The 72089-nt window shown below is 36.4% G+C and overlaps 1 protein-coding gene across 1 annotated transcript; it reads right to left on the bottom strand.

Annotated features, from left to right (window-relative positions):
- Positions 1–21459: 21459 nt before the first annotated feature.
- Positions 21460–57007, bottom strand: LOC131162067 (polyadenylate-binding protein RBP47-like). Its single transcript, XM_058118195.1, has 6 exons — positions 56316–57007; positions 24505–24982; positions 22737–22804; positions 22529–22659; positions 22335–22431; positions 21460–21894 (listed from the first exon to the last, which is right to left on the bottom strand). The coding sequence occupies exons 1-6, from the start codon at positions 56634–56636 to the stop codon at positions 21724–21726; spliced, it is 1266 nt and encodes a 421-aa protein (XP_057974178.1). The 5' UTR covers positions 56637–57007; the 3' UTR covers positions 21460–21723.
- Positions 57008–72089: the final 15082 nt, after the last annotated feature.

Below are 72089 nucleotides of genomic sequence, written 5' to 3'. Positions count from 1 at the left end.
AATTAACTTACTTTTTTAAATTCATTCGAATAAACAAATAAAAAGTAGAAAATATTTTTAGTAATAAATGAGACTTAAAAATAACTTTTTTATTTTTAAATTTTGTATTAATATTAAAATTTTAAAAATAATATATATTTTATTAGTATTTAAATTAAAAAAATTACAATTGATTCCCACTTTCAAGTGGGATTTGAATTTTGGGGGGGGGGGGGGGGGCGTGGGGTCATGCATGTATGAATGCAAGGGTAGAAGCTTTTTTCGTGTGTGCTTGTCAAGAATCGACTTTTCAAAAGTCAGTTTTCAATTTCTTTGTTTAGTTTTTTGTGCCTAGATTTGTGCACTTTTTATTTTATTTTTTTTATTCTTTTTAGCCTAAACCAATTTTGAAAAGTCGATTGGGTATATTTTCGAATTTTTTATTCATTCCCTCTATATTTGTATTTTTTTTATTAATTTTTTAAATATTTTTGTAAAAACTCTACGAATCTAACCTAACAAATATGTTGGAAATTGTGTGATCCCAAGAGGAGGGGTGAATTCGATTTTAAAACTTTTTGACTAATTTAAATATTTGTCAATTCACTACAGTACATATCTATTTTTAAATATTTTTGTAAAAAACTCTACGAATCTAACCTAACAAATATGTTGGAAATTGTGTGATCCCAAGAGGAGGGGTGAATTCGATTTTAAAACTTTTTGACTAATTTAAATATTTGTCAATTCACTACAGTACATATCTCATTCAATATTAAAGACATGTATGTAAAATGATTAAACTATTGGTTAATGCATACACGTGTATCTCATTCAAAGTAAATGTGTACATGAAATTAAATATAAAAGTAAATAAATAAGCATACACATACTGAATTTAAAATGCAGTAATTTAAATGAGATAGGGAGAGAGACACATGATATTTGTTATTAAGGTTCGGCCAAACCAACCTCCATCTCCGCCTTGGGCATACCCTCCAAGGATTACACTATCGTTGCTCACTTAAACAAGCGGAGTAGAAGCCGTTTACATCATCTCTTTATGGGACGAGGAAAACCCCAGCCACACTTTACGGGTGGTGCCAAAACCCATCTCAATTACCAGGCTGAGATCAACTAGTCTCCCTTACGGGGCGGAGACTCCCCAGTTCAAATTTCGGGCTGAACCCAACCGGTCTCACTTACGGGGCTGAGACTCTCTAATTCAATTCCGGGCTGAACCCAACCGATCCAATAAAAATCATTTTTGTACAAGATAATGCTTCTGAAAATACAAGCAGAGATTTACACGTTTAAGCTCTACAATGCACTCTCTAATATGCTATGAAATTAATGCTGAGTAGAGTAAGGGTGTTTTCAAAATAATTGTGCAATCTTTCAGTATGATATATAAACGAAATTTTTGCACAAATGAAAAGTATATGATCTTTGATTTAAAATAAAGTATGCAATAAAATACTTCAAAGATCTTAAAGCCTACAAAAAGTTTTTTCGAAAATATTTATCAGGAAAATAATCAAAAGAAATCAAAATTTACTCTCAATAATGATTTTAAAACAATGAAAGAATTTATGAGAGTAAAATGCTTTTGATAAAATAAATGACCAATCAAAAATGAATAGTCTCTTCAAATGATTTTCCAAAGAGTAATAAAGAGAGTCTCGAGAGTAAAAAAATTTACCCTATAAAAGATTTATGAAATAAAAATTAAAATGGGAGAACTTTGATTAAAAAAAATTGAGAGAATTTTAAAGTTAATCATAGTTGTTAATTAAACAAATGAAAGGGGTAATTATAGTTTTTTTTGAAAAAGTGATCGATAGGGACATGTTTGGTATTTTAAAAAATGCTTAATTAAATTTTAACGGTGTTTTACCGTAGGTAATTAACTCAATCCGAGAGGTTTGATCGCCCTGTGCTTAAAGTCGGTCGCCCGAACAAACACAATGTATTTTGAATTTCAAAGGGGTTTGGTTAGCCGAGTTAGGGCTCGGTTGGCCGAGCAAAGGCTGTAACGACCTGCAATTTAACTAGGTTTTTTTTTTTTATACTGTAAAAATTACAAAGCTCTAATACCAAACTGGATTAAACCCAACCATTAACCTAAGCAGCGAGAAGCAGAAATCAAATAAATATAACAGTATATAATTATATACAATACTAGAGTGCTAACATGTTTCCCAAAATATACACATACGACTATTTCCTCAAATATCCTCAACTGGTGAGGGTTATACAAAAATACTCCCAAAAATATACTCACTCTCTACTGATAGGGCAGTATTGACGTCCCTCTATCTGCGAACCTGGTCTGCTCGCCTACCTAGATCACCTGAAAAATGTTAAAGTAACGGGATGAGCCAATGCTCAATAAGACAAAATATGCTATTGCTAGTGTGTGGCAAATGAGTTACAATATTATGAAAATTTGTTGCTATATAATCATGTATAACTGAAATTGTAAATATAGTACTAGTAATAGAAACCATTATCATTTCCATGTTGCTTAACATATCTTTATTTTAGGTTTCTACTCAAAATACTTTTAATATAGATAAGTATATTTTCTGTCTTAATAAATCTGTATATACATAATAATAACTGAAAACTTCCCCGTGGATAACTGTGTGTCATGATGTAACCCCTCATGACAAGGTTGTGCGGTCTATAGGCGGGATCTACCTTGACTGGCCGACTAGGGTAAATCACTATACTCCCTCAGTCAGATTGGTCACTCCTTAACCCATATCTGATGGGGAGGCTGTCCACATCTAGGCACAATCGACCTACTACCACGTATTATCTAAATAGGTGGTTGCACTTTGAACTGAAATATCTGTAGCTACGGTACCGTACTCTGCAACTGTATGGTCCAACAGGGTCTGATGCTATATAATATATTTCTATATACAACTGTCAGATTTACCATGATTCTGAAATAAGTATATTAACCATGACAATAAAATAAACTGTAACTGTGTCAACTGTATTTCTAAACTAAACTATAATCTGTAAGTCATGATTTTGGAAACTGTATAATCATGGTACTGAAAACTATATAATCATGGTATTCTGTAATTATTATAAAACATATTCACTGGCTGTATATTCTGTAAAACATACCTTGAAAATATTGTAAAACATGCTTCTGTACTATATTTATATTCTCAAGCCACACAGTGATTTAATACATAATATTCATAATTAATAATTTGTGTAATGTCCTGCTGTGAATAATAAAGTGGTAAAAATATACATTTCATACTAGAAATCATTTTAATACTACCTAGCATAGCATATCTCCCTTACCTGCTTTCTGCTAAAAACCCCTTACTGAGACAGGTCCTACACCCGCAGGATTCTCCACTCAACACCCTGAAAACCATATATCCCAGAACAAAATGTCACTATTTCTATATCTATAGCATTTCCTACAACTGCTGGAAAGTCAAATATTGACTAAAAGGCCTTACCCCGATTCTGGAAAGAAATTCGATTCAATTCCACCAACGATTCGCCCAGTAGGCTTGAAGAGAACTCCGCTAGAAGCATCGTGGTGGCCTCAGATCGTCAATCTGGCAACTGACGGGGCCAAAATCGAAGAGAGATGGAGAAGAGGCCGTAGAAGAGAGAGGAGAGAGAGAGCGGCGCTGATTTTCTGCGTTTAACTGAGGTTTTGCACCATTTATACTGCGGGATTCGTCAACGAGCCACGTCATCTCGTAGACGAGTCTTGTAGAAAGTTCGTCGATGAATTTGCATCCTTGTCGATGAATTTCAGACTTCCCAAAAATCCTCTCTCGGTATCTTCTCGTCGATGAGGTCCTGAAGAACCTTCGTCGATGAAACCCCTATGTTCGTCAACGAGGCCTAGGAAATTTTTTTGAAATTATCACCTCCAAAATGCAATGTCGTCGACGAACGCGAAGGTGAACTCGGCTTCCTCCTTCTGTTACTGTTTCCATTTTCCTTTTTTTTATTATTTAAATATCATAATTCTTGGGTTGTTACAAAGGCGATTTCCTTTCCTTCGTCATTTCGGTCGCTCGGTGCCTTTTTGAACTACAAGTTAAATCTCTCGAAGATAGTGGAAAAGTCAATGACCAGGGTTCGATTGACCATGGAAGTTACATTCATTTTTTGTTCAGTCGCCCGAGGCTTCAGTCAACTATTTGACTTTTTAGCTAACTGTGTGTTCAATCGACCGTGGGCTATAAGACGTAAATCGGTCGGTCGCCCGAGGCTTTTAATTAAGCCTAGAAAACCCAACATCGGTCGACCGAATATATATATATATGAATCTTGTATTCCATATATTAAGAAGGATTAATTTAAAATAATAATAAATATTTATTTTGAGAAAACAATTATAAATAAAATAATTAAGAGTTTTGAAATATTTTTAAATTTATTCAAAACAGTGAAATACTAAAAAATAATAAAAATAGATTTAGAATTTGAACTGTCTCCTACTTTTAAAGTGGTTAGATATATATACATCCTCAATTATTATTATTATTTTGAAAAAAAAAATGAAAGGTATTTTATACAGGAATAAATTTGTTTTTTTTTTTTAAACAAAAAACAATAAAAAGAACTAGAGATTCAAGCATAAACTACCCTTATCAATTTATCAAATGATCGATTATATTTTATTTTATTTTAACATGTCAAATATGGAATTATATATTTTGATGCATTTAATTTTTTTCAAGAACATGAAGTTTTGGAGTGTTTTTTCTTTTTAAATTTTTTTTTCCAAAACTCCTGAATTGTTATATATGATTATAAGGGATGTATTCATTATGGTTTGATTCGATTTGATTTTGATCAATATAGAAAATTCAAATGAGTAAGTCGATTTTTGAAAATAAAAAACCATTACCGAATGGAAATCAATTGTTTTTTCAAAACAGTATAATCAATTTACTGGTTGAATTAGGTTTTTAAAACCAATTTTTATGATGTTCTAATTACTACTTAAAAAATGCTTAAATCTCCCTAGCATGAGCTATTCATTCAGATGAACATATAAGGAGGAGGCCCATTTAACAAGGCCCGAATTGAGTGGGCCGAGCTTTCCCGATGATGGAAATTGCACGGTTTTGTAATATAATTTGGTGAAGGCTCACATTCTCCTACATTTTCAATGATTAAATTAACTAATCGTTCAAATCCTTATTGTGCAACTTATAAATTATATGCCCTCTGATTGAATCTTAACGACTTATTTCAAGTTCGAGTCTATCTCTTAGTAGTACCTGTAGAGATCCGGTGAATTATATTGTGTTGATTAAGGTGTAATCCCAAGAGGGGGGTGAATTGGATATTAAAAAAAATTAAGCCACTTAATTTTCTTTCACACACTTGTTATAAGTTTACTAACTACTTCTAGTTGCTCAATTACGTGTGAGTGTGGCAATCCTATATACGTATGCAATATACTTGATTTTAAATATAATGCGGAAAATAAAAAGTAAAAGGAAGAGAGAAGACAAACACGATTTTACGAGGTTCAGCCAACCCGGCCTATGTCCTCGCCTTGAGCAACCACTCAAGGATTCACTAAAAACCCTACTCCTTAAAGTGGGACGGAGCTTCCCGTACAATCCGCTGCTTACAAGAGGTACAGCTTCCTCCTACTCCGCTGCTTACAAGAGATACAACTCTCTCCTCACACACCGGTTCACACACCGAACCGTGTATACAATAGAATATGTAAAATAACACTCAAAACAATGCTTCTAACAAAAGCTTGTGAGTACAATTCAAATTTCTAACACATTAACATATGATATAACTTGAAGCTCGTGAATGTATGAAAACGATACAATCGTTTTATGAATGATTATGCATCAACACACAAATCCCGATTTATTCAAAACTCCCAAGTTAAAATATATTTGAAATGCCTCGGAGTTAACTAGGGTTCTTGGTTCACTTTTGTAAAGATGCAAAAGTATGTTTGAAGTGAACTCGTTAACAAAATCTTTGTCTTGAAAACAAGCTTAATCAAAATCACAAAGCTTTATTCCATGTATTCTATCACAAACTGAGAATATTATTTTTCAGAAAATATCCCTCAATTTAGAAATATAGTTATAAGTACCAAGGATATTTAATCATGCTTTAATATATCAAAATATAAATCCTTTGAAGAACACCCACTTGAATCAAAAATCAATCAACCAAGTTAAATAAGTTTTCTCAAGTAATGATCTTCTCAAAAATATATTTTATATGAATTGATACACTCAAGATCAAAACTTTTCAATACTTAGTCAAGAACAAGCAATGAGATGAGAATTTCTTAAGAACATAAACTTGAAAGATCAAACCTCAATACTAGATTGAAGTACAGTAGAGTAAGCAAGTTCCCTTTAGGAATCTGAGTTGATTTGCTCAAGCTTGAAGATTAGAGATTGAGAAGTAAGCAATCGTATAGCACTAAGAGTAGATTTTCAACGTTCTCTCAACAAGGTGTGTTCTTTTCTTTCTTGTGTATCTCTCTCCCGTATAGCTCGCGTGTTTTTAATAAAAATCTGATTTTTTTAGGCTTTTCCCCAAGTTCAGGCAACCGAACTGGGGTTCAGGCTCCTGAAGTGACAACTTCAGGCGCCTGAGGTTCTAGGGTCAGGCGACCGAAGTACCTCTGTCAGGTTCTGTCTTTCTTATTTAATTCTTTAGGTGACTGCACTTAATCTTCAGGCTACCGAACTTATTCTTCAGGCTACTGAAGTAAGGTTCAGGCGACCGAACTCCCCTTTTTCTCAAATTTTCTTCTCTAAGTTAAAAATCTGCTTTGATTCTCTTCTTAGGTCTTTTATAAAACATATTTTTCAATGATTTGAAAACATTTATAAGTTCATACAGGTTCCCTAATGATATGCATGAAATTCATGATACCTAAAATCACTCTAAATTATATTTGAGCTTCAAAATAGATCATATGACAATGTAAATACATAAGCTCTAAATACCCATTCCCAAGAGATTCTTGAACTTTGCCGCTTGTATCTTGATTCTTGTACTCATTGAGTTCCATGGTACTTGCTAAGATGTGTAAGCTTTACTTGAAGGCTTCCATGACTCATTATCTTTCCGTGCATGCTTAATAAAGTTCCTGTTCACAAACTCGATGCACAGATCAAATATCAAGTGATTTGTCATTATCAAAATAAGATTGGACTCGTAGAGTCAACATATTGATTAAATAATAGGAGGAGAGAAAAAGAAATTTTAAATTGGAAATCCAGTAGGGTCTCATCGACGAACGGGCTTCTTGGGCTCGTCGACGGGGACAATTGTCTCGTCGACGAGAAGATACCGAGAAGGTTGTTTTCGGACCTGAAATTTGTCGACGAAGAGTAAGAGTTCGTCGACGAAATTCTTTCATGGCCTCGTCGATGAAGTGATGTGTCTCATCGACGAAGACACATGGCTAAGCACTCTATATAAAGCCAAAATGACCTTTTCTACGAAACAAATTTCCTCTCTCAGTTCTCTCTCCCTCCCTCTCTCTCCTCTCTCTCTCTCTCTCTCTCCCTCCCTCTCTCTCTTTCTCTCTCTCTCTCTCTCTCTCTCTCTCTCTCTCTCTCTCTCTCTCTCTCTCTCCTATACAACTCCCCTTCCCTTCTCTTTAGAAATTCAAGCCGGTTCTTCGCCGGTTCGATGATCCAAAGCCGCCACGCTACTCCTGGGAAGTTTCTCTTTATTTCTACCGGAGTAGATCGTTGGTAAGGCCAACTTGAATACCATCCCAGATTCAGGGTAAGTTGGTTATCTTAGGCTTTTTAATGAATAACTGGTATTTCTGGAGTTGGAGAAAAGTAGTATTTGGAGAAATACTGAACTTCTATTAAGGGAAATATTGTTTTCAGAGTGTTGAGCTGGGAGCCCTACGGGTGCAAGACTAGTCATTTTTTGGCTTTCTAGTGGTCAGGTAAGGGAATAAACTAAAGCAGTATTTTCCACACAAACTATTCATTATTTGTTAATAAGTAATTTTGGTAAATATGTGTATAATATGATTATGTTTGGGACATACTGTTGTTGAACAGGAAATATAGTTTTATAATATTTAATAAAAAATGTGATCAGTTCTGATAATCAATTTTGATATTATTTAAACTGTGTGGCACGAGTATCATTTTTACAGATAATATCTTTTGTCAAATTTTCAGTAAATATATATATATATATATATATATATATTTACAGCAATTTTCAGAAAGACCATAAATATTACAGGAAATTATGGTTTCATTATTTCATGATAAACAGTACAAATAATAAACTCAGTATGTTATGATATGTATGACACAAGGCCATGATTGATAGCTGGCGCAAGGCCGTAATTATGTACGTCATCCGGCGCAAGGCCGTGTTTACTATGATATGTCAGAATTCAGAGAAATGCTATCAATCTAGTTTCATGTTAAACCAGTATATGTATATGTACTATATGTTATCAAAACCCGGATGGTAGTTTAGATCAGTATTTAGGCTCAGTACCGTTGCTATTTAGTTCAGTTCAGACTTGTGCTACCACCTGTGCCAGTAGAAGGGGTGGGAGATGAATAGTCGATGTGGATTTAGTGTAGTGTTGTAGACGTCCCCCTGACAGTCTAGGCTAGGGTAGGCAGGCCCATCGTACTTACAAACACATTTGACATGACAATGGCAGGCCAACCATTGTCAGGTCCCGCCTTCGGGCTGCACAACCCTGTCTTGGGGGGTAATACATGACATTAGTTAGCTATCTATCCTAGGTATATTCAGTATTATCAGTTATAGCAGATGATTTTATAAACACTGAAACACAATATGATTTAGTATAATAATGGTATTGTATGTACACAACTGTATTTAGTTTGTCTCCCTTACTAAGAGGTGTCTCACCCAAGCTTAAAAATATCTCAGGAAACCCAAACAGACAGGCGGACCGAGCTCCACGCCGTTAGGGGCAATTTATACTACCCTGCTAGGAGGGTGAGTTTTGAACTAGGGTTAGTTTGTTTTTTATGTATGCTCCTAGTTTTATCTTTTAGTGTCTTTGGGGATTGTGAATAGCTCTGGTACAGTTATTATGGATGAATTTTATATTTACCGCTGTTTAGGTGTCCACTGGGTATGACAAGTGTGTCCTCGTTACCCACAAGTTCAGTTTGACTTTGTTATATCATTAGTTAATGGTATCAGGTATTTAATGTGATTAATTATATAGTAAAATAAGCAAGTCGTTACAGTTTGGTATCAGAGCCTAGGTTGCTAGGTTCTGTAGACTTTAGAATGTAACGGAAACAATACTTGAGTCTAGGATAAAGGAATTTGAGGTCTCATATTGTAGTCTAGATGCAGGATTTCCATGGTGGTTTATGTATCTTTCCTTGGGTGACGATTTCAGGGGAGTCATGGTAAACTATTGTCGGGTTGGGTATCTAAGTTACAGGATTGAACCTTGAAATAAGATCAAGGATGACAAATCAATTAAGGATATGATATACTAGTTAGATGATTTGTGTGGGGTATGTTATGGTAATAAGGTCCTAAGCTAAGTTTATTGTCTTTTTAGAATGGACCCTAGAGGTGGTAGCGCCCATACGAGTGGTAATGAGGGTGTTGGGCCCTCAGGCGCAGTTGGTGGTGATTCAGACACTATACTACATAGCGTGGCTCAACAAGTCATGGCTGAAATTGCTAGGAACTCCAGGGAGTAAGGAGGTCCGTCTACAGGTCACAGTAGTTCAATTGAGAAGTTTATCAAGATGAGTCCTCCACCTTTCTCAGGAGGAACTGATCTTGCAGCTGATAAGAACTGGGTGCAGGAGATTGAAAAGGTATTGGTAGTATTGTAGTGTACAAAGGAACAGAGGGTGTTGTTCGCTACGTATAAACTGACAGGGGAGGTCGATAGGTGGTGGACGACAGTGAAACTTCTGGAGGAGGAGAGGACAATGCCTATATAGATGACATGGGATTGGTTTAAGGAAATATTTTTTGACAGATACTTTCCAGCCTCGTCCAGAGAAGCCAAGATAGAGGAGTTCCTAAACTTGAAGTAGGGACAGCAGACAGTGCTGCAGTACGCAACGAGGTTTATTGAATTATCTCACTTCGCCCCGTACATTATTCCGGACGAGATGAAGAAATAAGACAGTTTGAAAGAGGCTTGAGGTGAGAATTACATAAGCAGGTATCAATACTGAAATTGCAAGATTTTTCTGAGTTGGTAGGCAAAGCAGCTATGGCAGAAGCTAGAGAGCGGTTGGAGGCTGAGGAGCATAAATAGAGAAAACGATCCATGCCTTCTGGTTCTCAGCAAGGGTCCAATCGGGATTCGTGGAAGAGAGGTGGCTACTACAGGGATTGGAGGCAAGAGTCGGGGAGTCGTGGATTTCAGGGTATGCAGTCATTCCCATCTTGTCAAACACTTGGAAAGAGGCACACGGGGGAGTGTCGTGCTGGGCGAGGTATCTGCTACCGATGTAGAGAGCCAGGACATATGATGAGGGATTGTCAGGCTCATATTGGAGTTGCTATCACTCCTAGACTTGCTCAGGGAGGTTATCAGGCGTCTTGTGGAGGTCAGCAAAGGATACGGCTCCGGCAAGAGTTTTTGCCCTAAAGCCAGGTGATGCTGAGACAGCTGGTGACGTGGTGACAAGTATGGTTAACATGCTTTCATTTAAAGTTATTGTATTGTTTGATTCAGGAGTCACACACTCATTTGTGTCTATGGGTGCATTAGATTATGTGGGGTAGAAACACAGTTGCCAGACACCGAACTGATAGTAACTACACTGACTGGGTCAGTAGTGAGGTGTAGTAGGGTGCTTCGAGGCTATCCAGGGGAAAGTTTTGCCTGCTGATTTGATAGTGCTGGATATGCACAGGTTTGATGTAATATTCGGTATGAATTGGCTAGCAGCTAAATTTTCCAATATAGATTGCCGATTGAAAGAAGTGATTTTCAGACCTTCAGGAATATCAGAATTTAGGTTCATAGGGTCGCGAGTGCAATCCCCGCCTCAATTAGTATTAGCCATCCAGGCAAGGAGACTGCTTCGGAGCGGTTGTCAGGGATTCGTGGCCTTTGTTAGGGAAATATCAGGGAATGAATTGAAGCTTGCTAATACGGCAGTGGTGAAGGAGTTTTTAGATGTCTTTCCAGACGAGCTACTTGGTTTACCTCCTGATCGTGAGGTGGATTTCCCTATTGATTTACTTCTAGGGACAGCGCCAATCTCTAGAGCTTATAGAATAGCGCCAGCAGAATTGGGATAGCTTAAAAATCAGTTGCAAGATTTACTGGATAAGGGATTTATACGACCTAGTGTATCTCTGTGGGGAGCTCCAGTACTATTTGTAAAGCAGAAAGACGAGACCATGAGGATGTGTATAGATTACAGGGAAATTAGTAAGGTAACAATAAAGAACAAGTATCCTTTACCCTATATAGATGATTTATTTAACCAGCTCCAGGGTACGCAGGTATATTCCAAGATTGATCTCAGATTAGGTTATCATAAAGTAAAGGTAAGGGCAGAAGACGTCTCGAAGACAGCCTTTCGGACTAGGCATGAGTATTATAAATTTCTTGTTATGCCTTTTGGTTTGACGAATTGTAACGACCTGCTAAATTTTTTTTTAATATACATATAATTGAAGTTCATACTGCTCTAATACTTGCTAATTTAAATCTAACTATAGCCTAAGCAGGGAGAAGTTGAATTCTCCTAAATTCACAATCACTTATATATACAATACAATACTAGAGTGCTAGATTATTCTCAAATTACACGTATATAACTGAACTAGGCTACACAATAGTACTCCCTTCCCCAAAAAGACTCACCCTACTAACAGGCCCGCACTATAACCCCCTCTATCAGCGAGCCTGATCTGTTCGCGTAGCTGGATCACTTGAAAAATGTCAATTTATTTTGGTGAGACGACGCTCAGTAAGATGAAATATGCTATCGCTAGTGTGTGGCAAGTGAGCTACATGCTAGTAAAATCTAACTTAGAAAATACCATAAATAACAAAGCTGAGTCAAACCTTTATACCTGTTGCAATATAAATCATACATATGTTGCTTAACATAAACTGATTTTCCTGAATATTTAATCATAATGCTGCTAATATCTATAGGTATGACTATTTTCTGTAAATTTGATCATACATAAATATAATAATAGAAAAGATTCCCTGGATGGATAACTGAAAGTAATGATTTAACCCCTCATGACAGGGTTGTGCGGCCCGAAGGTAGGACCTAACTTGGCTGGTCGATTAGGGTAAGTCAACTGAACTCCGACAGTCAGATCGGCCCCCTCAACCTATATCTGATGGGTAGCCTGTCCACAACATAGGCACGATCGACTTCTGAATACCACATACTATCTGAGTAGTGGTTGCACTCTAAACTGAATATAGCTACGGTACCGTGCTCTACTGGCTGAATATGGTCCATCAGGGTCTGATACTATATATAATAACTGATATTTCTAAAATACTACTTTTACTATGATTCTGTGACAACTGAAATAACCATAACATTATATAAACTGATCTGAATAAACTGTAATAACTGAATATCTGAGATATTTGTATAATTGAATAACTGAAATATCTGATTAACTATATTAACTGCATGTTATGGTTCTGAGGTTTGTATGTCATAGTATTCTAAAAATACAGTAAAATACAAGTTTTTGTACGTATACTGTAAATCATGGTATTCTGGAAATTATATAAATCCTATGCTGATCTAATACTAACTCATGCCACAAAACTAAATATCAATATTATCAGGTTCTAAAAACTGTATATATGGTCTGAATAATAATTTAATGAGAACATATAATTTATACTGAAATCATAATAAGGTTTCCTAGCATAGCATATTTCCTTTACTTGATTCCTGCTAAGATCCCCTACTGTGACGGGTCCTACACCCGCAGAGTTCCCCACTCAACACCCTGAAAATAACATTTACCAGAATAAAATATCACTTTTTTTTTACACTTCTACATTTCCTACAATTGATGGAAATCCAAATATTGCATAAAAGATCTTACTCTGAATCTGGGATGAAATTCAACTCAGTCCCACCAACGATCCGCTCCGGCAGACTTGGAGAGAACTTTCCCAGGAGTGTCGTGGTGGCCTCAGAACGTCGATCCAGCGATTAACGGATCCAAAATCGAAGAGAGAAGAGGGAGGAACCATAAAGGAGAGAGAGAGAGAGAAAAAGTTTCCGCTGAATTTTTTGTGTAAAAATCTGAGTTTAACACTATTTATCCCTAGGCTTCGTCAACGAGCCACGTCACCTCGTTGACGAGGTCAAGAAGAAGGTTCGTCGATGAATGCTATCTCCTCGTCGGCGAAATTCAAAACTTGGAAAAACGGCCTCTCAGTATCTTCTTATCGACAAAACATGCCTTCGTCAACGAGATCCTCATGTACCGTTGTCGACAAATCCCTTGTGTTCGTTGATGAGGCCTTGATTAATTTTCTTGGGTTATTACACGAATGCTCCTACAATATTCATGGATTTGATGAATAGAATATTTCACCAATATTTAGACTAGTTTGTTGTGGTTTTCATTGATGATATACTGGTCTAATCGAGGAGTTATAAGGAGCATGAGGCCCACTTGAGATAGGTACTTCAGAAGCTCAGGGAGAAGAAGTTGTACGCTAAGTTTAGTAAATGTGAATTCTGGCTCAAGAAGGTTGCATTTTTGGGGCATGTTATCTTAGGGGATGGAATTTCAGTGGATTCTAGAAAAATTGAAGCAGTAGTGAATTGGGCCAGACCGAGGAACGTTCAGGAAATCAGGAGTTTCTTAGGGTTGGCTGGTTATTATTGTTGTTTTGTTAAGGGATTCTCAGCATTATCAAGGCCTCTAACACGACTTAGTAGAAAGAACCTCAGGTTTGTATGGGACGACAACTATGAGCGGAGCTTCTAGGAATTGAAGCAAAGACTTGTCATGACACCGGTGTTGATCATCCCGTCAGGGGGTGAGGGTTATGTTATCTACAGTGATGCATCTTTGAAAGGGCTCAATTGTGTATTGATGCAGCATAGTAGGGTTATAGCTTATGCTTCCAAGTAGTTGAAAGAATACGAAAAGAACTACCCTACCCACGATCTGGAATTGGCTGTAGTAGTACACGCGTTAAAGATTTGGAGGCACTACCAATATGGCGAGCGGTGCGAGATATTCTCCGGCCACAAAAGTTTAAATTACTTTTTCACTCTGAAGGAATTGAATATGAGGCAAAGAAAGTGGTTGGAGCTCATTAAGGATTTTGATTGTACTATTAGTTACCACCCAGGGAAAGCAAATGTGGTAGCTGATGCGTTGAGCAGGAAATCTATGGGACCAGCACTGGCAGCTATGGAGGTTCAGCACCCAATCCTGATGGATCTGGAAAGGCTTGGTATAGAATTGATAGAGAGCGATCCTTAGGCATTTATTACCAACCTAGTGGTGCAGCCTAAATTACAGGAAAGGATAAAAATTGCTTAGAAAGAGGACCCATAATTAGTAGAAGTAATAGCCAGAGTATGGGGTGGTCAGGGGGAGAAGTTTAGTATTTCAGATGATGGAACTTTGCGATTCCATTCTAGATTATGTGTTCCTGCTGATGCTAATATTAGGAGAATCATCTTAGAGGAGGCTCACAGATCTTTATACACAATTTATCCTGGTAGCATGAAAATGTATAGAGATTTGTGGAAGTTTTACTAATGGAGTGGCATGAAGAAGGAGATTGTTGAATATGCAGCTCAGTGTTTGATGTGCCAGCAGGTTAAGACTAAGCACTAGAGGCCGACGGGGCCATTGCAGCCACTTTTCATCCTAGAGTGGAAGTGAGATCACATATCTATGGATTTTGTTTCAGGTCTACCATCGGCATTATATGGTCAAAATGCAATCTGGGTGATCATGGATAGTTTTACGAAGACCACCCATTTCCTTCCCATTAAAATCAACTACTCCATGGACAGATTGACAGAGATTTATATTCAGGAGATAGTTCGTTCTCACGGTGTGCCAGTGTCTATAGTATCAGACCGAGATCTGCATTTCACGTCACGATTTTGGAGGAGCCTACGAGAGGCTCTAGGGTTTCAGTTATCTTTCAGTACGGCGTCCATCCTCAGATGAATGGACAGACTGAGAGGACGATCTAGATATTAGAAGATATGCTTCGAGCGTGTGTGCTAGATTTTGAGGGTAGTTGGACCCAGTTTATACCGCTGGTGGAATTTGCATACAATAACAACTATCAGGCCAGTATTGGTATGAAACCATTTGAGGCGCTCTACGATAGAAGGTATTGTTCTCTTTTGTGTTGGGATGAGATGGGTGAGCAGCGAGTTATGGGGCCAAATTTGGTGCAGCAGATGTATGATAAGGTGCGACTCATCAAAGATAAGATTAGTGCAGCTCAGAGCTAGCAAAAGAGTTACGCTAACACTTGTCGCAGGAAATTGGAGTTCGATATTGGAGACCATGTGTTTTTAAAGATAGCTCCATTAAAGGGTGTTATGAGGTTTGGAAAGAAAGGTAAGCTTAACCCTAGGTTTATTGGTTCATTTGAGATTCTTAAGAAAGTAGGGCCAGTTGCCTACAGGTTAGCTTTACAACCTATTTTATCCAGGATACACGACGTACTCCATGTCTCCATGTTGAAGAAATACGTCCCAAACCCTTCCCACATAATCAATTATAGTGAATTGGAGCTCAGAGATTCACTGGCTTATGAGGAGGTACCAGTGCAGATTCTGGAAAGGAAAGAACAAGAATTGCACAATAAGAAGATTCCTTTAGTAAAGGTCCTGTGGAGAAACCATGCAATAGAAGAAGCTTTTTGGGAGCTCGAGGAACCGATAAGGCCGAAATACCCGCATTTGTTCAGTTGGGTTCAGTTATAATCGGGAAAAGTGTAAGTGGTTATGTAATATTTCTTTTGCAGGTTAGTTAGTACATGTAGTAGTTTTGTTAGTAGGTAGTGTTTTGGTTGTGGGAGAATATTATTTTTATATATGTAATCTCCTAGGATTTTGAATGTAACCACGATATTCCTCCGCCACAAGTGAAGATACGTAATAAAATAAGTAGCCCACTTTTTCTTTAAGGGATGGTGAATCGTACAGATAATAAACTTCGGGGACGAAATTTTTATAAGGAGGGGAGAATGTAGAGACCCGATGAATTATATTAATTAAATAATAGGAGGAGGAGAAAAAAATAAATTTTAAATTGGAAATCCAACAGGGTCTTGCGTTCGTCAACGAACGTGCTCCTTGGACTCGTAGATGAGGATATGTGTCTCGTCGACGAGAAGATATCGAGAAGGTTGTTTTCGGACTTGAAATTCATCGACGAAGAGTAAGTGTTCGTAGAAAAAATTCTTTCATGGCCTTGTCGACGAAGACACGTGGCTAAGCACTTTGTATAAAACCAAAATGACCTTTTCTGCAAGAGAAATTTCCTCTCTCAGTTCTCTCTCTCCTATACGGCTCCCCTCCCCTTCTCTCTATAAATCTGGGCCGGTTCTTCGCCGGTTCGACAATCCAAAGCCGCCATGCTACTCCTAGGAAGTTTCTCTTTATTTCTACTAGAGTAGATCGTTGGTAAGGCCAACTCGAATACCATCCCAGATTCAGGGTAAGTTGGTTATCTTAGGCTTTTTAATGAATAACTGGTATTTTTGGAGTTGGAGAAAAGTAGTACTTGGAGAAATACTGAAATTCTATCAGGGGAAATATTGTTTTCAGAGTGTTGAGCTGGGAGCCCTACGGGTGCAGGACTAGTTATTTTTTGGCTTTCCAGTGGTCAGGTAAGGGAATAAACTAAAGCAATATTTTCCATACAAACTATTCGTTATTTGTTAATAAGTAATTTTGGTAAATATGTGTATAATATGATTATGTTTGGGAAATACTGTTGTTGAACAGGAAATACAGTTTTAGAATATTTAATAAAAAATGTGATCAGTTCAGATATTCAGTTTTGATATTATTTAAACTGTGTGGCACGAGTATCATTTTTACAAATAATATGTTATGTCGAATTTTCAACAAATATATATATATTTACAACAATTTTCAGAAAAACCATAAATATTACAGGAAATTATGGTTTTAATATTTCATGATAAACAGTACAAATAATAAACTCAGTATGTTATGATATGTACGACACAGGGCCATGATTGATAGCCAGCGCAAGGCCGTAATTATGTACGTCATGTGGCGCAAGGCCGTGTTTACTATGATATGTCAGAGTTCAGAGAAATGCTATCAATCTAGTTTCATGTTAAACCAGTATATGTATATGTACTATATGTTATCAGAATCCGGATGGTAGTTTATATCAGTATTGAGGACTCGGTATCGTAACTATTTAGTTCAGTTCAGACTTGTGCAACCACCCCTGCTAGTAGAGGGGGTGGGAGATGAATACTTGATATGGTTTCAGTGTAGTGTTGTAGACGTCCCCCTGGCAGTTTGGGCTAGGGTAGGGCGGGCCCATCGTACTTACAAACACATTTGAATTGCCAGTGTTCGGCTAGTCATTGTCAAGTCCCGCCTTTAGGCTGTACAACCCTGTCATGGGGGGTAATACATGACATCAGTTAGCTATCCATCCTGGGTATATTTCAATATTATTAGTTATAGCAGATGATTTTATATACACTTAAACACAGTATGATTTAGTATAATCATGGTATTGTATGTTTTACTCAATCATGATATTACCAGTTTTCACCAGGCATGTATTAGGTACTGTTTATTTATTTATAATACGAAAGTACTCATGTTGTCACACAATTGTATTTAGTTTATCTCCTTTACTAAGAGGTGTCTCACCCAAATTTAAAAATATTTTAGGAAACCCAGACAGATAGGGCGACCAAGCTTTGCGCCGTTAGGGGCAGTTTATAGTCCCCTGCTAGGAGGGTGAGTTTTGAAGTGGGGTTAGTTGGTTTTTGATGTATGCTTCTAGTTTTATCTTTTAGTGTCTTTGGGGATTGTATATATACTTTTACAGAAATATTGTGGATTGTGAATAGCTCTGGTACTGTTATTATGGATGAATTTTATATTTACCATTGTTTAGGTGTCCACTATGTATGACAGGTGTGTCCCCATTACCCATCGGTTCGGGTCAACTTTGCTATATCATTAGTTAATGATATCAGGGTATTTAATGTGATTGATTATATAGTAAAATAAGCAAGTCGTTACAGTACCCGTATAAAACTGCGTTGAATTTTTCTTGAAACAATAATAAAGATGGAAGAAGAATGAAGGATGTGGTCTCGCCTCCTTCCACATTAAGTCCATTTCCCCCTTTCTATTTTTAATATGATGGGATTGTAGGCAAAATAATTGACTATTTTCCCACCAAAGTCGTTGCATATGACTAGATATAAAATTAAATAGCTAAGTATGGGTGATAATGTTTTAATTTTCGATTTGGTACAAGTTAGGTGGGTTAAGATTTTGTCTAGGGATTTTGGATCATCAAAAAAAATTGAATAACTAATTATCAAATTAAGAAAGTTGAGATAAACTTAATTTTTAATTAATGAATATACAAGTATTTTCCTTTTTTAGTTCAATTTTACCCAAAAATTGGAACCAAAATTAAGAATTGATTTCACAAAAATAAATTAAAACTTTAACCAAATTTGAAAATAGGAAAAACCAAGACCATGCTTTATTTGGATCCAGTTTTAGTGTTGATTTTAGTTTATTGGTAAATTTTGTACACCTCTTTGCCTGTAAACTTCTCAATAACTTTCATAATTCATTCACCATATGTTTGGAAGTATGGTTTCATATGTTAGAGTAAGGTTTGCACTTTGAACATTACGTGGAGACCCGATAACTGGTCATGCTGCATTAGGAATGTCTTTATTGGTTGCATATCGAGAAATAAATGATATTTAACTAGTGCTTGGAAGCTTCGACACAATCTACACATGTGAAATTGCATAGAGTTAATAAACTAGATGTTGCACAAGTAGGAATTTTGTCCAAATATACTAGTTGTCCAAGCAAGATATTACATAAAAAAGATTATGTTGTGTCTTCTAAGTCACAGAGTCATGGATATAAAAATTCAACTAAACTAAAGTAATAATAGTTGAGGTATCGATATGAAATAATGATATAATCCTTAGGATTTGACTATTCGGGGCAAGAGTATGGTTTAAAACTCAAATCAACACAATAAGATAATCTAATCATGATATCATGTCTCCTAAAAAACCAGGGAGTAGTTGATCGAGGTATATATAAATAATCATGTAACAAATAATGGGACAAATCTCTTGGCAAACACACACAATGTGACCAGTTGAATAACATTAACTCGTACCGCGATCTCTCTTTTATTCTTCTTCTTTTCCTTCTTCTTTAAACTCTTTCTTTTTCCTTGTTCCTCTCCTTACCTAATCTAATTTATTTCCATTCACCTTCCTCGGATGCTTTTTATACTTTTTTCCCATTTTGTATTGACCTCATCTAACGAAGTACTCCCTTATATATGGTAGGGGTACCATGCATTTCTAAAAGGGAAGGACAGAATTTCTACATCACTTTGAAACCAAAAAATCCCAATTCCTACTTAGAAAATTTTTTACTGGAATAGGTTTTGAACAATTGCATATAAAATAATGTTAAGCCTTGTTTGAATTAATAAAAAAAAAATAACGTCAAAGAATTTAAATTCATGATTCTAAACACAACCTCAATTTATAAACTCTTTCCAAAAGGTTCCTACAATTATCAGTTAATTTGTTGTAACCTCCAAACTCCTTATAGCCTCGGTCCCTTTTGGAATCCCCACAACCTCTAGCCCTATTTTATATACCATCCAATTACTTTATTTTCTTCATTTACTTCTTAATTTCATATAATTTTCATTCATGAAAGTTCATCACTACAAATAAAAAATAAAAAATAAAATAAAATTTTCAATAATGAAGTGACCAATTGAAAAATGTCATTAATAATTAACCGTTCATGATGAATTAAAAAAAAAATATCACTACTAATTTAAGTATCAGTGACAAATTATTTCTTTATTAAAAGCATACATTCACATGGGAATTATGACTCCAAAATTTTTGTGACCCATTTGCACTAAATAGCAACGAATATGCATTGCCACTAATACTTATAGGTTATCAGTTAAAAATTTCACCATGTAAATTTTTATTCCTTTTTAATTAAATGTTAGATTAAATAATAAAGAACAAATAAGGAATAATTATTCGTGAGTTTCACCATGGAATGTCTACTCCTTTCTTAATGTTAGATGAAATAATAAAGAATATACAAAGAATAGTTATTTCATTTGTCTTTTTTCTTTTTGGTCGCATGAAGCTAAAATAATTTCTCGTATTTTTCTTCCCTTATAGGCATTTTTTTCGCACTTATATATTGAAATTTTATTAACGATAATCTTTGTATTATAAAGGTAGTTTAGTCCTAAAAAATATTAATCATTCATGTGCTATATACATTTGATAAATTGTTAGATTTAACTATTGTTTGTTAATGGAAGGAGTTTTTGCAATCATGAAAATAGTTTGAGGGGTGCAAGTACCGCTTTTAATAGTTAGAGGAAACATTTATAGCAAATGATATAATTTAGAAAATGTAAGTATATTTTCTCTTCTTCTTTTTTTTTAATAATTTAGGTGTTAATTCTAAAAATGGACAACAATTCATCTAATTTCCATTTTTAAAAGAGATGTTACAAAGTATCAATACATTTAAATGTCAAAAGGATGAGTGCCATTTTTTGAATACATAAAGAAAAATAAAAAATAAAAAATAAAAAGGTCAAAATGATCACTTTAGTGGTTAGGGCTATTTATTAGAGGTTTCAAGTTCAAATCATAAGAGGCAAAGAAAGAAATGTGAGAGTGAGAAATGCCACTCAAGTCATGTTTGGTATGCAAAATGAAGTAAGCTAGAGAAGGAATATGATGAAATCAATTGAATGATAATTTGAATGAAACAATATGATGAAACCAAGTAATAAATTTGATTCCACTCCCTTCTATTCCATTCTCCCAATGTTTGGCACATGGAAATGAAATGATTTGAAGATGAAATGGAATGAAAAATTGTATGACAAATTTATAAAATTATAAAGATTAATTCCATTCCATTGCATTCCATTCTTACATATCCATTCTTATGTACAAAGTGGGAAATTCTTGTGTAACCCAATTTGAGAGAGATTGGTCATCAACACGGCCAATTCATATTGCTATGTGGTGCAAGGAAGGTATATAAAAGTCGTAAACAGAAAGGCTGGGCATGTTTTATTATGCAAACCCGGGACGTAAAGCAGGTTCCAAGTGCCTGTTTTATGACACACCATCTATCAAACACCACTTGCAAGATCATATATTCAGAAGCGAAGTTCCTCATTAACTTCCTCAAATCTAAAAAAATAATTAATCTCGAATCGCCTAAGACAACTATTTCGGGTGTTTGTCAAAATTCAGCTCCCACTCCACAGCCAGAGGGGTTAATTAAAATTCTATAGAAACAACCAAATAAGACTACAGAGAAATGAGGCAAATGTGCCCATTATAATGTGGTGTCTAATTTCCTTTTTGCAGCGCCTGATACGTCTATTTGCTAAAACTAGTAGTCTCTCCTAGCTCATTCAGCTGACTTGCTGTTGATGGTTGCCATACATAGGATAAGCCCCATACGTCATGGGGGTTGCTGCATACATTGTTGGGTCATGGGGTGGTGCCAGAGCATATCCATAACCATCATAAACCTGCCCTCCATAGTATGCTCCACTCCACTGGTTGCCAAAATCCGCTCTCAACTGCAGTCACATAGGCATTGATTAGGGATGAAATAAGGTAAAAGAAAAGCATAAATAAGATGGCTGCTTATTTTAACTGCAACTCAGTTTTAAAGTATTTTACAGAGTTCAATGACGCATCTAATGGCCATTATAAAATTTTCAGCTACAATAGAATCCATTCAACAGCATACATGTTATGTTCTTTAACTTCCCATAGCAACTGTTCTGTGCAACAAAATCACACACAAAAGGCATGCACGCAGACCAGCCAAACATATGTTTGCCAGCAAACTGCATTGTAAAATCTACAGTAGCCATTAGAGACGCTCATCCTCCTCAAGTTCCTTACAACTCACCCCAATAGCACAAAACTAACAGGATAGAAGGTGTTGTTTTCAGGTTTCTCCTTTTCTTCTCTTCTTTTTTCTTTTTTTAAATGAAAGTGGGGTCAGAGCTACCTGCTTATTCGCTGGATTACGACCCCAAGAAAGCCGCACTGTTTGCTTTCCAATTATTGTCCCATTCAATTTCTGCAGTGCTTCTTCGGCATCATTTCTGTCAAGAAAAGGGCAATAAGCAAAGAAATACCAGAAGTTAAAACTTACATGCAGTATCCATGATAAGGAGAAAACAGTGCTGCACCCCAGGCTACCTGTTAGCAAACTGCACAAACCCACATCCTTTTCCAGAAGGTATTTTTACAGACACTACCTCACCATACTGGGTGAATGGCTGCCTGAGATCTTCATCAGTGACACTAGGATCAAGACCTCCAACAAATATCTACGGTCAAACATAAGTTAGCTAAGGGAAATGAGTCCATAATAATTAACATCCCCTGGGAAAGCTGGTTGACTCACCGTTGTGTTTGTAGAATCCCCATCAGATTGGACACCTTGGCCTGAGACACCATTTGATGCATATCCACCTATGAATCGCAAGGTAAATTAAAGAAAATGTGAGAAATGCCTTGAATCAATTATTGATTAAAGTGCAGAAGTTATAAGAACTGCCTCCACAACCCAAAGTGTAACAAGCAATTATTGTTATTATCATTGTTATTATTTGTGTGCACGCGTGTATGTGTGTGTGGGAAGGGGGGAGAGAGCTATCTCACTCCCCAACCAGAATAATAGTAAAGTAAATTAGTTAAAGAGGCGTGAAACCTAGAACCCTTTTGTACCTAAAAGAACCAGCAAAGTCAGCAACAAAATTAAATCTCATGGACAAAATGGACGGTAGAAATAAATGTCCATGCAGTTGAGAGCTTATGCAATTTATAATAATTTGAAGTTCAAACCTTATATGACAGACATCATCAGCATGAATTTGACAGAGTGAAGTAAAGTCCCACCAGGGACATATTTATTACACTGCTTGCTTGCGCTTGCATACCAGCTGATGCTAGCAAGAATCAACTAGTCCAAAGCTGAAGTCTGAAATTTCTTCCAATCAAAATTTCACAGCAAGGATGTCAGAATATCGTATGATTCCCAATCCAATGGGGCCCACCTTTTATTCAACACGTGTGGACCAGAGACGTGCTACGTGCTACTATTATAGAAACCTTGAGTTGGATCATCTATTTTTGATAAGTGAGCAGGCATGCTTTAAACAATCAATTGTGAATTTTAAGGGACTAATCTCAGTTCAAAAGGCAATCATAATTGTTAGCAGATAGAAGTGCAGTTGAAGCAGTAGAAAATCATTTAAACCAATATGCCAAAACTGAATCTAACAGGGGAACATAGCACATTGTTTAGGACCAAATGCTACTCATCAACCAATAATACTACAATAAAATCAAAGAGCAAAACAAAATGTTTAGTGTATCATTGCACTAAGTCACTTCTCAGGATATAAAAATACAAGTGGGCAAATCCTTAACAACTACCTTAACATTAACCTGTAATAGTTGAGGACCTGGATCACCACATAAAACTATTACTCATCAATCAATAAAGCGGAAAGTTTACATCAATCAGTTGCATACATAGAGCAATCAAATTTTCAACTACCTTGTGAATACTGTTGTTGATATCCAGACAACTTCCTAGGAGTTGCAACGCCAATGTGCATGGTGAGCAATATGCCAAGGGCAGCCGTTCCCTTGGTGACCCATCCATACATCCCCCGCCCATCCAAAAATAAAAAAAGACACTGACACACCCGCTCAAAAACAAAAAAGAGGATAAAACTATACAATAAACGCAATAGCACATCTTTTATGACCTAATTCAAACAAAACCAATCACATATAGGTCTGTAATAAAAAAAAAAATAGCATATATTTTATGATCAAATTCAAACAAAAGCGCTCACATATATAAGTATGCATCTAATGTTACTGTGCACCACAACACACCCAGGAAGCAAAATTTTCAATCTTTTGTGTTTTTTTTTTTTATTTCCTTTGGAAGGAGAAATAATACAATAAATCAACAGGCAACAAAATGTTTAGTTAGTTATTGCACTTAGATGCTTCTCAGGACATCAAAAAACAGGTGGGCAAGTCCTTAATAACTACCTTAACAGCAAGGACCACATAATGCCATTAATCTAGAACCAATAAAGTATAAAGTGTACAACAACCAGATGCACATGCAGAGCAAGTAGATATTTAGCTACCTTGTGAATATTGTTGTTGATATCCAGACGATTTCCTAGGAGTTGCAGCGCCAATGCGCATGGCCCTGCTTGAACAATATGCACCATGCATTTCAGTCATGGCCTGTGTCCTCTCATTATCATCTTCGAATCTCACAAAACCATAACCTTTAGAACGGCCAGTATTGGCATCAATGACAACTTTAGCAGCTTTGACAGATGGATATCTACTAGCAAATGTTTCATGCAATAAGCTATCAGTAACATCTGAAGCTAAATCTCCTACAAATATAGAAAGATCAGAACCATTATCTGAACGCTTATCACCCGTGCTAAATGTTGCCCAGTTTAGACGGAAGCGCTGATCTGTATTAGGCATCAGAATGTTTGTATAGGTCTGAAGAACCTTCTCGGCGGTAGCATGTGAAAAGAACTCCACAAACCCATAACCCTCAGATAAACCAGTCTGTTTATTGCGAATAACCTTAATGGAGGCAAGCTGCAAGATTGATGACCCAACATATTAGTCAAGAAGCATTAAAGGCATGGTTAACACATAGACCCATTAAAAAAAAAAAAAAAAGGAAGCATCATGTACGCAATTCTATAAGAGTTAAATTCAAAACTACCATTAAAATAGCAAAAAAAAAAAACTTATTCAGTATTTAGTTTTCTTCACCAAAGACCAGGTAGAAGAAAAAAATTAGGAAACTAAACAAAATAAACAGAAGCAGTATGTAAGTAACTGACTATAAGCTAAAACTGAAAAATTACCTTAAAAATCAAAAGCAAATACAGCATTAAGTTCTTGCCACAAATAAACACCCCCACTCCAAAAAAAAAAAAAAACCAGCAAGAACTCATGTCAAAGTGATTTAATTCAGTCAAAAGACTACTTCACGAATGTAATGTTCGAACATTAATTGCATTTGCCAATATTATATCACGAAAATGGTTAAATGCTTCAATAATTGATAGTGTAGTAGTGTACCTAAAACTACATTTTTCGTACCTACGCTTCATCATTTCTCCTCCATTACAAACTAGCATATCAGGGCCTGGTTTCTCTGATCAATAGACTGCCAGCACAAAAATGCAGTCAAAGGCAGAGCCGCAGAGATGAACAAAATCTCCCCCATAGGAAAAAAAATCCAAGAAAAATGATATAAAGAAACCATTGACATACAAGTTCACCAAAAACATAAAACAGGGACCTTCATGACCAACAAAACTGTCAACAAGAAAGGTGCGACCCAATGGCAAAGGTAAAGATCAACCAATGTTACTCTGTTGCATAAAAATACATTGAAAAAGCAGCATCAAAAGCCCCAACTAGATTCATGCAAGCTTCATTCTGTATAAAGCAGCATCAAAGGCACATTTTCATGATGCATTTCTTCAGGCCTCTCTCTCTCTCTCTCTCTCTCTCTCTCTTTCAGACGTGTACAAGCAGGTTAGCATTGCACTCACTTTTACTAGGCCAAAAATAGTCCCAATTTTCCTAAGGACAATTTTGTATTTCCAAGACCTGAAAAACGCCCTTTTCAATTTTTTTTTGTTTATTTAGTTTCCTCTCTGGTCCTAAAATAGATTCTTCCAAAGTGCTGAACACATAGTGCACATCAATTCACTTAATCAGGCTACAGTGTATAATTGCTTCAGAGTTTTCAAATTCATCAAGTCCCTAATCATAAATTACTACTGCAGTACATATTCAACGTTCTAGCAATTAGCACAAATCTCGTATAACGAAGCACGTTATGAAACTTTGCTGCGACTTCATCTAGCTGCCTAATTTCCCCTCGTTCCTCTCCTCCTGTTTCATTCTCATTTACCCGATTGAACAAGAGCAAGGAAAATTACTGCCAATCTGAATTCACACTTCATCTTCATGCAAGAAAGAGCACGGAAAAAATCTCAGATCTATTGTCAAAAAGCTAATCCCTTCAACACAAATGACTGTCACAATATTAGTATGTCCAGAGCCACTGACTTAAAAGAGTGCCCACAGATTTTTTTTATATTTTCTCAATTCAACTCTTCAAATTCTTTAAAATTTTTTGCATTTCAACCAGATGGTTGGCCAGAATCTGCATCAATCTGAAAGAGGATTCATGTCTACAAGCAAGAGAAAAGCTGAAGAATTCCAAGTAGGCAAATATATTGGCAAAAAGCTACATCCTCCTTGAACACAAATGACAGGATGAATAGTATGTCCAAAGCCACTTAAAAGAGTGGTGGCAGATGTTTTGAAAATTTTCCCTGCTTCTCCAAGCTTTTTAAAATTGCATTTGAATTTCAACAAATAGCTGGGGAAAATGATGATGAAATCAGAAGATTAAGGAAAGATTACAGAGTTTATATTCCCTCCCTCCTTCCCCCCTTCTTTTTTCTTTCTTATAGCATGAATTGAGCTTTCCCTATGATGGAATGAATTGTTCATGGGATTTTAATCTTGTTCAGAACAAGGGTTTGAGACATTAATGAAATTCATTAGCAGCACCCAAGGAAACAAACTGATCTATTCCATAAGATAATTACTGATGGGTGGATTAGGTTCTAAAAGAGCTTATCATCATACCTATAACTACTAAACCCAAAACAGGCCTTCTAGTTTTGTACTCTCCACAGGGTCCCGAGACACACTAATGTAGTGAGACTTCAGCACACAGAATGATATGCAGATAGCTCCATTTTTGTCTATTGAAAGGGCAGTCTTGCAACACTAAATTAAGCACCTCTTCCTTACCAAGAGACCTTTTAAAAGTAGGATACGAAGTGTCAAACATTTTATATATCTACAAAATTTCAAAACTTTGCTCATGTTCTAAAGCATATCTTGCATTTTTACATAAACCAACATTTTAGCCCATAAAATCAGAGCCAAGAGTGTGCACCTGTACAAATATCTTGGCCTAGCTAAAAAATTTAGAACTATATTTTCTGAAATAGCTGTTGTAATCACATTCAACTATTTAACCTTTTAAGTAATTTTGTCACCTCTCCCTCTGTTTTGCTGCATCAAAACTGCAATTAAAAATAGGGAAGCAATTTATTTACACCATTACATCTGTGCTTCTGGCTTTTTGCAGCTGTCTCTCAAGATTAGACACCATACATATGTACCTACATACATAGATACATACACACGTGTATATATATAAGATAATAGAAGTCCTCACTCATGAAAACAGAGAAAAGAAATCAAAAAGAACTTTATAAAGCTACCCATTCAAGGTTGACATCCGGAAAAGAGCAGCCCTAAAAACAGCTTGCACTATAAGCCCAAAGCAAAGCGAAACACCACACCTGTCCCAAAGACTCCAGGAAAAATTCTGTTATTCCTTTCTAGTCAAATTCCCCATAACACTGCACAGAGCACGCCTCCACAAACTCTTAACATCTTTACCTTTCCCCTACACTTTCTCTAATAACCCTCTCAAGCTTTTGAGCCACCCCACCCTGAATTCCAAAAAGAGATAAAAAAGATAGAGAGGAACAGGAGAAAGGTTGGCAAGGGTAATTCTTCCACCTGAAGAGAAAAATGCTCCTTTTGAGCCATCCAACTGCTTAACTACCTTGGCCACCACTGGACCCCAAAAATATTTAAGAATGTGGCTTTCCACCCAAAGGGACTCCTGCATAGGTCAAAGGCAAATCCAAAACCCCCCACCCATCTAGGGAAGTTACCTCCAAAATCCTCTCAGAACTAAGATTAACCAGCCAACACCACTCTTCCTCAAATTAACTCTTAAGATCAAAGGCCCTCTCAAAAATCTGGAGTATAGTGAAGATGCTAACAAAAAAGTCTACATGGTCATGAAAGTAATGGTGTCATCAGCGAACCACAAATGAGACACTATCACTTCCTACCTAAGTCAATAGCCCTCACAACCCCCATAACCACAACACTATCTATCATCCTGCTGCTAACGCATCCACAGATCCACTGCAAAGCCAAATAAGAGCATGGATAAAGGATTCCCTTGCCTAAACCCTCTAGATGATCTAACCCATTCTTCAGGCTGCCCATTAATTATGATAGAAAAATAAGCATAAGATAAACACCACCTATCCAATTCCTCCACCTAACTCCAAACCCTTTCCTTCCAAGTATCCTATCCATCAGCTCCCAACTGACTCTATTTAAGCCTCTACTCAAAATCTAATTTGAACACAGTTGCTTCTTTCCATGAAGAACATCTTCCAGCACCTCATTAGCAATCAAAATGGCACCCAGAATCTACCTTCCTCCCAGAGAAGCACTTCGAGAAAGAGAAATATTATCACTAAGTACAGAACTCAAGCTATTAGCAAGAACCTTAGTGATGATCTTATATAAACTATGCCAAAATTGCAATACCTAGTCAATCTACTCTTCTTAGGCACTAAGATAAATGAGGGTAGAATTAGCAGTCTTCCCTAATTTTCCATTACCATGAAACTTATTTAAAAAAAAAAAAAAAAACTAATCAAACCTTCACCACTTCCTCGCACTCCTAAAAAAAATTAAAAAAATAAAAAGTTAGGCTAACCCATCCAGCCCGAGAGCCTTATCCCTCTCTAGACTAAACACTACTGCCTCACCTCCTACTGCTCAAAAAGGCCTAGCCACGCAAGACATTGTGTACCGGAATAGGACTCCCCTCCAAACCCTCAACATTGGCCTTGCAAAATCTTCATTCGTAAACAATTTTTTAAAGAAATCAGTGACCTATTTTGCTATCATCCTGACATCAGTCAAAAATTTCCCCAAGTCCTCAACTTCATTTTTTTTATATAATTACACGTCATTTGCTTATCTCGCACATTATGAAAAAATTTTGAGTTAGATCCCCTTACCCATTTAAGCTTAGTTTTTAGACTCCAACTCCTAACCTCCTTTAGAAGTACACACACGAACTCATTCTTCAAACTTACTTGCTCAACTCTCCCCTCACCTCAAAGCCCCTCCACAATCTCTTTCAAATCCAGCACGCTCAAAATACTCACTTTTTTTTTCACTCTAACATCTCCAAACACCTTTACGTTCTAGTTTTTTAACACCTCTTTAATCCCTAATAGCTTCTTCATAAATCGAGAACCCTCCCAACCATCAGCGTCACAACTACTCCATTTCTACATAACGTAATTATGAAAACCATTGAATCCGTCATATTCTCAAACCGAAAAGGAGTAGGACCCCATCTGACCTTTCTAGGCTCCAACCAAACAGGAAAATGAATAGATCTAGCTAGGATCTCATGAGCGCGAGCAGGAAATTCATCCTCCCACTCATAGGTCAAAACAAAAATCGATCTAGAGGACCAGCTACCTTTCCCCAACACCCCCCCCCCCCCCCCCCAAAAAAAAAAAAAACCACCACCCAAAAAAAAAATACTTGCCAAGTAAACAAAGCAATCTGCAACAGAATATCTCTCAGATCACACTTCCAAAATGAAGCTATCAAAAAACTGCTTGCTAGAAGAAAAACTCCCACATTATTTTCTTGACAAGAATCTAACTACATTAAAGTCACCCCTATGCATCTATGGAAAATTACAAACAACAGCAGCAGCAGCAAGCCTTAATTCCCACTATGTGTGGGTTGGCTAAATAAGTCCTTTTCCCCCAGTTCACGCGATCGAGTACATTTTCCTCGACTAACTTAAGAGCTTTTAAATCCCTCCTCACTACCTCATTCCAAGTTATTTTAGGTCCACCCCTACCCCTTCTAGTACCATTAACAATAATTAGCTACCTCAGGGTGTGGTTCAGGTGGTAGTGCGGGCTGCGGGAGTGCCTCTCACGAGGTCTGGTGTTCAAACCCTCTCGGGTTCGTTTCTGCCCCTGGATTCCTGGAATTTACCTCCCTTTGGAGTTGTGGGGTCGGCTTCAAGGGGCATGGGATTAGTCACGTGGACCGTAAAACAGACACGTGGAAACCCGGTGCATAATCCAAAAAACGATAATTAGCTCACTCATCCTCAATGGTGCACAACTTGGCTTTCGTTTAAAATGCACAAACCATTTCACCCATCCCTCCTTTATCTTATCCTTTATTGGTGTTGTGCCAATTTATTGTGAATATGTTCATTCCTTAATTTATCCTTTAATGTTATACAGCTTATCCACCTTAATATTTGCATTTTAGAAGCTTTTACTTTTTAAACATGTTGTTCCTTAGTTGCTCAGCAGTCGGCACTCTGATCCATATAGTATGGCTGGTCTTATAGTCATCCTATAGAACTTTCCTTTTAATTTTAATGGTATTCTACAATCACACAGCAATACCCAAAGCACTCCTCAATTTTACACAACCTACTTCAACTCTATGTACCACGTCCTCTTCAATTTCTCCTTATGCTTACATAAAGATACAAGATATAAATATCCACTAGTACCATTGATTGATTATCAAGTTTAATTTTATCTTCAATATTCTTCCTTTAATGACTGAATTACATTTTATATATTCTGTCTCATTTCTACTTGCCCTAAAACCTCTAGACTCTAAAGTTGCTGTCCATAGTTCTAACTTAGATTCTACCACTCCTACTTTCATCGCTCAAAATAATATTATCTGCAAACCATATGGGATCTTATTCTAGATATTCCTAGTGAGCTCAACAATCACTGAAGCAAACAAATAGGGGTTCAAAATAGAACCTTGATGTACACCTTTTGTGATTGGAAATTCTTGAGACTCTCCTCTAGTAGTCCTAATGCTAGTTGTTACTCTATCATAAGTATCCTTAATGACATCTGTATATCTACTACATGCTCCCTTTCTTTTCTAGAACTCACCATAGAACTTCCCTAGGTACTCTATTATATACTTTCTCTAAGTTAATAAAAACCATATTCAAGTCCCTTTCCTTTTCCCTGAACTTTTCCACTAATCTTCTTATAAGATAAATAGCTTTTGTTGTCGATCTCCTAAGCATAAAACCAAATTGATTCTTTGAGACCCACATTTCCATTCTTACTCTATTTTGAATTGCCTTTTCCCACAACTTCATTTTATGACTCATAAGTTTAATTTCGCGATAGCTATTACAATTTTGAATATCACCATTGTTTTTGTGTATAGGCATAAACATGCTCTTCCTCCATTCCTCCAACATTTTCTTGGTTTTTTAAGTGTTTAATAGATTAGTTAACCATATACTTCCTTTATCTCCTAAACATTTCCAAACTTCAATTTGGATGTTATCTAGTCCTATAAATTTCCCACTTGTCATCTTTTCTAAAGCCATATTAACTTCAGTAACATTAATTTTGCGAATAAATCTCATAATTTTAGTCTTTTCCTCATTTGTCACTTCTAGGTTTAAACAACTTATTAAAGTATCTTCACCACCACTCTTTTACATCTTCTTTTACCAAGACATTGTCATTGTCATCCTTCATACATTTCACATTACCGAAATCTTTGCACTTTCTTTCTCTGGCTATAGCTAGTTTATAAATGTTTCTATGCCCCCTTTTTCTTTGTATCTAGTCTAACATATAAATTATTCTAAGCTCTATGTTTAGCTTCATTGGTGACCCTTTTACCTCATTTCTTGTCTCTTTATACTTTTCAAAGTTCCTCTACAATTTTACCAGGTTTTATACCAAATTATTTTTGTCTTTTTATCACTTTTTGGACATCTTGATCCCACCACCATCCTTTTTCACAAGCTAAGAATCTTCCATTGGATTCACCTAAAACCTCTTTTGTCATCTTTCTAATTGAGCTAGCCATTCTATTCCACAATGTTCACATCTACTTTATCACCTATTGTTCAATCACTCTCTTTGATCATTTTATCTTCAAATCTTACTATATTTTCTCCCTTCGGACTCCACCACCTAATCTTCTTGCATTGATTAATGTTGCTTTTTCTCTTCCAGTTCTTTGTACAAATATCTAATATTAAAACTCTACATTGTGTATCAAGCTTTTCCCTGTGATAACTTTACAATCCTTACACGATAAACAATCTCCCTTCCTAGTTAAAAAAAAATCTATTTGGTTTATATTTTGTCCAAAGATGAAGGTTATCAAGTATTCTTCTGTTTTATTAAAGCAAGTATTCATGATAACAAGATCGTAAGACATGGCAAAATCTAAAATCATATCAACCGGACTCATTTTTATCTCCATCCGTAGCCTCCATGTATCCTCTCATAACCTTTGTTATCCTTTCCAATTTGTCCAATCAAATCAACTTCTAGGAATGTTTTTTAAACCTTAGTATCAGTTGTATAACACTATCCATATCTTCCCAACATTATCTTTTCAGATTTTCTATTAAGGCTAGTTAGGGAGCATACACACTAATAACATTTATTATCTCTTAGCCTAAAGATATTGTTAATCATCCCACCTGGGAGAATATAGAGTCAAAGGAGAGTGAATGGACTCTTTTCGCAGAATTCGTATTTTTCTCTAAAATAAAATACTTGGCAAGATTGCAAGCAATTATATCACAATATACACAAAATAAATCATGCACAAGATAAAATAAAGAGTGAAGGGAAGAGAACTTAACACTGGAGATTTAACGTGGTTCGGCACCAAACCTACGTCCACACCATTCCACAATCCACTATAACACTCATTCACCGGCGGAGCAAGCCTTACACCTCAGGTACACAACCCTACACTCAGGAACAAATCCCTACCAGCTTACAAAGAGCCTTCAGTTCACAAAGAACATTCACCAACAATGGTTCACAAAGAACCTTTACACCAAGAAGATGATTTACAAAGAGAATGCTCCTTATTGAGCTGATTGCAAATACAAATCAAACCTCACATAACTCTCTCAAGGATTGAATCAAACAAGATAAATGAGCAAAAGAGAACTTGAGCACTTGTGAATGAATGAACAAGGATGCAAAGTGCCTAGGTTTTGTATTGAAGGATATTTTTCACTATGAACTTGTAATAATAATCAAAAACCATGTTAAACAAGTCTATGGACTTGTAATTACAGCCAAAAAAACCCCTACTAGCCATTGGAAGCAATTCCCATGAGAAACTAGCCATTTTCTAGCTTATGGCGCTGGGCATGAGACCACTCATCGACGAGTCCCCTGCACTCGTCGACTAGTCACCTGGGTAGGAAACTCGCATTGGCTACTGGTTTTACTCGTCGACTAGTGCCTGCCTGCGACTCGTCGACTAGTGCCCTGCACTCATCGACAAGTGCCCTGAATCAAAAAAAGTAATCAACATAAAAGTAGTGAGATTTTTTCTTAGCTTTCCAGGGACACCAAGATCATCATTTTTGGACTTTTCTAACAAAAGTTATGCCCCAAATACCAAAGAGTGCTCAGGACTCAAGGCTGCACTACATTAGTTGACGATTGCTCTATTTTTCCTTGTCAAAAATCCTTTTAATGACTTAAAACATTATTGGACAAAAGTATATGAAAGATATTAAGTCTAATGAAGATTAAAACTTGTCCAAGTGAGTTTCCCCATGAATATAAGATATCTTGTTTTATGAAAACATATTTGAAGGCTCGTTTCGATATCTTATATGTTTAGTATGTTCTTTATAAAAATATACTTGATTTTCTTGAGTGCTTAGGACATAAAGCTCGTTTTGACACAACCAGGACTAAGTATAAAAATGTTCTCAAAACTACGATGTTAAAAACTTGTCCTTTTGAAAACATATTTTGAGTATAGGATATTTTTGACAAACTCTTTGTTTTGACTTTGAAAACCATGAATGATGAGTTTGACTTAGGTGAAATTCTATAAACTCATGTGTCCTAGTATGCATATGCAATTGCTCAACTCTTGCTCAAAATTCATTCAAGAAACAAAACCACAAGAGTTACAAACTATGCTACTTCAAACACACCCCATTACAAATAAACAATTTAACATTAAGCTTCCTTGGGTGCTTGAGTCCTTCCGAGTGAGTGTCCTTTTGATCTTTCCTTCTCGAGGTCAACTTGGTCCAATTTTTGCCTTCAATCCAGTACTTATGTATTTGTCACTCAAACTTGTACTAAGCATGATCTGCAAAAATGGAATGCACTAGGAACAAGTAGGTTAATATCATCAAAATACATAAACCATGATAGTGTAGCCAACAAGGCTAACATTCTCCCTATTTTTGATGATGTCTAACCTATTTAGAGTCTACTTAATCTTTGCATTTGCATTTATACTAACCATGGCTTGATATGCAAAGATAAGCTTACCTAAAACCACTAATGGGTTGTTATCATAAAAATAAGACAATTAAACTCATTTAGCCGCTAAGGCTAATAGATATCTTGATTTTTATGATCCTATCCCTTGTTCTTTTAACATATATCACATTATCTTTTAGGTCTTTGTCTACAATGATTCCCACCACATGTTTATGTCTTTCTTTTCTAGTGTACCAAAGTTCAAATCCTGATTTTTCGATTTCTCTAGCTTTCTCCCCTACCGACTTAGTCTCTTGGAGGCAAATTACGTTGATTTTTCTTCTAATCATTGTATCAATTAACTCCATGTTTTCTTCCCTGTAAGTGTCCCTATGTTCCAAGTTTCTATCCCTACCCTAGTTTCCTACACTACCTTCTTGACCCTCCCCCATTTGGAATGGCCCGTCCTAGCCCACCCTTGTCCATTTTTTGCTACACCTAGGTGGTATATATGCAACGCGTCGCTCATAGGGGATGCCCAAGTGAACATTTGGTACAGATTCATATCATAAGATCTAACGAGTTTTATATTGGCTATCAGCTACATAGCACAACCCTCCTCCTTTATCCGAGCTTCAGATCAGCAATGCATAGGGAATATTTAGGGCATTTAGTGCCACACAAGTAGAGTACAAGTATCGACCTATTGAAGAAAGATAAAATTTAATAAATAAATGTTGTAGCCCTATACTAAAAATTGGACACAAAGCTTATGCATATACTTATATTTTTGAAAATCAGGGGATTAAAAAGAATATTGTATTGACTAAAAAACATAGACTTTGCATGCTTTAAAATTGAAATCAAAACTAAAGCCAGCTGTTCTTGAAAAGTAGGATTTTGTTAAAATGACTAAGTTTAACTTAAGGTTATAGTATTCTTGGATTTGAAAGTTCAATTCTCAAGTAGCATTGGATTTTAGCATAAATGATGCATGTTATCTACGAAAGTCATTAAGTGGTTGATGTAAACTATTATACATATTCAAAGTGTAGGATCCATGCGCACATAACAAAATAGGATCGAGCGAGAGAGAATATCTCACCGGCAAATTACAATGGTAATAGACAGCGGCGGTTACCTACATCAAAGCCTAGAGGCTTACCGGGTCCACTAACTTTGAATGGAAAGAGAGGGATTGAGTGATGGATCTAGTTAGGGATGCAAATGGAAATCGCACTGCGTGTTGGCAGTAGCATGGCGGTGGTGGGCGGGGCGGTAGGGAGAGAGGGATGGATCTAATAATTAATCTACTCAAGATGGGAGAAAGACCATCAAAGTCAGCCTAGACCTCCCATCAGAGAGAGGAACAATCAAGCAAAGATGACAGACTAGTCGTCTAGTCGAAGGAGAGCGAGGGAGGGGGCCTAAAGCTTTTGGAGCCTAGATCTAAGCTTGACAGCCCAAATCAGATTGAGAGACTCTCGAAGGCAGCATAGTCATCCCGTCAAAAAGAGAAGACTAGCCAGGAAGATACGATGGACCAGTTGTTTTGTTGGAGAAGCTTAACAGAGAAGATCAAAACTTTTAGAAACCTAGATTTGAGCCTGCCAAAGCAAGATTTGGGCTTGAAAAAGATACCAATCAAACCAAAGAGGTAGGGAAGGGAGAGAGTTCAGGCGGGGTAAGGAAATGCTTTGACATTGGACGAGTGACGACAAGCTGATGAGCTAGAGATCATTGTGCGATCACCTTCTCGTTTTTCTTCTTACTTTTCAATAACAATTTTGTACCTTCTATCATGGAAGGTTGCTGCAAAAGAAGGCCTTACTGGTCATGGGAGGCTGCCAAGGAAGGAGGATCCAAGGTGAAGGATGTGTAAGGAGAAGGTGTTGCTACCTATGCGAGGAAGCAAATGAGCAAAGCCTTTTTTTACAAATCTCATACTCATCTTCTTCCTCCTCACAAAACACCTAGGACGAGGGAGAATTAAACCCATCTTCCCTCAACATCACCTCCTTTCCCCTCACATCCAATTCAGCTTTCTCTTTCCCCATGTGATCTCTGGTCTCATCATCCTTGTTTCTTATGTTAACATTGTCTAAAAATTTAAATCTCCCAGCATTTTCTATAACTTGCCTTGCATAGTCTCTTTGTCTTTAGCCTAGTCTCTACAATTCATCAGGGAAGTCAAAAACTTCACAATAATTCTCCCCTTTCTCCTCCAATGGTTATAGGATGTCGAACTCCTCTCCATCCCTCATCCTACATCGGCATCTCTTTGACTACACCCTGCAATTCCTTTCGTCCCTTTGCAACACAACATCATTCGCTTCACCTCCCCCCCCCCCCCCTCCATCCCCTGTTGCCATTCTCCCTATCAGTGTGAGTATCTTTGGCTATTTGTCATTGGGATTCAAAATAGCAGCCCAAACATTAGCCCTCATGTCTCCATTCCAATCACTCTTATTTTTTAGATAACAAAAGCTTCATTAATGCAAAAAGAAAAAAAAAATTACAGGAAAAAATGGAGAAGCCATCCTCCTTTACAGCAAAATCAAAAGGAAAAAAGAACCAAAGTATTTACATCAATGCTGTCTTCCAATCCCTTTAGATGTGATACAGTGAGATACCCTTAAAAACTTAAAAGAATAAATCCAAAATGCAGCCAAAAATGAAGCTTTCTAGTTTCTACCAAATCAAAAGTGTTGGAGACTTCTAATCTTTGAATATCTTAGCATTCCTTTCAAGCCAAAGAGTCCACAATATAGCAAAAACAACACAAGCCAAAACCTTTTCTTTTTTCTCTCCCTTCTGAAGCCCCAAAACTGTACTGATATGAAATCATAAGTAGTCTTCGGAACCAGCCAATCCTCACCACAGCAGGAAAATAAATTATTCCACAGTACCCTTGTAATGACCCGAAAAATTTTAATGATAAAATAATTAGGAAAAATAATAGATGAAAAAGATAAATAAGGAACAAAGAAAAGAGGGGAAAAGAAGAAAGGGAAAAGAAATTTGAAAAGGGATAATAAGTAGGTGCTCGTCGACGAGCAGGATTTTCTCGTCAATGAGTGATGTTGTGTGCCTCGTCGCCGAGTAAGTATGTCTCATCGACGAGGATTACGAGCAGGATTTTCTCGTCAATGAGTGATGTTGTGTGCCTCGTCGCCGAGTAAGTATGTCTCATCGACGAGGATTAACTAAGAGGGTTCTGCCTATTCTGAAACTCGTCAACGAACTCACGGCCTTGTCGACGAGTGTTCTTCAGTGGTTCGTCGACAAGTCTTATCTTTTTGTCGACGAGTACACGTGGCAAAGATGAGTATAAGAAGGTTTGGGGTAGCTTCTCTGCGAAGGAAAATAATTTTCCTTCAGCTTTCTCTCTCTAAACTCGTCTCTCTGCCTTCTCTCTAGCTTTCCAGCCCGGATTCAGCCCGAATCAACGAACGGAAGTCGCTACAGTGTTCTAGAGAAGATTCTCTACACATCTAGCGGATCAGTTTCCTAAACTGAGCATTTCGGGAAACGCTCTTAAGTTGAGGTAAGGGTCTGGATTCTTAGTTTTGGGTTTTTATAAGTTTATTTAAGGTTATTAAGTTGAGAAAATGTAAAAATAGTGGTTTATTTGGGATTATTTAATTAAACTAGGGTTTTTTAACCAAGGACCGAGTGAGCATCACAGGCATCAGTTTGGGATACCTATTGGTGTAGTTCAAGGATTCAGGTATAGGGGAAATTTATATATTAAATTAGGTTTTCATATATTAATGAAAATGGATTATGTTATGTATATGCATATATGTTTTCATGTGGGTATAAAATGCCAACCGTTAAAACTATGTTTTCTGAGCTTAGGGTTGCTTATTTAGTTACGTATATGTGAAAATGAACTGAAGAAAGTGGAAAGTATTTCAGGATAATTATGTAAAAAATGAAGGTATATTTTCAGTATATAAACGTTAAATGTTGGTTGGCTTATTTTACAAGCAATGTATGAACTTTTCTTCTAAAATGTGTGGCATGAGTGGATAGTAATGCTGTTTGAACATATGTTATTTGTATGAGATGCAAACTATGTAAGAAGTGCACTGTTAATGAAATATTATAAGGACCATGTTGCTTGTATTTGATAATGCAATCATGTATGCAATGACAGCTAAAAGGAGCTGTAGACTAATTGATGACAGCTAAAAGGAGCCGTGTTAGCAGATTCTAACGCATTTTTATGTGGACTAACTGATGTACAGCTAAAAGGAGCTGTAGTGCAAATGAATGAAATGAAAATGAATGAAATGGAAATGTGAATGAAATGAATATGAAAGGTGAAATGTGAATGATGCAAAATGTGAAAGGTTACGTACAGTGAAATGTTATAAAATGCTAAAATTATGAACATGAACATAGATGGTTAAATAACGACAGAAAAAATAATGTATTATGGTATTATCAAGTATGTATGTTAGTAGAACATGTTACTTTAGGGCGGGGCAAACTCTTCGCCTGAGGGCTTGCTGAGAAAGGCGAGTGCACTAGTAGTATCAGATGTAACAGTAGGCTGCAGAACGCACTACGGCAGAGGGAAACTACTTGTATGGGCGGGTAGATTTCTTTATTCTTGGGGGCCTTCACTGGTAAACTTTGTACGAATTGTGTGAGTATAAGATTAATTTATCACTTTAGGGCTTACTGAGTAAGGTGAGTGTCTTGGTATGCTTCAATTGTGACCTTTGGGTTGCCTAATGTATCAGGGCAAAGGGGTGCTACTTGTATGGGCGGGTAATCACCCCTATCCTTGGGTAGTCTCGTGGGTAAATATTTTGCATATGTTTGAATAGGATTAGGAAATGTTTTTTAGAATTTATGTTAATGGTTTGCAAATGATATTAAAATGTTGATTATAATCTCATGTTGACGACATGCTGTTTTTTAATATATATTGTTTCTTTCCCTTACTGAGATGTGTCTCACCCGATTAAAAATTTATCTTTTCAGGACCACCATGTAAACAAGCTTAGAGAAGCTCGAGGTTGATAGTATTTTTGGGGTTCTAGATAAAGAAAATGGTATAAATATTTTTTATGATATTTGGGATGTATATAAGTTATGTTTTATGTTTTATGTTTTATGTTTTATGTTTTAAGTTGTCTGGATTTTATGAATGGTTGTGGAACATAGTGGTGTTGTGAATACTGAATATTTTTGGAGATATGTGGATATATGGGAATACAGGTGATAAATGGCTACTATGGAATACAGCTAGAATTAGTAAACTATGGTATTATTTATTATCATGATTGAGGATCATAGTTATGTTTTCCGCTGCGTATGTATGATTTAATTATGGATTATCAAAATTTTATCAGGTATAACGCGTCGGACCAGGTTTAAGGGTTCGGGGCGTTACAACCCTTGCCACCTCACAATGCAGGAATAAATGACAGTTAGCCTCAACTTCCTTGCCACACATCAAGCAGACATCAGGACTGAGAGCCTTACAAGGCCTCCTAATCTGAATCAAGTCATTTATATTATCACTGTTCCGAACCAAAGTCCATATGAAAGTTCAAATCTTCAAAGGAGCAGCAGTCTTCCACAATATTTTATTGAGATGAAAAGGACTAGAAATAATAGGTTTGGTCAGATGAATGAAAAAATACTTCGAAGAGAATGAACCCGAAGAGTCCCCAATTCAATGCCTATATCCCCCTAGTTTTGGGAATGAATGAATTTAGAATGCTCAACAAGCAAGTAAGCTCTTCCATCTCTCTCTCATTAAGACTCCTAAAGAAATGAAGAGCCAAGACACAAGACCCCTCTCAGAAGAATAGAATTCAGAAATAGAAGCATCATGTACATATGAAAGTCTATACAAATTACAATCGAGGCACAAGGTATATTTACTAAGTCTCACTCACCCAAATATCTTCCCAAAAGCAAACCCTCTCCCCAATACCAACAGAATAACAAATGAGAGGAAAGAAAAAAAAACCAGAAACCTGAGAGATAAATTTTCATAGGCATGCATGAGGACCAATTCCACTCCACTTAGTATCCCACCCATTCCTATGAATACCATCCTTGCTCTTTATACTTTATGCCATAAGAAACCAGACTCTAAGGGGAATCTCCATAACCATTTGCCTATTAAAGAAATGTTTTTAGAAACCAAACAACCAATGCCCAAGCCTCCCTCAGATTCTGGTCTCCTAACCACCTCCTAACTAAAAAGATGATCCCTCTTATCCTCCCCAAAACACATTTCCTCCAAAGATGAAAGCAAACACAGTTCTCCCCAAAATATCAAACAAGCTTTTTACAAATCTCCCACAAAAAAATAGAGCAATGCAAGAAAAAATGAAAAGCAATCTCACCACTCCGACAGCTGAGCAAACACACAACAGGAGAGAAAGCTTTATTTGGCTTTCTCCTTGTAAGAAGATCATTTATATTAGTCTTTGAAGGGCTATAATCTGCATAAAAGCCTTGATTTTGGAGGGAATTCTATAGAGCGTGATCTAGTATTACACAATTTGAAAATTCTCAATGTCCTTCAAACAAGATCTATCACGTTGCTAATTTCCAGTAGCCAACAAAACCTAAGGTTCCATTTGATAAAATTAAGTATTTAAGTTTTGAATATAAATGGAGACCTGAACCTATGAACGGGTTCTGATTGTCATTGTATCTGAATGCTAAATTTATTTTAATTGTTTGGTAACCTCTGAATATGCTTAACTGTCTATTTTACCCCTATAATATGTCAAAAACAAAATTATTTCATAAAAAATAAGAGGCATTTGCATAAATCAAAATATTTTATTATTTTATCATAAATCTTTCTTTTAATATTAATTTTATAAAACATAAAAATATTACTATTAAATATAATTTAAAAAAAAAATACTTCAAATCAATAATTTCACTAAAGTTCATTTTAAAATAGCAAGAGTTTTAAGCATTGACTTGGCAGCTTTAAGGCTAATGCATCCACATCAGCAAATAAACATACAAACACGATCAGTATATGCAATTCCCATTTTAACCTTATTTGTAAATTAAAATGTGGAGTAAAGCATAGCTCTGTCACAAATTTATATTTAAATTGTGATTTTTATCATCACAAAATTATTATAAATTATAAATCAACTAAACTAACTTAGCACCCTGCCACCCACTAACGAACTCGAAGTTTCTTTTCTTCTTTTCCACTTGGATTTCTCAGCAACCAAACATCCAAACTTAAATCACTCAACGTTTTTCTTTTCTTTTCCTTAGAGTTCTCAATAGCAGACGGAAGTCCCTGAGCCAATGTTATAAAAGGCAAAGGCGTAAGGCAAGGCATTTAACCCTTAAGAGGCGAGGTGTAAGCCTTAACATGTTGGGGCATAAGCCTTTTGAGAATATCATTGTTAGATAAAAATATGTAAAAATAAATTTTGCATATTAAAAAAATTAAGAAAAACACAAGATAATGTAACACAAAATCAAATATAAGCCACAAACTACTTGTTAACCATTCATAAATTGCTAACTTGAACTCATTGTAAATCATGACAAGAGATATCTATAACATTACAAAGTTCAAATTATTTTCAAGATCTAAGACACAACTCTCAATTATTTTGGAAAGGTAGAGGTTCAAGAGTTTTAGAAATCAACTCATATTATGACATTCTTTTTTATACAAACATGTAGTTAAAATTTCCTAGCCAAATCTAACTTGAGAATCAAATACCCGAAATGCATAAGCCCCAACTAAAAAAGGCACAAAAAAAGTGTGCTTTTGTACAAATGTATAAGCCTCAACATGTAATGTATTAGCCTTTCTAGGATTTGGTATTTTAGATTGAGCCTCAAGCCTTTTAAAACATTGCCCTAAGCAGAAATCTCAATGTTTACTTTCTCTTCTTTTTTTTTTCATTTCTATAGGTTTCTCATCAACCAAACTGACAGAGGTGATGCAAGCGTAAGGGTTTCATGAAACTAGCCCTAGCTGGCTGCAAGAACAACTGGATCGTATCACAAACAATTGATTTATGGAATGGGGTTTCACCACCATGGTTGTGGGTTGCCAGAGTTGGGTTGGTGATGAAAAGGAAGAGAAAATGGGGATGGTAACACAATCGTGCATAAATTTCTGTTGTTCATGCTGACTCACAACAATGATGGCAGTGGAGGGGCTATTAGTAGTGAAGATTAGTGGGGACCCAGCTTACAGCCGGCTAGAACAAAGCCTTCTTTCCTGGACCACAGTCACTCATAGATAAGGAGGGAAAGAAATTTTGCTTGATTGATTGGTTGCTCAACCTTGCTTGCTCTTGCTCATGGAGAAGAAAAGGAGACTTCTATGTGTGTGTGTGTGTGTGTGAGAGAGAGAGAGAGCGAGAGAGAGTGAGAGAAGGGGAGGGAGGGAGAGGTAGGTAGGGAGAGGGAATGCAGATGACAATGATTATCACTGAAAGGGAGGAGGTTTAAATTGTCCAAAAGCCACTCTAAATGTAGCTATCAATGAATCAGCAGTGGGAAGATCTCATATTCGGTTAAAAGGAGAATAAGAATCATTAAGGGACCACACCAAACAAGTCCACTTCGTTTATTTTGAACTGTTAAGAAATTTGTCTACCCCTTAGAGCACAACATAACTGAACCGCCTATATCAGCAACTACCCAATAAATTGTCAATGGCATTAGTATCTAGGACACAATAATGATTGCAAATATCAATTACATCATCCACCATGAATTATTTAGCAACTTCTTTACGTCTTCAAAGCATTGGCAACCTGTGAGTTCTAGGTAGCAGGCACAGCTGCCATAATTCCGTCCTTGCCTTTGCTAAATGTTGAGCTCCTTTCTTTCTCCTAGAACTTTCAACCAAGAGAGGAGGAAAAGCATCTGCCAACACAGAGGATCCTAATGGCCTTGACGCATTCACTTCATCTTCCATGCAAGTACTGATCCTAGCTCTTTCATCAGGTCATGTCACACATCTCTTCACTCTTGGGTCATTTATTGAATTGATTCATTCACTTTGCCTCCTACCAACCTGATATCTGCTTTCAAGAGAACCTCCATTTTTTTTTAATCAATGGAGAGAGTTCACAAAAAGAGCACCAACTGCCACCCATGTACAAACAATGAGAGAGAGAGAGAGAGAGAGAGAGAGAGAGAGAGAGAGAGAGAACAATGTAGATGGATCAACATTGTGCCAGTGTATCCGAGAGAAAAAAAATTGTGTGCCCAGCACGTACTGCCAGCTAAACCAGCTTGAAAGAGTAGTTAGCCATCTATCCTAGAGGATTGTTGGAGGAGTTCTTCCTTCAAAAGCTCTATCCACACAATCCTAAAGATAGTAAGTGGGATCAAGGGCAATGTTTTTTTTATTTATTCATAGAAATACCCTTCCAAATGCAGATTTCCTTTCCCAGAATTTCAGCAGTGACCCAGCACTATCCCATAACAGCAGTGGCCAGATTCCAAAAAATTCAGGTCCAGTGGCAGCAGAGCAGTAAGTGATCTATAGCTTTCAGCATCTTCTTTGCAAAGAAAGCATCCATTGACCAAGGTGAAATCCCTTCTCTGAGGGTCATTAAGAGTAAGGATCTTCCCAAAAGTTGCCTCCCAAGTCCCAAGAAAAAAAAAAAAGCAACTTTGGTTGGCACAAGAGTTTCCCAAGTGACTATCTAAGGGAAATTAAGTCAGGCTTTAGTGGGGCCATCAAGCAGCTTGTAGAAGGAGCTGACCTTGCAGTGGCCATTTTTGTTGAGTTCCATAAAAGCATACATCCGAATTGGTCCAATTGAAGGTATTTCCATGAAGGTTGCGTTAAAACTCAAAACAGAATTCAAGCTCCCAATCATGGGAATTTATAACAAAAGGGATGTTCCAAGCTGTTCCATTGATGGAGTGGTCCACATACATACTCACAAAGCATCTTTGCAGCGGCAAGATTGAAACTTGCAGGAAATTAAGAACTCAAAGGAGATGAGCTGCATCGGTTGTCATACCAAAAAGAAGGTATTGTTCCCATTCCAACATTGAAGTAGATGAGTGTGAAGAAAAATCCTCCCACCCTTTCTTGATTGATTTCCAAACACTTTTACCTATCTGGCTGCCTGGGCTCTTTGGATGTCCACCCATTGAGATCGAGGTCATATTTTAACGCAATAATCTTTCTCCAAAGTAACTTCTTCTCATTCATGAATGTTCACATCCATTTACCAAGGACAGCCTTGTTGAAAAGCATTAGAGATTTGAGACCCAGTTCACCTCTGGGGATTTGTTGTCAAACAATGATGCAAATACTTGTAGGAATAGAAGAAAAACTCAAAAATAAAGACCGACACTTTAGAATAGTATTTTAACAACCTTCTTTGACTCAAATAACTATAAAATCTTCAAAATGATTTTAAAAAAAAAAAAAAAGATTACTACTATGAATTATAGTCCAGCAAATAAGGCAATTTCTAGGCACAGCAACAACTTGTCAAATGGTGCATGGTGAAACAACCCTTTCTTTTAGGAGGCTTGGGTTTGAAGTCCCTCAACATTTTCAATGAAGCCCTGTTATGGAAATGGTTATGGAGATTCATGATTGAGAAAGACCGCCTTTGGCAGGGAATCATTGCAATGAAATATGAGCTTGAACATAACGATTGGAACTCCCAGGCTAACAGAGGACCACGCGATGTAGGGGTGTGGAATTTATTTTTGGCATGACTCATGATGCGATCAAGAAGCTCTTAATGTCTTATTTCCAGCCATCTATAACTTGGCATGTGATAGAGATGCCCATTTCAGTCAACACCTTCAAACCTCAGATCAGGGGCCCTTTTGGAACATCCCCTTCCTTAGAAATGTGGATGATTGGGAACCCAACCAGCTCACGGACTGCTACAGCTTTCTTTACAGCTTCCAACTCCATAATAGCACTGATCTTCCTATTTGGACCTTAGATGAGAAAGGGGCCTTCACTATTAGATCCTTCTACAAGAAGCCCTTCTCTTTGGAGTCAAAACATCTTTAATTTCCCTTGGACACAGATTTGGAAGACAGCAGCCCCCACAAAAGTTGCCTTCCTTGCATGGTAAGCAACCAATGAAAAGATTTTGACTATGGATAAGTTGCAAAGAAAGGGTCCATCGGTTGCCAACATATGTCCCCTTTGCATGGCTGACGCAGAACCAATTCAGCACATCCTCCTTCACTGCACTTGATAAGGAATCTATGGAATATGGCACAGACTCTGGTCAGACATAGGTGGGTATTGCTAACTCTGTGGGAGAAGAAATTTGGGCCTGGAAAGGGATTTGGGCAACAAATGAGAAGAGAAAGGCTATGCCCCTCACTCCCCTTGCAATTTTCTGGTGCGTTTGGAAAGAGAGGGATAGGTGAGTGCTCAGAAATTCAACCTCAACAATCCAAAACAGCAAAGAACACTGGTTTACTACGGGCAATAGCTGGCATGGTAGGACTATTATTAATGATTCTGATGTAATCTTTGATTTGTGTGACACCGCTCAGGGTGCTTGGCTTACTGTACCATGGGCTGGCATCCCCTTGATGCCTCTTAAATAAAATTTCTTTTACTTATCAAAAAAATAAACAACTTCACATAAAATTTAAGAAAAAAATCAAGAAATATCAAGCCCAAGGCTAAATCAACCACCATTTTAAGTTATAGGTGCAAATACCTCAAATTGACACTAGAGCATTCAAAATAGATGGTAATGGCAGCTTTCTACCATCCTCTCACGCCATTAGGAGCGATGGAAGGACTGGTAGGCACTGCAAGGTTGAATCCTCAAAACCCAAGCCTCAAAATCTTCACAACCCTAGTTGGTTTGGTGCTCTAACTTCTTGGGAAAGTGACTAAGCCCCTGCTTGGGAGCACTTTAAAAAAAAAGTGCTTATAGCACTTGAATAAAATAGTGGTGTTTGGTTTGAATTATAATAAGTGCTTATTGCAAAAATCAGTGTGAATAATCACTTTTTTTTAAGTGAATATGGGGAAGCTATCTCAGATTGCTTTTACCCCCACTTATAAGTGGGTACTATAGAGAAGCGGTGGCATGGCTATAAATTATGACAATTTATGGGCAAGATGGTAATTTACTCTCTTCTTTCTCCCTGTCTCTCTCGATCACTTGTCACTCTCCCTCTCTTGCTTTCTAAGCTACAACAATGCCGTTCCACCATTACTGCACCGGTAGCTCTGCCGTTGGCTTGTTACCCAAAAATACATCCAAATGGTTGTCCGCAAGGTTAGATTTGTATGAGTTGTCACAAATTGGCCAAACATGGAGGAAAGTTCAGGGAATTTGTTTGGGGAGGGGGTCTCATTTGTAGAGAGCGGAGGTGGAGGGAATTTCTTTTGATTTTTAGATTAGAGATTTTGGGGGGGGTGAAGAGGTTCTTTTGATTTTCATATTTGCTGATGAGTTGGGAAGAGATCTTTCTCTTTGATTTTTAGATTTGTTGAAAAAGGCAGACTGAAGAGACTTCACCATGGAAGGACACCCCAGAAAGCCCCTCTTTTCTCAAAGCATGAATTTTTAATTATTAAAAAATGTGAAATATAAATTACTAATAATATATTATTGTAATCATAAAATAAAAATGATGAATTTATTAATTAGGAAAATACTAATTAAAATATTGATTTAATTAATAAGATTATCATAACATAAACCAAAAATTATATATTATTTATTATGTGTTATTAATATATGCATTATACTAAGAACTTACAATAATATTAATAATATAGATATATATTGCACTTAAAATAAAAGTGGTTATCCAAACACCATTTATGACTTTTAGCACTTTTTCAATTCAACACTTATTAAATTCAGCACTTTTTCTGAAAAGCACTTCTGCACAAGTGGTTCCAAACAATCCCCAAAGGCTCCTACTTAGGCCAACTCCAAGGCTTTCAAGAGAAGCATCTCATTTTGCACATAACCCCATCTAAAAACCACTTACCTAAAGCCCAACCAAAAATAACTACCATCACAAAAGTACCCCCAAATATACAAAATGGCCTCTCACAAAAATAAACCCCAAAATTTTGAAATTACAAAACTACCCCTAGTACCCACAAATAACAACACTCAATAGAAACAGAAAATTCCATAACGATTACATACTTGTATCATTCCCCACTTCTTAGAAAGGCTTCGCCTACATGTGAAATATCATCTTAGTTGTCTTATATATGTTAGGGTTAATATTCATCCTTCTCACTAATCCATGAATTCTTATAATCAAGTCTACCAGCCTATTTTACCAAGAATCTAAAGCAAACTCCAGCCTTAGTCTTCACCTCTCGCACCAATATGCTAGCCTCAAAACTTTTCAGCACTCAACACTTCGTCTTTGAGTTTTTATATCACCATGGAGTTTGTACAAGTCAGCCATATTAAGATTGGTGAAATATCCAAACCTTGACGGAGTTCAACTTAGGCATTTTCACCAAATTTGAGCAAAACTTTTTATGGCCCAATCTTTCGACTTTTCAATTTGTGGTAAATGTCTGCTCAAAATACCTCTTTCTGACAAAAAAGCATCACCCGATCACCAATATGATTCTCCTTGAACCGCTCATGTTGACTAGCTGCTTCCTTTGTAGAGTTGGTTCACACTTTCAAGCCTCCTTCAGACTTTTTCTTGAACCTCCTCCAAATTTTCAGCATAAGCAATAGCAACAATATCATCACTAGGCCAAGGCCAGCTAAAGACATCACAAGGTCAAAAACATGAGTTGAATTTCTACCATACACTACTTGAAAAGGGCTTTGACCCGTAGATTTGTTAATGGTGCTTTTATAAGCAAATTTGCTTATGCTAAGGTCGAACCTCGTTATTGAATGTTGTCCTTTACAAGGCATGGCAATTAATTCCCCAAGCTTCTATTCACCACTTCTGTTCGCATGTCTATTTAAGGGTGATAAACATAGTTGTATTGCAATTTGTAGCAAATAACTTCCATAAGGTCATCCAAAAGTGGATGAGAAACTTCGTGTCCTGACCTGATGTGATAATCTTTAGTACCTATGTATTTTGACCACTTCCTGAAGAAAAGATTCACATCATCTTTTTTTGCATGCATTAAAGTGAGCCATCTTTGACCATGAAAACCTGAGCACAAAATCCATGCAAACATCAACCCATAAGGTTGTAGGTATCGATAAAGATCTATATTCTGACCCTTTGAAACTTGGTGAATGTGACACCAATCAACATGCGTATACACATCTCAGCACATTGAAGGCCAAAAGTACCTTTCAGCCACTACTAAATTCAATGTCCTACCTCTGCCAAAATGACATCCTAAACCTCCCCTATGTAGTCCAAATATCAAGTATTCCCTCAAGAAACCTTCAGGAATGCACCTTAACACCCCTAAATAAATGCTTGTCTTTCACAACTAATTTTGTGCACACATCACAATCCATAGCTACAAATTTCTTAAGAATTTCTAAATAATAAGGGTTTTCTTTGTATTGCTCCTTGATTAGCTCCAACCCAAATCACTAGCAGACATAGTTTTCAACAAATATGCCCTTCTACTTAATGCATCTGCCACTTTATTTTGCAAAAGGGTTTTCTTTATATTGTTCCTTGATTAGCTCCAACCAAAACACTAATAGACATAGTTTTCAGCAAAATATGCCCTTCTCCTCAATGCATCTACCATTTATTTTTTGGAAAGGGTTTTTCTTTCTACTGTTCCTTGATTAGCTCCAAGCCAAATCATTAGTAGACATAGTTTTCATCAAATATGCCCTTCTACTCAATGCATCTACCACTTTATTTTGCAAACCATCATATGTCTCAATGAGAAAGTGCACTCCTGGAAGAATGCCACCCATTTAGCATGCATCTAACTTATCTCCTCTTGAGAATTGAGATATCCCAAGGCCTCATGATCAGAATTCAAAATCAATTCCCTTTGAATGAGGTTATACACCAGAATTTCAATGCTTGAACAATAGCATAAAACTCCAAGTCATAAGTAGAGTAATCTAGCCGAGCCTTGTTAAATTTATCACTAAAATAATCCATTGGTTTTCCTTCTTGACTCAAGACTGCATCTCCCCGTCTTTCTTTCAATCAAATTAGGGGGAGCTCAAGCAAGACTTTATCAACACTTTTGAGGAATTCTTTAGATCAAATAGATTTGTGAGCAGCATCAATGCCACTTTCCTTACCCTAATCCCAAAGAAACTTGGGGCAACCAACATTAAGGTCTTTCGCCCAATCAACTTGACGGGAAGTATCTATAAGATCTTTGCCAAAGTCCTTGCTATGTGGATCAAAAGAGCCATTTTGAAGGTCATTGGGCAACATCAAACGCCGTTGTGGCTGGAAAACAGATCACGGATGCAGCCCTCATAGCTAATGAGTTCATGGATACTTATTGAAGGAAATAGGGTGGTGTGCAAGCTTGAAAAGGAGAAAGCCTTTCATCATGCCAACTGGAACTTTCTTCTTTATATTCTAAGGAAAATCGGCTTTGGGGAGCAATGGTGTAGTTGTATTGCTCATTGCATCAAAACACCAAGTTTCTCAATGTTAATCAGCGAGTGTCCAACAAATTTCTTTCATTCCTCTAGAAAGGCCTTGGAGTTAGCAGGCATGAAAGGTCCTTGGAGACCACACATCCCCTGTTCGTAGATGACACTGTCATTTTTTGTGAGGATGACCCTCTCCACATTATGAATCTAAGACGTATCTTGGCAGGGTTTTGAGGCGGTTTTCGAGTTTGAAAGTTAACCTTAGAAAAAGTGAAGTCATTGCAAGTGGAGGAATTGCAGATGAGCCTCCCCTTGCTGGTCTTCTAGGCTGCAAGATGAGAACTTTCCCTATAAACTACCTTGGGCTACCTCTTAGTGCCAAATTTGAAGATGAAGGAATGTGGGACTCTAGCATTGAAAAATTTGGAAAAAAGGCTGGCAGGATGGAAAAGAATTTCTTTTGTCAAAAGGTGGTAGACTCACTCTCATTAAAAGCATCTTACAAATCTCCCTGTTTATTTCATGTCTCCTTCCCCTTCCGGCTTCAATTGCCAAGAGACTTGAAGGATTTCAAAGGAGGTTTCTTTGGGGAGCTTTTGAGTGAAATTCAAATTTCACCTTGTTAAATGGGGCATGGTGAAAAAACCCATTCTTTTGGAGGCTTGGGTTTGAAGTCTCTCCACATTTTCAATAAAGCCCTTTTAGGGAAATGGTTGTGGAGATTCATGATTGAGAAAGATCACATTTGGCAAGGAATTGTTGCTGTGAAATATGGGCTTGAACATAATAATTGGATCTCCCAGGCTAGCAAAGGACTACACAATGTAGGGGCGTGGAATTTCATTAAGAAAGGCTGGATCATTTCTTTTCTTGTATTTATATTCCAGATGGGGAATGAGGACAATATTTATTTTTGGCATGATGTGTGATGCGATAAGGAGACCCTCAGTGTTTTATTTCCAGACATTTACAACTTGGTGTGTGACAAAGTTGCCTACATCAGTCAGCACCTCCAAACAACGGATCAAGGGCTCTTTTGGAACATCCCCTTCCTTAGAAATGTGGAAGAATGGGAACTCAACCAGCTTACAGACTTCTATAGCTTTCTCTACAACTTCTAGCACCAAAATAGTACTAATCATCCAATTTGGACCTTAGATGAGAAGAGGGTCTTCGCTGTTAGATCCTTCTAAAGGAAGCTCTTTTTTTTTTGGAGTCTAACAGATGTAATGTCTCTTGAACTCAGATTTGGAAAAGCTGCCGCCACAAAAGCTGCCTCCCTTGCCTGGGAGGCAACACATGGTAAGATCTTGACTTTGGATAGCTTGCAAATAAGGGAGTTCGTTCATCACCAACAGATGTCCCATTTGCATGGTTGAGGCAAAATCAACAGAGCACATCCTCCTTCATTGCACTTGGACTAGGAGTCTTTGGAATATTGTTGACTTCAATTGGACAACAATCAGTTATCACCAACTCTGTGGGAGGGGAACTCTGGACTTAGTAATGGATTCAGGCAACAAAAGAGAAGAGAAAGGCTATGTCTCTCATTCCCCTCGAAATTTTCTGGTGCATTTGGAAAGAGAGGAAAAGGAGAGTGTTTAATAATTCAACCTTAGCACTCTGGATCAGCAAAGTGCAAAGGTTTACTAAGGTAAATAGTTGGCATAGTGGGGCCGTTGTTAATGACTATAATGTAATCTTTGATCTGTGTGACACCATTCTGGATGGTTGACTTTCAGTACTACGAGTTGGCATCCCCTTGATGCCTTTTCAATAAATATTCCTTTATTTATCAAAAGAAATTCCAATCTTTGATGCATCACAATCAACTTCAAAGAACTTATTAAAGTATGGAAAGGCCAAAATTGGTGCTTGGGTCATCATCTTCGTTATCTCCTCAAAGTTCCCTTCAACCTCTTAAGTCCAATTAAACTTACTTTAAGAGACTCTATGACGGGAGTGACTATAGTGCTGAAGCTCCTCATAAATCTCTAGTAAAATGTGGCCAAACCATGAAAACTATTGATCTCTATAATTGTTCTAGGAATAGACCAGCTCGTTATAGGTTCAATCTTTGATGGATCAACTTCTATTCCCTTTTCCAAGACAATGAAACCCAGGAGGTACAACCTGTCCACCATGAATTTACACTTCTTTATGTCAGCATAAAGCTTATTTTGCCTCGAAAGCTGTAGGATGGCCCTCAAATGATTAATGTGAAAATAAACAAAAAAAACTTCCCAATGAAAGGCCTTAGCACTTGATTCATAAATCTCATGAAGATATCAGTTGCATTGGACAACCTACATGGTATGACCAGCCACTCACAGACCCTTCCATGGATTTAAAGGCTGTTTTCCACTCATCTCCAAGCCCAATTCTTATTTGGTGAGAACCACTCTTCAAGTTAATCATGGAATAAACCTGAAATCCAGCTAACATGTCAAACATATCATCCAATCTTGAAATAGGAAAAGCCTGTATTTAATGGCGATTTTGTTGATAACCCTGCTGTCCACACACATTCTCCAAGTTTCATTTTTTTTTATAAGAAAAGAAGATATATTATATGAAAGAAGAGAAGGTACAACATGCAAGAACAAGAAGTCCACCAAATAAAGGAAAAAGGAAAAAAGAGAAAAAATAAAAACTAAAACTATACAATATTAGCCAAGGAAACCCCTTTTTCAAACCCTTTCCATCATAGTTTACCGAGCTCTTTAAAAATTCGCTAATTCCCTTTGTCCTTTCATCTTTCAACTTTCATCATCCATATGCACTTCATTTCCTCCAATATCACTCAACTTTAAATCCATTTTATCCAAAAGATTTTGAGCTTCTAAGTCCTTCTTAGGAATATCCACAACGGGTGTAGGAAAAATTCCATCCTACTCCATAACTTGTTCACCAACCCATTGTTATCAAAAGTAGAAACTCCCTCCAAGCCTTCCAATGGAGGTGGATGGAGATATGATGCATCTCCTATCTCATCGCAAGAAACTGAAATGTACTCATATTTTTCTCAAATCTCATCTAATAACAAACACCCCACCATAATCAAACTCACTGATATTATCACACATTGAATCTGAAAAATTCCCCCATTTTTTCCCCATCTTTCCTTAACTAACCTCATTACCACATCCAGCCTTCTTCTTTGCACTGGGGTCTTCCACAAGACTTAACTTTCCTTTAGAATTTCTACTAACTTTGGCACTAACTCACTAGAATTTTCTCTCTTTTCTTGAAAAACCTTCTTCATTTCCGCACCCATACAAGCTGCCCTTCTTCATTGCTGTAAGCTTGACATGGAGAAGGCTTTTGATCATGTAAATTGGACTTTCTACTTCACACTATTAGAAGAATAGCTTTTGGGGAGCTTTGGTGACTTGGTGTAGACAAATACAACAATGCATTACTCCACCAATTTTTTCAATGCCCATCAATGGCTGCCACCTTTTTAGCTCTTCTAAAAGTGAGGCAGAATGATATCCTCTACTGCTTATTGTTTAAGGCTACTAAAGGAGGCACTCTCAGGTCTTAATATTGGGAAAAACGAAAGCAAAATGGAAGTATCACGTCCTTCTTTTTGCGGATCACCATTTTCTATGAAGAAATTCCTCAGCAAATCCTCAACCTTGCGTCAATTCTTCTTAAGTTTGAACCAATCTCAAGTTTGAAGGTGAATTTGAGTATAAGTGTAATTACTCCAGTTTGAAGCTTCTCAGGTCACTTCCCTATCCTCCTTGATATGGGAGGAATTAAGAAGAGGCCAACTCCTTCCCAATTTTAAAACATGTGGCTCAAGCATGTTAGGGAATATGTTCGAGAATACTCTTCGTTACGAGGGAAAGCAAGCTCTGTACTTGCCTCTAAATTGAAATTGAAATCATGGAATAGGAATATGTTTGGGAATATTCACTTGAAAAAGACTATTATCCTAAATGGCATAAAGGAAACAGATGATAAGGAAGTAGGTCTCATGGCCTTAATGATAAGAGTGAGGCTATAAGAATGTTGCCCAAGAAAGAACTTGCTAAGGCATTTAACTACTTGGATGAGACCACTTGAAGGCAAAAACCAAGGTCTATGGCTTAAGGAAGCGGATCGAACAGCTAGTTTGTTCCACCAAACAGAAAATGCCCAATGCAGGTTCAACACATCGACAAGAATCGAAATTGAGGTGGAGCTTTAGTTGAAGAAGATGATATCAAGGGGATATTTCCAATTTCTATAAGGATTAAGGATCTTTACACAAACAAGAGACTTAAAGGCTAGAAGCAAGTGGCAGCACTCTCAGCTCCCCCAATCATTCCCCAGCACAATGGTTTGAAAGGCCCTCCAATGAAGAGCGAATTTATCAAGCCTTCAAGGAAAGTAATGGAGATAAAGCACCTGGCCCTGATGGTTTTTTTTTTTTTTTTTTGGCTTTTTACTAAGCAAATTTGTGTCTTCTTAAGTATGACAAAATCAGCAATTTTATGACTTTTACAGAGCAATTCGTGAGCACCATTATCTCCACTTCTGTTACCTTGATTCCTAGCCTTATGGATAGTATTAGTATCAACAAGGTCCTCTCCAAAGTGTTTGTTGTGAGGCTTAAAAAGCTATTCCAAAAGTTATTGGGCAGCACCAACATGCTTTTGTAGCAGGCAAATCTTGGACACAACCCTTATTGCCAATGAAGTCGTGTATGCCCATAATAAGGATAGGAAAAGCAGGGTGGTTTGTAAGCTTGACATGGAAAAGGTTTTTGATCATGTAAATTGGACTTTCTCCTTCACATTATTAGAAGAATAGCTTTTGGGGAGCTTTGGCAACCTTTGGCAACTAAACAATGCATTACTTCCCCAATTCTTTCAACGCCCATCAACAGCTGCCACTTTTTTAGCTCTTCTAAAAGTCTTGAGGCAGAATGATCTCCTCTTCCTCTTATTGTTTAAAGCTACTGGAGGAGGAAAACTGTCCCTGATTCCCCTTGTCATTTTTTTTATTTTTTTTTTTTTTTTTTTTTGAGCAGAGGGAAGAAATAAGAAAGCTTTCGAAGGATTGGCTATGCCTAACATGTTATTAAAGACAGTTGGATTGCAAGTAGGCATAGTGGGTTGTTTTTGCTCAACACTCTTGTAATTCTCAACTTTCTTGGCATCCTGCAGTGTGGGTGATTTCCTTTTGTTTGTTTATACTTGGGCGGCATCCCTTTATGCCTTCGAATGAAATTTTATTTACTGATCAATGTACATAACAATTTGACACAACGAAATCACTTTACCCCAAATTAAGTTGTTCCTGATAGGCTCTAAGGCTGACGAAAGGCAAATGAGAGGGAGAGTTTTGAAAGAGTGGATGAGCAATTGAATGTCAAAAGTTTTGTTTGAGAATGTCTATATTTATGTTTTCTATGATGAGTTTTAATGTTTTGATTATTGATAGAGCTTGAAATTAATTATATTGTGACACATATATATTTTGAGCAATATTTGAAATGATTAACTGGTTATTAAGTTATAATTTAATTTCATCAATTTAAAAGTGCACAAAATATATTACTACATTGAGAGAACACAGGAAAGGTCTAGCGTAGAGGAACTCCTCCCTCACTGCATTTGAGAGGGTTTCAAGCCACCTATCAAGAAAAAATATATTTTTAAGTTTGCCCCCAGTAAAAGAAAATCTTAGATAGAAGAGAAAACAAAAAAAAAACAAAACAAAACAAAACAAAACAAAAATAAATAAAAAAACAAAAAAGAGAGGGGAAAAAAAACTCCAATATGCAAATTCGATCAAGAAAATTGATCAAGACATGAAGAGCTCAAGACAATCTGGACAAGGACTGGTAGCAATAGCATACGCCTAAAGTCATTGCTCTAAAGCAGTTCTTTTCAATTATTAGTCTTTCCACATCACAATTTTAAAAAATAAATAAATAAATAAACTAAACCCTTAAATAAACAGCAATACACTGGTACATTAACAATAAAAAAGAGCCAGCACATGAGGATAATAATCCTATGTATAATGTTTAAGCCGCGATAATGTCATGCAATTTATTTTAAAGTTTCCGCTACATGGCAACTCGATGCTATTGTAACATTTTTTTATTTTTATTTTTTAAACTTCAAATATATAGAAATAATAATGAGAATGAAAAATAGAATGCGAGAAGTCGAGAACTTTAACCTCTCCCGTGGAAGCGAAGCAGCTATGGAGGTAATTCTCGTCCATCCAATGATAAAGGTCCCCGACCCAGATCGTCTTATTCTCACCGTTGGATCCCTGCGGCTGTTGCGGCGGCGGCTGCTGATGCTGATGATGGTGGAAGGGGATGTACTGCGGCGGATAATGCGGAGGCATCATGGGGTGCGGCATTACCATTGCCGCCGCAGAGTACTGCATAGCCATCCATTGAGGCAGCGGCGGCGGCGGCGGCGGCGGAGGGTGCGGCGGCTGCGCCTGCTGCTGATTCTGCTGTTGCGGATCAGAACCGTTCGCGAACTGCATCTCTGAGGTCGACGGGGGAACTCCCTCTCACCCACACACTCCCTCCCTCTCTCTCTCTCTCTCTCTCTCTCTCTTACTTCTCTCTCTGAAATTAGAGAAGTATGATTGAGTTGAATGGATGATGAGTCTATATGAAATCTAGACGCTTGAGAGAGAGAGATTCAGAGCAGAGAAGGACTCTGTGAAGGGAGCCGGAGTAACGGCGACGGAGAATATTTATGTGACGATGATGGACGGATGGATTTCATGAAGTTGCCCTCCGCGACGCGGTGCTCCCTGGGCCGTTGGATTGTGCGGCAGAGTCTGACGTGCGCCGTCGATCTCCTAGACTGGAGAATAAGAGGTTTAAGTAGCGAATGCCAGCCGCCCCACTTAAACATCAATTTCCGTTTTATTAGATTTGGAAATCTTTCATTAAACTAAATAAATAAATAAGATTTATCGCTTTTCAATTTTTAAGTCTCCTAATGCCAAGCCTAGGGTTTTCTAGGGGCTATTTGGCATGTCCATCAAAAATTAAAAAATTATAAATTACAAATCACCAACTTTTTTATCACTATTTCTAAATTAAAGTAAAATAAAACTTAATTAAACAAACTATACCAAACATTCCTTAGTATAATTATGTTCTTTGTTTTTTATTTGTTGATAACGATTAAAAATCAAGTGATAAGAACGTGTTTATTTGTATTGTTATTTTTCTCTTATTATCTATTCCAACTGGCAAAAGTTTAAAATTTAAAATTTAAAATTTTATATATTTTAATCTTCATGATTTAAATTTTGGATTAAATTGTTTTGTACATAATTTTTAATAAAAATAAAATAAGACATCCTATAGATTTAAAAAATATATTCAAAATAAATATATAATAATTTTTTTAATGTTTTAAAAATTAATAGACACCATCCAAAAAAATATTTTAGCACTTGTCCATTGTCATATAAAATAAAATATTTCTGAGTATTAAAAAAGTAACTTCAAAAATATAATATTTAAGTTAAAAATTATAATTAGTTTCCACATATCATAATCTTTTTTTTATTTATGTTCTTCTATATTTTCATTATTTAGTCGTATTTAATCGAAGAGGAAAAATTACATGTGCTCAATTATGTTTTTAATCTTTTTAAGTTATGAAAATATTGACCAAACATGTTACTAGTTTTCAAGGTTTATTTTCTCTTTTAGTTTTAAATTTTTATTTGTGATTTTATTTTTTGTAAATTTTGTTAGGGATACCAAACAACTCCCATTTTTCATTCATTCTGTTTTGTAAAAATAATGTAAATAACAAAAATTATCCAAATCAGCTATCCACAATTAGTCAATGGATGCCTAGATGGTTTTCAATCATCTTTCAAATAATGTCCTCTAAATTTACAATGTATCTTATAATTACAGTATTTACATATCATGGATATATAAGTAATTTAATAAAATATTTATATTTTAAATTTTCAAACAAATCTTTGTAATACATTATCTTCTGACCTCCCTATATCCTCCAAAAATAGTAAATTTAAAAATATTGCATGTCTGCCTACAATTAGTGTTACTGTTAACTAAGTCATTGAGTACAATCAAGGCATTCATTAGCAATACAATTTGTTTTTTATTAGTTATGATTACGTGGAGGCAACTTATTTTGTGTCAAATGTTAAGGAGGAAAAAAATAATTCACGTAGTTGATCCCATCAAGAAACTTGAAATTCTTTCTTCAAAAAACTATACATAGAGGTACAAACACAATCATATCATGTAACCTTAGTCTTACTAACATAACCTTCGTTTATTAAAGGTTGGTTGCTATTCAATTTTGCTCATAAGGAGCAACAAAGATGACATGGAAATTGGGGAACATACTATCCTTCAACACTAGCAATTTCTTTAGGAAATATTTGTTAGTAGCACCTCACCCATCAAGCAAACCATCTCACAACATCAAGATCATCATTGCAAGAACTCCATGACGCAATCCATATGTCTTGACAATGTTCAAACTATCCACCGAAGAGATAATGATTGTAGTATTCCACTACATAAAATGTTGTCTTGCCTTAAAGCTACGAAATAGGTCTAAAGGCTCACTATGTACTTAAAATGATCCAGTTTGTGCAGAGCACTTGCATTAACAATACAACCTTTGAAGACTTGACTGCCCAAATAGCCTAATAAAAATCTATTAATTATTTGTAGTGATCCTAAAAAAAATTAAAAATAATAAAAAAATTAAATTAAAAAATAATTAATTATTATTAAAAAATCAAAAATTAAAATTAAAATTAAAATTTTTAAAAAAATTAATAAATTTATTATTATTATTAATTAAATAATATAATATAATATTATAATATTATAATAATATATATATATATATATATATATATTATATAGATAAGTAAGAATTCAATCCTGAGATTTGTCTCAGGATTGAGATCAGAGAAGCAAAGAAGCTTCTTTCTACGTCTCTTAGCGTCCCCTTCTTCTCGTTCTCTCTCTCCCACTCTCCTCTATCTCGTCTCCGTTATTCGGACGATCAAAAATCTAAAAATACCATTGGACTCTGCTCGCCGCCACCAACATTTCTACTAGAGCGGACCTGTAGTGGGAGCGGCGTAGGCATATCTCTTAGGGTAAGGCCAAATCTCAAACTTATCTTAATTTCTCTTAAACTATAAACCCATTAACGAATGGAAATTGTTAGGAGACTCGTGGGGAGATTCTATACAATCTAGCCAAAGCGAGTTTTCGAATTGGAGCTCGAGTTGATAAAGGATTACGACTGCACCATTAGTTATCACCTAGGAAAGGCGAACGTGGTAACCGATGCTTTGAACCGAAAATCTGGGGGTACATCAGCCTCAGCAATTATGGCTTCTCATCATATCGTGATGGACCTGGAGAGGTTGGGAGTAGAATTGGTAGAATGGAATCATTAGGCGCTCGTTTCTAGTCTGGTGGTTCAACCGACTTTACGAGAAAAAATCAGAACAACTCAGTTGAAAGATGCAAAGTTGGTGGAGATTGTAGAGAAGATATAGGATGAGCAGCACACAGACTTTAATGTTGCCGAGGATGGAGTTCTGAGATTTCACACTCGATTGTGTGTGCCATATGACGCAGAGATAAAGAGGACGATTCTGGGGGAAGCTCACTGCTCTCTCTATACTGTTCACCTAGGTAGCACGAAGATGCATAGAGACTTGCGAGAAACATTTTGGTGAAGTAACATGAAGAGGGAAATTGCTAAATTTTTTGGTCAGTGCTTGACATGTCAGTAGGTGAAGGCAGAACACCAAAGGCCAGTAGGACCACTTCAACCACTGGACATCCCTACGTGGAAGTGGGAGCATATCTCGATGGACTTTGTATAGGGATTGCCTTCACCGTTGCATGAGCAGAATGTCATATTTGTAGTTGTTGACAGATTGATGAAGACTGCTAGTTTCATTCTAATTAGAACCAGTTATTCCATGGATAAGCTGGCAGAAGTCTATGTTCAAGAGATAGTCAAAATACAAGGTGTGGCCGTGTCCATCGCTTCAGATCGGGATCCGCGGTTCACTTCTTGTTTCTGGAAGACTTTGTAGAGAGTGTTGGGTTCTCAACTCACTTTTAGTACTGTATTTCACCCTCAGATGGATGGACAGTCCAAACGAACCATTCAGATTCTCGAGGATATGCTGCGGGCATGTGTGTTAGATTTTGGGGGCAGTTGGATCCGATATCTGCCATTGGTTGAGTTTGCATACAATAACAGTCACCAAGCCAGCATTGGAATAGCACCATATGAGGCTTTGTATGGTCGTCAGTGCAGATCTTCATTGTACTGGGATGAAATAGGCGAGCGGCAGATTTTGGGACCAGAACTTGTTCAGCAGGCCTCTACAGAGGTTGAACTTATTAGAGAAAGGATTAAAGTAGCCCTGAGTCGACAAAAGAGTTATATGGATACTCGCCGACGGGAGCTAGAATTCGAAATAGGGGATATGATATTCTTGAGGATTGCTCCGATGAAGGGGGGGATGAGGTATGGAAAGAAGGGCAAACCGAGCCCTAGATACATTGGGTCGTTCGAGATTCTGGAGAGGATTGGTTCAGCAGCGTACAGGATAGCACTACCCCCAGCGCTGTGTAGGATACACGACGTGTTCCATGTGTCCATGTTAAGGAGGTATGTTTCAGACCCCTCGCATGTGATCAATTATGAATTGTTGGAGATCGGGGATACTCTACCATATGAGCAGGTACCAGTTCAAATTTTGGATTAGAAAATACAAGAACTGCGTACTAAGGATATACCGTTAGTGAATGTGCTGTGGAGAAATCACGCCGTTGAGGAGGCTTCTTGGGAGTTGGAAACGAAAATACGCCAGAAGTACCTGCAACTGTTCAGCAAGGACTAGTGTCAGACGGGTAAGGGTATGATTGTATAAAGAGGGATCAGAGTAGGTTGTGTGGTTAGGTTTGTATAGTTTTAATTATGGATAGTTTTTGGGAAAATTTGTTATGGTTATTATAGTCTCCCAAAGGCAGTATTGTAACCACAGTATTCCTCCGCCATAAGTGAGGGTAGTTAATAAACTTGGCACGGAGCCGCTATGTGGGTGGCTACCGACTCTTCTGTAGACATGGGTAGTGAGTTAAGAATGTGATTGGTAATAGTTAACAAATTTCGAAGCGAAATTTTTGTAAGGAGGGGAGAATGTAATGATTATAAAAAAAAATTTTAAAAATTAAATTAAATTAAATTTTAAAAAATTAAAATTTTAAATTTAAATTAATTTTTTTAAAAAAATTAATAAATTAATTAATATAATATTATAATAATATATATATTTTATAGATAAGTAAGAAATCAATCCTGAGATTTGTCTCGGGATTAAGATCAGAGAAGTAGAGAAGCTTCTTTCTACGTCTCTCAGCGTCCCCATCTTCTTGTTCTCTCTCTCCCACTCTTTTCCATCTCGTCTCCGTTATTCGGCCGATCAAAAATCTAAAAATACCGTTGGACTCTGCTCGCCGCCACTAACATTTATACTGGAGCGGATCTGTAGTGAGAGCGGCGTAGGCATATCTCCTAGGGTAAGGCTAAATGTCAAACTTACCTCAATTTCTCTTAAACTATAAACCTCATTAACGATTGGAAATTGCTAGGAGACTTATGGGGAGATTCTCTACAATCTAGCCGGAGTGAGTTTTCGAATTGGAGCTCTTGGGTACCAATCCTAAATCGGGGGTAAGTTTGATAATTTAGGATTTTATTAGGCTATTTAAGGAATTTAGAACCTAGGGGAATTTTAGGAAAAGTTGCTCTAAGAATTGTGACAAATAATATAGTGAATTTTGAATTTCAGGGCTCAGGGATTTTTTTTAACGCCTGGGGCGTAGGCCGGGGTATTAGTAGGAATCAAGTAAGGGGATTAAGTTAAGTCAGGAATTTTATTTAATTTGAACTGATTAAATTAATATATATATATATATTTATTTATTCATTTGGGAATTTAAGTGCTATTTTGGAAACCAATCGTTTGAAATGAGTTTTACAAACGTAGGATATACAGTATGATATTTTTGAATAAAATGAACGGTGGAAATCTTGTTTATTTATATAGATATGTTAGAATGTGGAAAATTTTGTGGCAGATGATTTAATTTGTATGGATTATTGTATATCTGGATTTGGGATTTTGAAATACTGGAATTGTTGCGAAAAATACTAGAAATGCTTGTGAAAATACTGGAATTGTGGGGTTTGAACTAACGGCCAGTGGCCGGGTATTGTTTGATTGGCCAAGGGTCAGGATTATTATTTGACGGCCGAGGGCCGAGTTTTAATTGATGGCTATATACCGGATTGTATTTTTGGCAGGAGGCCGAGTTTTTGGAATAACAAAAAATATATGTGAAATGATGTTTTCAATGATATTTTTTATTATCTAAATTGCATAATATGCTTTAGGAACCCTCTGGACCAGTGTAGTGTGAGCACGATACCGTTGCTAGAGATTTGTTATGTGGCCATGTGAGCCCACACCTGTGTTGAGAGGTGTAGGGTAGCCTTGTCCGATTTGCCTACGTGAGGAGAATGCACCCCTATGAGGGGGCAATCGGACCAGCAGTTGGAGCTGCGTGTACCCATGGAGTATGTTAGCGGAGAATATAGATGACTACTATCTGGATGGATCCCCTAGGACATTAGTCCAACCTTCAGGCCGCACAACCCGTGTCATGGGGATGTAAATGGTGTGTTTGTCACAGGGAGTGTCTTATATCCATATCTGTTAATTTATGTGAATATAGTTAATTAATAAGATAATTTCAAGGGCTTATCGAGAAAGGTGAGTGCCTTGGTAGCAGTAATGGTACTATAGCAGAGGGAAGCTACTTGTATAGGCGGGTAATCTTCCCTATCCTCGGCTAATTGTGTGTGTGAGTGTAAAAATAGAATGTTTTCATAAATGTGTTTATCTGCTTAGTAAACTAGTTATTTTCTGTACACTCAATGCATGTTGGCCACACATTGACATTAACTTAGTATTTCCCTTACTAAGTTGTGCCTCATCCCTACTTTACAAACTGTCTTTTCAGGGAATCCTATAGATCGAGTCTAGCAGGCTAGAGGAGCCAGGCTAGTGGTGTGAATTTTATGTAGGTAGTGTGTAGATAGAGATTTTGTTTTTGTTTAGTTTTGTGGCATGTAATTATGTGAAAATGGATATATTTGCGTATAAATATAATTAGAACTCTAGTAATATAATTTGAGGATTTTATATTTTATTTCCGCTGTGCATGTGTATTTATATTTGATGAATAAGGTATCAAGTACACTGACGTCACCAAAGTAGCACTCCAGACCCATGTGGCAGGTCGGGGTCGTTACATTATTGGCATACTTCTTTTATGTATAGTGGTTTGGCTACTTCAAGCTTACGTCCACTCTTTCATAATCCAACCAACTTGACGTTATAGTAACAAATCCCCGAAGGGAAAGTAGTTTCGGGAGATTAGGGTTTCTAAAGTGAGTTGCAGAGGGGAAAGTCTCAGAAACCTTAGGGTTTTTTAGGCTCGTTCGAAGGAAGAAGACAAAGGGTGAGAGGGGAAGAAAGTAGAGAGAGAGGCTGCTTGAGAAAGAGAGTGTAGGAAATAAGAAAACACCAAATAATTTTGCTTAAATATCTCAAGCCCCCGGGACCGTAGGGTTAGAGCATGTGGCGCTCTACTATCCGTTCGAACAGAAAACCACATGGACCTCCCCAAGCCGTCGGATTCAAACTTGCGATTCATGCCACAAATGAAGCCACATCTACAATCTAGGGTAATTTGTTTCTCACCGCACGATATGGGCGTCTCTATACGGCTATGATCTTCCCACGCCAGCAATCCTGACCTGTCTCATCCCCACTGTTAGATCGTCACTCCGCATCAAAGGCCAATATTGCCTTATTTCAGAAGCCATGATGAAGGCTTGACCCTCCGTGCGACTAGTGACACGTGGTGCACTTCTTTCCACATGCAGCAGCGCAGGACGTGGCTACTTCTCAGCCATTAGGCCCCTGCCCTCAATGGACGCCTAGGATTGAGCCACAATGCCGATCTCCACCTGCACGCGTCCCCCACTCACCGCATGACACCTGGTGCACTTTCCTTCACACAAACGAAAGCCACGTGGTCATTCCCTGTCCGTTCGATCTTTGCCGACTCAATGAACGCTCAGGATCTTGTCACGTAACCAATTCCCTCCGCAGGTTCTCCACCACTCCAAGCATGACACGTGGCGCACTGGTCTTGACCAAACCTTAAACGGTTGACCCCCATTGACCGGTTCTTCCCTGAACCGGTTTGGGTCCACTAAACTAGTCGTGGACCGATTTTTGTGAGTTTTTTTTTTTTTCATTATTTTTAATGGTTTCAAAATTCACCAAAAATATATATGAAAATCATAAAAAAAATTCAAAAAAATCACAAAAATTCAAAAAAAATCAAGAGAAATCTTTAAAAATATTTTCATACTTAACTTTCATGATTTTGCCTTAATTAACATTCGAGAAAAATGTGAAAAATCACAAAAAAAAAGGAAAATTAGATATAAAAAAAAAACATTTTTGAGACCTAGAAAATTATTTTGCAATCTTTTCATCCCGAATGAGTTTAAAAACCTCCCGGAATATTATTTTCATACATAGAAAAACCCCTTAATTTTCAAAAATCCTGGGAGTTTACTTTTGTAACATATTTTCTTGATTTTTTTATATCAATGATTGAAAAAAGGACATGGGTCATTCGGTGTATTGTATTGCCTTAAGTTCTGAGGGAATACTTATATAGTATTTGCATATGCATTCATATTTTCAAAGGAAGCAAAATAAGAAGGCTATTAAGTTTATTTTGGGATAATTCTCGATTAATTAGGTACCGTGTTGACTTTTGTGTGATCCTAAGAGGGGGGTGAAATAGGTTTTAAAAAACTTTTCGGCTAATTAAGCATTTTGCAAATTCACCACTAATCACATCTCATTCATAATGCAAACATGTATATAATATAATATAACTATGAGTACAAACATACACATGTGCAACATATCTCATTCAAAGTAAATATGTGCATGCAACTAAATACAACAGTAAATAAATAGGCATACACATATTAATTTTAAAGTACAGTAATTTAAATGAGATAGGGAGAGAGCGACATAAAATATTTGTTATCGAGGTTCAGCCAAACCAGCCTACGTTCTCACCTTGGGCATACTCCCCAAGGATTACACTATACCTGTTCACTTAAACGAGCGAAGTAGAAGCCGTTTACATCCTCTCCTTACGGGGCGAGGAAAACCCCAACTCAATTACTAGGTTGAACCGAACTAATTTCACTTACGAGACTGAGACTCCCTAGTTCAATTTTTGGGCTGAACCGAACCGGTCTCATTTTACGGGGCTGAGACTCCTTAGTTCAATTAACGGAATTAAAACCATTTTTGTACATGAAAATGCTTCTGAAAAAATACAAGCAGAAATGTACACAATTCAACTCAAATATACACACTCCAATGATATGAAATAAACTCAGGGAGTAAGGGTGTGTAAATATACTTAAACCCTAATAAGAAATTTTCTCCAAAAAATATTTTTCAAGAATAAACTGGAGAACCTAGGGTTTTGGTTTCAAATGATTTTGCACAAGACAAAAATACATGCATTTGAAAATCTATGTGCAAATTAAAACAAGTAAAAACCCAAATAAAATATATGCTCTCTTTTAAAAGATTTTCTAAATAATAATAAAAAAAAATTTTGAGAGTAAAAGATTTGCCCCAATGAAAAATTTTTTGCAATAAAAAAATTTTGGGGGGAACTTTGATTAGGGTAAAAAGTAGAGAGAAAATAGGCTAATCAAAGTTGTTAATTTGATTTATGAAAAGGGTATATATAGACTCAGGAAAATTTTTGACCGTTGGGAACACGCTAGGTATTATTAAAAAATTTTAATTAATTTTTAACCCTAATTACCCTAGTTAAAAATGAGCAACCCGAGAGTTTCGAGCGTCTGACCTGAAGTTCAGTTGCCCAAACAGACATAAGAGAAAAAGCGAGTTTTTGAGGTTTAGGTGCCTAAAAATATGTTTGGGTAGTTGAACCGAAGGCGATTTCAAAAGACCACAGTTCGGTCACCAAATTTAAAGTTCGGTTTACCGAACTTACATGTTTGGTTGCCCAAGGTGGATTTGAACATGAAGTTCGGGCGCTCGAGGAAGGTGAAAAGTGACCACATAGAGGTTCGTTCACCTGGGGACGCTTAGTTCAATTTGGTTTGGTCGCCCAAACCAAGTCAAACTTGTTGACCAATCAACCATTATGTTGACTCTATAAGTCCAATTCGGTTTTGATAATGACAAATCATTTGGTATTTGATCTGTGCATTGATATTGTGAACATGAACAATATTTAGCATGCAGGGAAGGATAACAAATCATGGAAGCCATAAAGATTAAAACATACACATCTTGGCAAAATCCATGGAACTAAAAGAGTTGAAGAATGAAGATGCAAGCGGCAAGTTCAAGATCGTCATGGGAATGAGTATTTAGAACTGAATGTACTCACATATTTTATATGATTTAATTTTAAGCTCAAATCATACTCTAGACTGACATTAGGACTTATGCATCTCATGAACATCATTAGGGGACATTCATGGATTTAGAGATATTTTAAAAACCCCGGAAAATGTTTTATAAAAGAGCAAAGAAAGATAGCAAAATGGATTTTTCAAATTAAAAAGAAAAAATCCAAGAATTGGTCAGTTCAGAAGACTAAACTCCATGTTCAGTCGTCTGAAGATTGAACTTCAGAAGACCGAAGTTAAGTTCAGTCGTCTGAAGAATTTCTTCATAAGACCGAAGATTAAGTTCAGTCGTCTGAAGAATTTATGGTGAAACACAAAACTTGGCAGAAGCACCTCAGAATACTGAACTCAGACTTCAGTTGTCTGAACTCGACAGTTTAGAAGATTGAACCCCAACTTCAGTCGTTTGACCCTGTGTCCAGGTTAATTTTTTGAAGCTCTAAAGAGCTTCAGTCGTCTGGGCCTTAACCCTCAGTCGTCTGAATCTACGGGAAAGTTTAAAATTTTCATTTTTAATAAGAGAACACGCGAGCTAATTTTTTATCCAACGGTTAAGATTCATTCTAAGGGCAAGATACCTACATAATGAACATCTAACCCCTAGTGCCCGGACTAAGATCAAAGAGAACAAGAAGAACAATAAGAAACAACCACAAGAAGAAGAAAATCGAACCTTTGGCATACGATTGAGCATATTAGCATAGTTTGGGAGATCACACTACTGAGGTTGTGATTGGAATTTCAATTCTTATACTACACATCGGAGCTAAAGCTACTTTGATCCTCAAAAGGTTTTCTTGTGATTATTGTGCAAGCATTTTGATATTGAGGTTTGGTAAATCAAACTACTTGTTAATATTTAGTCTCATAGAGTTCTTCATATAAACTGATTTACTTGTTGATATTTAGTTTTAAAAGAACTTTTCATCTCAAAATCTATTATTGAATATAAGCTGAGTGATTGATCTTGAGTGTACTTACTTATAGATTATTTTGATAAGATCAATACTTGAAAAAAGTTTTCGTCATTGGTTAAACGGTTTTGATTCAAATGCGTATTCAGTTAAAGGCTCTATATTTTAGATATCTTAAAACCACTTAATTAAATATCCTTAGTGTTCATAACTATATATTTTATTGAGGGATATTTTTTGGAAAACATTATATTCAGTTTTTGATCTTTGGAAATCATATTTTATATATATTGCATATTACAAAAATCGTATTGTGGTTGAATATTTGATAGAAATTTTTTTTGATTTTAATCGCTATAATATTCGAGACAAAGCTTTTGATAAGTTCACATTTGTTATTCGTGCATTTTCACAAAGTGAACTAGAACCCTAATTTTCTCCAAAACTTTTACTTATATCATTACTTGGGAGATTTGATAAAAGGGAAATTAATTGAAGCATTTCATTCATATAACGATTGTATCATTTCATATATACTGAGCTTCAAGTTTCATCATATGTATATGTGATAAGTTTCAATTGTACTCACTAGCTTTGTTAGAAGTGAATCTTGAGTTGTTTTGCAGATTGGAAATTATATTGTAATCACGGTTCGGGTTGTGAACTGGGTGAGGAGGAAGTTGTGCCTCTTGTAAGCAGCGGATGTAAGGGAAGCTCCGTCCTGGTTAAAGGAGCAGGGATATAGTGGAATCCTTTAGTGGGTTGCTTAAGGCGAGGGCGTAGGTCGGGTTGGCTGAACCTCATAAAATTTTGTGTTTGCCTTCTCTCTTCCCTTATCTTTTTATTTTCCGCATCGCATTTCAATATCTAGCTTGCATGTGTTTGTTAATTAACCTCACACGACCTTGATAAGTAATTTGTTAAATATAGAAATAGGGATTAAGTGGTAAATAAGTTTTAAAGAATTTTAAAATACCCAATTCACCCCCCTCTTGGGATTACACCTAAATCAACACATTCGATCGACTGAGGCAATTTGACTTGCCAGGGTTCGGTCGCCCGAAACCTCACAAACTAAAGATTAAGTCCTATTTCAGTTAAAAATTAAGTGTAGGGACCTAAAGTCAATCTAAGGTATATGCATTTTAATTTACCCTAAAAAACCTTGCGTCGGTCAACCGAAGTCAGCCTTAAGGTCTATCTACGGTTCTGTCTGAGCTTACATTCATATCATGCAGGAGGAATGCTGTTATTACAAACCAAATTAAAATATAAATGCATTACAAATGAGATAAACAAATGTTTTCGTCTTCCCTTTGCCCTTCAAGACTCCATAGAACGTGTCAGAATGATGATAAACTTAAAGTTCCTCCTATATTCCACTTCCTCTTATGTGTATGTTGAATTATAATCTGTTCAGTTACTAGATTATACACATAAGTAACATGTGTGTTTGTCAAAATCAAAATAGGCATCGGACTCAAAAAGCCAACATACCATTCGTAAGAACGGGTATGTAGGGGATGCTCATACCTTCCCCTCGCATAACCAAACTCCCATCCCTTATTTTGGTAACGCTGACCGATTCTACCGTTAATTTGGTAGTAATCAAGTGTTCTAACCACACCCCCAAAAGGTTAATGATGACTCTATCACACCTTATTTTCTACGAAAATATTTTTAAAACCACCTCGTCCCAGTTCGCACTCGGGAACATCGCAATACTCAATGTTTGGAGAGACCTTGGATTTGGAGTTGAATTAGATTTCGATAAGATGTAATATAAAATTATATTGAAATTTTTCCAAATCTACCCAAATTTAAATTAAAGGTTTGAAATTCATGCTCCCAAACACTACTTTAGTGTGGAATGACATAAAAATACACATTCACCTTGCATTTAGGAGCATACAATTGAGATTTCGGATTTAGATTTGTGTATATTTGGAAATAAAATAAAATAAAAATCATGTTGACCTTATTTTCAAATCCACACAAATCTAAATCCAAATTTCGAAACTTTTACTCTTAAAACATTACCATATGGTAAAATTTGAGAATTATCTCCTCGTATATTCCATGTTATGAATTCATAAAATTTTGTATTGCCATTTGTTTTATATGACTATATATATATATATATATATATATATATATAATTATTAAATCTTTATTCTATGATAATCTTATATTTGGGAATGGACATCACACAACCAAACATAATGTAGAAGTTCACATGTCAGAGTATTGACTATTAATTTCTATTTTGCTCTTAAATTTTTTTAATATATTTTGAATTCATATAATTTTTAAGATTTTCATAAGAATATATTAAGACCAAAAGATTCATAAAAAATTGTAAACATCCGAATATTTAGAGTATGAGATAGAGATTTGAAATTTTTACCTTTGGAGGGTAAAAAAATTTGAATCTTTTAAAAGTTCATTTGGAGACTTAATCCTGAACTATATAAATTTTCTATATTTTTAGGTATTTTATTGAGATTTTTCACTATTTTTCCAATAATTTTATAGATTTTATTTATGTTTTTATGGATTTTTTTTTAGAATTTACAGACTTTCTGTTTTTTTTTTTTTGTGATTTCCTAAAAAATTTTCCATATTTTTTTTGATATTTTATCACTTCATTTTAATTTTCCATGATTTTTGCAGAGTTTAATATATTTTTTTATTTTTAATCGACTTCGTAAATTTTAAAAATATAATATTTATTTCAACCAAAATTACTAAAATAGGATTTTTTTTTTTTAATTTATAATCCTAACTCCTCTAATGGGACCACCCTAACCCGAACGGGTTGACCAACAGATTTTCCTTGGCTGACCAACACTGGACACCAAAGCTCAAGGCTTTTGGATAGATACAAACTTAAACGATCTAGTGTAGTTCGAATCTAGATGAATTTTTTAACAAGGAAAATAATTACTTGGCTCTGATACCATTTTTTACCCAAGATCCAAAACGATAAATTTTTCTAAATACAAACTTAAAACACAAACTTAAAACATGGCTCGAAAGAAAGTTCTTTGGCATCTTTCAAATATTTTTCTTAGCTTAACGTTCCTTGGATAGTTTTGTAAAAATCCCAAAAATATATATAAAAGATTAGCGGAATGATTTCTAAAAATAAATAAAAATAAATAAAAATAAAATAAAATAAAAAAAATAATATTATTAATTAATTAATTAATTAATCAGATTTTAAAAGAAAGAGAAAAAAAATAATTAATTAAAATTTATTTTTATTTTATTAATAAAATATATTATTATTAATATTAATTAAATATATTATTATTATTATTATTATTATTATTATTATTATTATTATATATATATGATAACACTTACCCCCCCCCCACCTTTTTCTTCTTCTTCTTCTTCTTCTTCTTCTTCTTCTTTTCTTTTCTTTTCTTTTTCCTGCGTGCAGGAACTCTCAGGAACCTTCTCTCTCTCCTCACGTTCTCTCTCCCTCTCTCTTCGATTTCGTGACGGATTTTCGCCCGATCGAAAATCCGAAAATACCACTAGACTCCATTCATTGCTGCCGTCATTTCTACTGGAGCGGATCGGTGGTAGGAGCAGCGTAGGCGTATTCCCTGGGGTAAGTCATTTTCCCCTTTTTCTTTAATTTCTTGCAAAATATAAGCCCAATTGACGAATGGACACCACCACGAGAATCTAGGGATGATTCTCTACAAGTCTAGTGGGACGGAATTCTCGTGGGGGTGTCGGGCCAAAACTCCAAATTTGGGGTGCGGCGATTATTAAGGGGCTTATTTTTAATTAATTAGCATTAATTTAGAAATGCTAAAATATTAAGCATTTGAGACTGAAGTAGGATTTCTGAAATTTAGGGCTCGGGTGAGCGCCGCGGGTATAATTTTGGGACCCGTAGGCAAAATTTGAAAAATTAAGTAGGGATATCAAATAATAGTTTAAATATTAATTTGAGGTATTTGGAGCCTAGGGAAGCTAGATGAGTATTATTGTGGAGAAATAAATTAATTAATCGGGGGAAACTGTAAATTGCAGAAATTATATTTCGGGCGCCAAGGGCGTGAAATTTTGGGTCCTAAGGAATTTCTCAATAGTCAGGTAAGGAAATAAACTAAAGCAGTAATTTTTCATACAAATTATTATTGATTATGAGTAAATTTATTTTCAGAAAAGCATATGTTATATTGTGTATTACGCATGAAATGTACGATTGGGAAAATACTGCTATGATGATTAAAATGTATATGTATGTATGAGATGTAAATAATTCACGTTTTTAGAATATGAAGTATGACTTTCAACAGCATATGTGTGGCATGAATATTATTTTATGTGAAATGTATTATGATGTGAAAGATTTTACGAACCAAGCATGATTTCAGGCATTTATG

The sequence above is a fragment of the Malania oleifera genome, chromosome 8 (genome assembly GCF_029873635.1).
Source record: "Malania oleifera isolate guangnan ecotype guangnan chromosome 8, ASM2987363v1, whole genome shotgun sequence".
NCBI lineage: Eukaryota > Viridiplantae > Streptophyta > Magnoliopsida > Santalales > Ximeniaceae > Malania > Malania oleifera.
This window is presented reverse-complemented; position numbering and strand designations above follow the sequence as displayed.

What these genes read in the sequence shown, in the direction of transcription:
- LOC131162067 (XM_058118195.1), bottom strand. Translation starts at nt 56,636, where the DNA reads ATGCAGTTCGCGAACGGTTCTGATCCGCAACAGCAGAATCAGCAGCAG. An exon ending in TCAACAACAATATTCACAAG is followed by an intron (nt 22,805 to 24,504) that starts GTAGCTAAATAT and finishes TGCGATTCATAG; the next exon opens with GTGGATATGCATCAAATGGT. An exon ending in GTAATCCAGCGAATAAGCAG is followed by an intron (nt 21,895 to 22,334) that starts GTAGCTCTGACC and finishes ATGTGACTGCAG; the next exon opens with TTGAGAGCGGATTTTGGCAA.